The sequence below is a fragment of the Camellia sinensis genome, chromosome 1, assembly GCF_055761805.1.
Source record: "Camellia sinensis isolate YWXY chromosome 1, ASM5576180v1, whole genome shotgun sequence".
Classification (NCBI taxonomy): Eukaryota; Viridiplantae; Streptophyta; class Magnoliopsida; order Ericales; family Theaceae; genus Camellia; species Camellia sinensis.
Window position 1 is genome coordinate 236,403,114 of NC_138961.1, and position 72,089 is coordinate 236,475,202.

General features: G+C 38.4%; 4 protein-coding genes and 1 long non-coding RNA gene across 5 annotated transcripts; all 5 read left to right on the forward strand.

Annotated features, from left to right (window-relative positions):
* Positions 1 to 36,071: 36,071 nt before the first annotated feature.
* LOC114275237 (putative galacturonosyltransferase 14) lies at positions 36,072 to 43,313 on the forward strand. The gene is made up of 6 exons (XM_028217246.2): positions 36,072 to 37,028; positions 38,758 to 38,813; positions 38,967 to 39,122; positions 40,778 to 41,368; positions 41,455 to 41,757; positions 42,354 to 43,313. The coding sequence occupies exons 1-6, from the start codon at positions 36,818 to 36,820 to the stop codon at positions 42,633 to 42,635; spliced, it is 1,599 nt and encodes a 532-aa protein (XP_028073047.2). The 5' UTR covers positions 36,072 to 36,817; the 3' UTR covers positions 42,636 to 43,313.
* A 1,015-nt stretch (positions 43,314 to 44,328) lies between these two features.
* On the forward strand, positions 44,329 to 48,225 carry LOC114275238 (membrane-anchored ubiquitin-fold protein 2). The gene is made up of 5 exons (XM_028217249.2): positions 44,329 to 44,952; positions 45,405 to 45,709; positions 47,089 to 47,253; positions 47,696 to 47,784; positions 47,868 to 48,225. Exons 2-4 carry the CDS (start codon positions 45,577 to 45,579, stop codon positions 47,749 to 47,751), a joined length of 354 nt encoding a protein of 117 aa, XP_028073050.1. The 5' UTR covers positions 44,329 to 44,952; positions 45,405 to 45,576; the 3' UTR covers positions 47,752 to 47,784; positions 47,868 to 48,225.
* Positions 48,226 to 48,623: 398 nt separating this feature from the next.
* LOC114275239 (chaperone protein ClpB3, chloroplastic) lies at positions 48,624 to 59,718 on the forward strand. Its single transcript, XM_082898821.1, has 10 exons — positions 48,624 to 50,315; positions 51,063 to 51,281; positions 51,848 to 52,085; positions 55,488 to 55,683; positions 56,084 to 56,138; positions 56,333 to 56,483; positions 56,755 to 57,063; positions 57,266 to 57,531; positions 57,744 to 58,670; positions 59,224 to 59,718. Exons 1-10 carry the CDS (start codon positions 50,067 to 50,069, stop codon positions 59,548 to 59,550), a joined length of 2,937 nt encoding a protein of 978 aa, XP_082754947.1. The 5' UTR covers positions 48,624 to 50,066; the 3' UTR covers positions 59,551 to 59,718.
* On the forward strand, positions 52,299 to 55,388 carry LOC145804539 (uncharacterized). Its single transcript, XR_014346508.1, has 2 exons — positions 52,299 to 52,403; positions 55,222 to 55,388. It is a non-coding gene; the product is annotated as an uncharacterized LOC145804539 (long non-coding RNA).
* Positions 59,719 to 69,361: 9,643 nt separating the features above from the next.
* Positions 69,362 to 70,946, forward strand: LOC145790704 (uncharacterized). The gene is made up of 2 exons (XM_082869159.1): positions 69,362 to 70,042; positions 70,131 to 70,946. Exons 1-2 carry the CDS (start codon positions 69,599 to 69,601, stop codon positions 70,809 to 70,811), a joined length of 1,125 nt encoding a protein of 374 aa, XP_082725285.1. The 5' UTR covers positions 69,362 to 69,598; the 3' UTR covers positions 70,812 to 70,946.
* Positions 70,947 to 72,089: the final 1,143 nt, after the last annotated feature.

Below are 72,089 nucleotides of genomic sequence, written 5' to 3' on the forward strand. Positions count from 1 at the left end.
CTGTACATACGTCGGTCTAGAAGACCCTAAATCCTCTGAAGGTGCAAGTCCTTCGGTGTTTGTCGTGCCTGAATGACTTTTGATAAGTTGCATTATACATGTATTTCAAGCGACTCGCGTCGTCGCATATTCAAGTTCACGTGCATCTTAAAAGCCGCGCGTTATCGCGCACTTCGAAATAATGCATCATCATGCATTTGCATTTCAAAAAACAAAAACAAAACAAAAAATATAATTGCATTGTCATGCATCATCGTAAATAGTTGCATTGTCATGCACCATCGTAAATAGTTGCATTGTCATGTATCATTGTAATATAGTGTATATTGCATTGTAGCTTGCATGCATTCACTGCATCACTTCCATCTATGGCTCGCGTCTTTCCATGATTGAGCTTGGTTCGGTATGCGCCCATACTTCTCGTGTCGAAGCATAGTTCAGTGGACCGTTCTATGTTAGACGTGGCTTGTATGCGTACATGCTTTGCCTAGGCAAGATTTGGTTTGGCCCGCGTGCTATATCCATTGCCATTTTCCCAGCATTTTCATTAAATATTACATTGTAGTGTAATTGTTGCATCTAGCATTAGGATCGTAGTCCTTTCCCCAGCGGGTCGTTTTCCCACCTTTGTCATTCCCTCCAATACTTGTTCTTGTGTCCGTCTACATTACTCATAGTTCTGTTGACCATTCTATGGTAGACAGACTTGTTACCTCCATCAATCTATTTGACATAGGTGTGGTTTCGAACCGCTCATGATTGGATCATGATTCAATTGCATTGCATTTTCGTTTGCATTGTTCATACATAGTTTTGTATATATTGCATATCATTTTGCATTCATTTTTGCATTGTCATGCATGTTGCTAATAATATTGTACCTGTTAAGTTTGCTCTCTTTGCAGGTACGATATTGTATGTACGGTTCGTTTGAAGCTGGTGCAACCAGACGAGTCGCACAGGTATTGTATCCTCCGAGTGAGACGTATCGAGAATTGCATAATTCTCTTACATCCTTTCTGCATTTGTAATGTAGTTGCATTGGTGTATGCTAGCTTAAAACTGTCGCAAGTGTGTTTCATTACAGCTTTCTTTGCATGATCATAAATTATGTCCGGCTCTGTGCATTGTCTTGCATTTTGCCCCCGCCTTCGGGCGCATATCTTGTTTGTCTTGCATGTTTGTTTGAGTCTTCGGCCTTGTCAAAAATGGGTCGTCTCTGGATTTTGACATTCACTCCTGTCATTGTTATGACTTTCGAGTTCTGTCAAAGAGGGGCAACTATAGACACCCCATTTTTGACCGTCCTCAAGACCTGGACGTCACCGTTGGAACACTCGGTGATCATCCGTGCTTGTGTTCGTCTCGAGTTCTCGGAGGTCTCGGCTGCTCGCCTCGCCTCAGGATCTCTCGACTCGACTTTTCGGTGTCTGGTTTGCACCAAACACATGTGTTTTTGCCTTGAAAGGCAGGGAATGGCTTGTTGGCCTTTCCCACACCCCACCGGCTGTCCCCTCGCATCACCGGCCGTTTATTGGCGCCACCGGCAGTGGTTTCTTAAAACCAATGGCCGGTCGGCACTATATTTTGCCGACCGGCACTTTTTTTTGGCCGGTGACCTTTTCTTGCTGGCCGGTGTGACCCTTTTGCACCCTTCAGACTTGGTGCATGCCAGTTGTGCCAGCTGGAATGCACCAATACTCCTCCTCATGCATGAAGTGGCTGTTTTGCCCCTTTTGGTCAAAGCTTCTTGAGGAAGCTTGACCCTTTGTCAAAGCTTCCTCAAGAAGCTTGGCCAGCTGTCTTAGCTTCCTCAAGAAGCTTTGCCCCTTTTTCCCCTTTCATTTAGTTTCTTTGAGAAGCTTAAACCATTTCCGTTTGTCTATATAAGCACCTCTCTTCTTCCATTGTAGAAGGTTGGAGTTTTGAACATAAAAACCAGAGCTTATATACATATACATCTGATATACACTCTCTCTCTATATATTTCCCTCTCTCTCATCCCTTGTGTGTGTTTTCTTGGCCTAAAAGTGCATTTTGACCTTACTTTTGCACTAATACACACACCATTACACCTTGCTCCGAGATTGAGAGGCATTGAGGGTTGTTTTTTGAGATTTTGAACTGATTTTGCTTAGTAGAGTGTGGCTGGATCAACTGTTCTTGAAGTGTTCTTCAAGGGTGAGTTTCTTGCTTTATTTTCCCCAATCTTGCATTGGCTTTTGACCTATCTTGCATATTGATTTGAGCTTTGTGTATAACTAAAAAAATTCTTATATTTTCCTGCTTAAGAACTTTCATTAAGGGTGTTTTGGCATTGGGGGTCGAAATCCCCCTCTTAGGTCTCTTTTGGCCCCTTTTGGTGCCTTTTTCTTTAAGCCTTATTTGCTTTGTTGTATTAGCCTCCTCACCACTGAAATCCAGTGGATTTTCAGTGGTGAAGAAGATGGTTTGAAGTCTTGTATAGGAGAGGGACACCCCTATTCCTTTGTGTCTCATTTGTGCATGTATTGGGCTCATAAGGGTAGCATATATGCTTGGTTGTTTTTGGCTCCATATCAGATGTTTTTGGTGCTATTTAGGTCACATGTTATCTCTTTTTTTGGTCAGATTGGTGGCCCTTTGCATGCTTAACATACTTGCTTTGTATTCCCTTGTTTGTGCCTAGAAATGCATCATGACTTTTGACTACCATGCTCTCATACTTTGGCTTCACTTTGTGAAGTCCTTGACCATATTTTGTCATGCATGAGGTCTGTTGGCCACTGATTTGGTCTTGTTTAGCATGCTTAATATAATTGCTTTGCATTTTGGATCATGAGCCTTGAGGGTATGGGTCATGAACATGCATTGGTTAGGCTATTTCGGTGATTTAGAATCACTTAGCACATCATTTTAGTCCCTAAATCATGCTTGTATACTTGCATTCATCGCTCCTCTCATGCTTTGAAGTTGTACCCTCTTATGCCTTGAAACATGCATTGTGTATGCCTAGGTGTTTGTTTTATTTAGGATGCCATATGTGTGGGTTTTTGAGCTCTTTTTGCATGCTAAAATTCTGTTTTTGGTTGTATAGTTCATGCCATGTTTGTTTGGGTTAGTGGTGGTAGAATGCCCTTTGTTATGCCTTAGCTTTGGCCCCTCTTTTGGCTTGCATGTATGTAGTGCATTTTGTCCATCACTTGAGGCACTTTTAGCCACTGTTTTTGGGGGTGTTTGAGGCCTCCCATTTCAGTCTAAGTCCCTTCTTGGACATGGTTGTATGTTTGACTTGTTGCCTTTAATTGCATGCATGCATTGTACCATATTAGCATTACGTGATGAGTTGCATTGTAGCATTGCATATTAGGAACATTGTATGCTTGCCATGATATGTTGCATTACATTTGGCATGCCTTGCTTTTTGTGATATGTTGCATTTTCGAGCCATGTTTGCATAGCATGCATTGCATTGCTTGGTTTGGGGTGTCAAACCAAGTGTGAGGGTTAAGAAGTGTTCCTACTATGAGTGATGTAACACGCCTTAACTCTTAGTCACCGAGTGTCACGACCCAAACCCGGCCCTATGGGTTTAGCACCGTAACCGGCCAGTAATCCGAGATTACCGAAGGCCTGCTGAACAGTAATACAGTGAAACAGAGTACAGGGCCTGGCGGAAGCCAATACAGTAAATAAATAGTGTCCAATGAGCTGTGGCAGTCTGTATGCAAAAGGACTTTTCACACATTTATACATAAACAGTGCAGAACAGTATACACAATATTCACATCCATTTAACTAGGGACTCAATCCCACATAATAGTACAGAAAACATTCCGTCTGTACAACACAGTATACAAAATTAACAGTCACACAGTACAGGGACCTAATCCCTGTATAACAGTACAGTAAACAGTCAGTCTATACAAAACAGTTAGACAGTACAGAAGACAGGCGGGGGAAAACCAACAAAACACCCCCAAGCCATAGCATGGCAACTCGGAACCTCGCAGTGAGGCACAAAGGCTGGCTTGACAAAACTGGAGTAACCCTGACGCCTCTAGCTGCGGTCTGGTGCCTGTACACCTACATATATATATGAGCAGTGAGCTAAAGCCCAGTGAATAACATAAAGCGTAAAGGGTTTAGAATGAATGTCCTTACAGTAATGAAAACAGTTCATTTCAATCAGTAATTCAGTTGCTCAGTACAGTAAACAGTCATATGTGGTACATCCATTAGCATAACAGTAACAGTAGGTCTTAAAAGACCGAACAGTAATGATGGCCACCAGTCAGTAAACAGTAGTGGTTCCACAAGGAAACCGACAGAGATCTCTGTGACAGTAACAGTAACAGTAAACCGTAGATACTAAGGATGCCACAGTACAGTTCAGAAATAAAGGACATACATTCATTCAGTAATTAATACCAGTTCAGTAAACAGTTCAGTTCAGTATTCAAAAGATAATCAGTTGAACATATCTTTACACAATTGTTACTCACAGAGTTCTGGGCTACAGTATGCTAGAGCGTGTCTCCCCAGTTGCCAACCCTACACAGTTCACAGGTTGAACACACACTAAGCTATACAGTTGGGAAATATTATAACTTAATCCCTAATTCCTCGGTGTGTTCTACATCTATATCCTCAACAAGATGCCTTAAACTAGGCCTAAGAATGCCTAGAATGGGATGAGGATGCACAGATGTACATTTAAAAGCATGTTCAGGATTTTCAGAAAAACAGAGTCCCGCTCGAGCTCAGGTTTCCCCGCTCGAGCGTACAGGCAAACAAAGGTACACGCTCGAGCGCAAACTTTCCCGCTCGAGCGTACTGTAAAAGTACTGGATGGGTGAAATCTCCGCTCGACGCCCGCTCGAGCTTGAGACATGACTCCGCTCGAGCGCCCAATACTCCGCTCGAGCGGACTGCAAAACAGTGCAGAGAGATGCTGGTTGCTCGGATTCCACGCTCGAGCGTAAATTTCCCCGCTCGAGCGGAAGTGCGAAATCTGGAAAACCCAGATTGCACCTCCAAGCTCAAACTCAAGTTCAAAAGCATCAAAACTCGACCTCTTGGGCTAAATTTCCAGAAAACATCTATAAACGTATAGAATAACATGTTTTAAAGCCCAATTTGAGAAATCAAAGCCCAAGGGTGTTTAATTCAAACCCAATTTCAAACCAATTTCAAATCATTTTCCAAGAACAATCTTCAAACATGACATGCATGATCTTAAATCATTTTCAAAGCTTTAATGCTGTTTCAAGAGAGCTCAAGCCTTCAAAAACAAGATGAACTCAAGGAGTATGACCAAAAGATGGGCATGCATGTGAGGTATGATGAACCACAACCTCAAAACTTCAATATATGTACATGCATGCAACAATTAAGCTACAATTCGCCATCTAAACCATGTTTGGCTCTACACTCCTTCAATATGACATAAATCATGCAAGATTCAACTTAAAACATGAATAAGAAGACAATGGAGCTACCTTAAGTCTTGTATTTCAAGAAGGGAGCTCAAATATGCAATCACTTCAACAATTTCTCAAGCAATTCCAAGCAATTCAAGATGAAAACCAACTCCTCAAGCCTCTCTCTCTCTAGGGTCGGTTGAGGCTCAAAATGTGAGAAGAAGTGTGGGTTTAATCAATACGTGGAGTGTTTACAAGGCTCATGTGTGTGTGTGTGTGTGAGTGGCCCACTTAGTGGCAAGGTTGTAATTAAATCCAACTCCTTAATTAGCTTATTTAATCATACCTAATCAATTTTCAGATAATTGTACAATAAAATCACGTAAATTACGAGGGTCACAGAACACTAATCGGTTTCAGATTCGGCCGCCGATAAGGCCTTCAATTAGCAGTTTAAACATATAAGCATGAACAGATAATCAGACAATCAAACAGATAGAATGCAATTACTAACATATACTCAGTCAATTCAGTTTCAATTTCAGTCAGTCGGTTCAGTATTTCATTCAGTTCGATTATCAGTTAGTTATCAGTCATTATCAGTTTCGTTTAACAGTAATCGGTGATTAACGGTAATCAATCGGTCATAAATCAGTAAACAGTACGAGGGTTGTTACAGTCTCCCCTCCTTATAAAGAGTTTAGTCCTCTAAACTCGAGTTACCTTCATTCTGGAAGAAAACAGGATTCAGTGGAAACAGTTCAGGATATCGTTTGGCCATGTCATCTTCCCTTTCCCAAGTGGCATACACGCCACCATGGTTCTGCCAGTCAACTTTCACTAACGGGATCTCTTTGTTCCTCAGTTTCTTGATCCGTCGGTTTACAATCTGTATAGGCCGTTCCTCGTAAGTGTAGTCATCACTCAACACTACGTGGGTAGGCTCTATTACATGGAAGGGATCCCGGAGATAATCTCTTAACATGGAAATGTGGAAGACGTTATGCATATGCTCCATTTCAGGAGGAAGCGCAACTTGATACGCCACCGGATTGATTTTCTCAATAATCTCATATGGTCCGACGTATCTTGGCGCTAACTTGCCTTTGACTCCAAAACGAGTCTGGCCTTTCATTGGTGTCACTTTCACAAAAACGTGATCACCCACTTCATACTCTCTGTCCCGTCTTCTGACATCTGCATAACTTTTCTGTCTGCTCTGTGCAGTTTTCAGTCTTTGCTGTATCAGTTTCACTTTCTCAGTTGTTTCATACACAATCTCGGGCCCAAGCAACGGCCCATCTCCAACTTCTGCCCAGCAAATCGGAGATCTACATTTTCTGCCATACAATGCCTCGAAAGGCGCTATGCCAATACTCGAATGGTAGCTGTTGTTATACGCAAATTCAGCTAAGGGCAGATGGCTTTCCCAGTTTCCTTGAAAATCAAGGACGCACATTCTCAGTAGATCCTCCAGAGTTTGGATGGTCCTTTCTGTTTGGCCATCTGTCTGAGGATGATAGGCACTACTCAGTCTCAGTTCAGTACCCAGTGCAGTTTGTAGGCTTTGCCAAAACCTCGATGTAAACTTCGAATCCCTGTCAGAAACAATAGACACAGGCACTCCATGCAGTCTCACAATCTCATCAATATAAATCACGGCCAATTTGTCCGTATTATAAATTGTCTTGACAGGTAAGAAGTGAGCAGACTTGGTTAATCTATCAACAATAACCCAAATTGAATCCATACCTTTTCTGGAGCGAGGTAACCCAACGATGAAATCCATCGTGATATGCTCCCATTTCCACTCTGGTATGGGTAGGGGTTGTAACAATCCGGCAGGTCGCTGATGTTCAGCTTCGACCTGTTGGCAATGAAGACATTTGGATACAAAATCAGCAATTTCTTTCTTCATTCCCGGCCACCAGAAATTCTGTTTCAGATCTTGGTACATTTTCGTATTCCCCGGATGGATAGACAATTTCGAATTGTGGCCTTCTTGCAGAACTCTTCTTTTCAGTTCAGTATCATTCGGTACACACAGTCTTTCTTGAAATTTCAGTACGTTATTCTCAAATTTGAATCCCGGTCTTGGTCTAGATTCTCTTTCTTCGATGATCTTCTTCAAGAAATCATCCAGTTGCTGTTTCTCTTTAATTTCCTCAATCAGTGCCGGTTGAGCAGAAATAGCAGCTAAGGTTCCACCTTGTTCCCATAAAACAATTTCAATTTCAGATTTTTCAAGGTCACAAAGCAACTCTTTCTGTCCTGTAAGCAAACATGCTAAGTTTCCAATCGATTTCCGGCTCAATGCATCGGCAACGGTATTGGCTTTTCCTGGGTGGTACAAGATCTGTAGGTCATAATCCTTTATCAGTTCTAGCCATCTCCGCTGTCTCATATTCAGTTCCTTCTGTGTGAAGAAATACTTCAAGCTCTTATGGTCGGTATATACTTCACATGTTACCCCGTACAGGTAGTGACGCCAAATTTTCAGTGCAAATACTACTGCAGCCAGTTCCAGATCATGGGTCGGGTAATTCTTTTCATGTGGTCTCAGTTGTCGGGAAGCATAAGCTATAACCTTCCCATTCTGCATTAAAACACATCCCAAACCCTTATGAGAAGCATCACTAAATACAGTATAACCATCCGTACCTGAGGGTAAAGTCAAAACTGGTGCAGTCACAAGTCGAGTTTTCAACTCCTGGAAAGCAGATTCTCTTTGGTCGGTCCAGTCAAATGATGTCCCCTTTTGAGTTAACTGAGTCAATGGTAGAGCAATTTTGGAGAAATCTTTGACAAATCTTCTGTAATATCCAGCCAATCCCAAAAAGCTTCGGACTTCAGTCACATTTGTTGGTCTAGGCCAGTTCACTACAGCTTCAATTTTCTGCGGATCAACAGAAATTCCATTTTTGCTAACAACATGCCCCAAAAACATAACATGGTCAAGCCAAAATTCACATTTAGACAGTTTAGCATACAGTTTCTGTTCTCTTAAGGTTTGTAGGGCAAGTCTCAGATGATGTTCATGCTGTTCTATACTTTTGGAGTAAATCAATATGTCATCGATAAATACAACAATAAAGTAATCGAGGTATGGTTTGAAAATTCTGTTCATGAGGTCCATAAAAGCAGCTGGTGCATTCGTGACTCCAAAAGGCATAACTAAAAATTCATAATGGCCATACCTCGTTCTAAAAGCAGTTTTATCAATGTCTTCCGGTTTAACCTTCAGTTGATGATACCCCGATCTGAGATCAATCTTAGAAAACACTTGTGCACCCTGTAACTGATCAAATAAATCATCAATGCGTGGCAATGGGTATTTGTTCTTTACAGTTACCTTATTCAGTTCACGGTAGTCGATGCACAGTCTCAGTGAGCCATCTTTCTTCTTGACAAACAAAACAGGAGCACCCCATGGCGAAGTGCTAGGTCTGATAAACTTTTTGTCTAACAGTTCTTGCAGTTGCACTTTCAGTTCTTTCAGTTCAGTTGGAGCCATTCGGTAGGGAGCTTTAGAAACTGGTTGTGTTCCGGGAATCACATCAACGGTAAATTCAATCTCCCTGTCAGTCAAATCTCCTGGAAGATTATCTGGAAATACATCTGGGAATTCTCTGACTATGGGAATGCAATTCACATCATTTTTAACGCTATCATCAGTAGACACAGTCAGTACAGAACACAGATATCCTTTACACCCCTTTCTAATTAATTTAACAGCTTTCACTGACGAAATCAAATACGGAGGAGGTACTACTCCACTCCCATTAAACACAAATGCAGGCAGACCAGGTGGACGGAAAACAACTTGCTTGGTCACACAGTCAATAGTGGCATGATATTTTTGTAACCAATCCATCCCCAATATTACGTCAAAATGATCAATGTTCAATGGCAGTAAATCAATAAACAGATGCATATCCCCAACAATAATTTCACATGCGGGGTACATATAAGCACATGTCATGGATCCCCCTATGGGTGATGATACGGCTAGCAGATAGTTCATAGGTTCTAAGGGTCTATTCAATTTCCGTGAAAAGGCATGCGACACATATGAATGCGTAGACCCCGAATCAATCAGTACATATGCATTTTGAGTACAGATAGAGAGAATACCTGACACAACGGTCTCGGTATTCTGCACATCTCCCGGTACTAGTGCGAACACTCGGCCTTGCCTCACAGGCTCTTTCCCGGTAGCTTTAGGGTTAGGCTTTGGTGGAGCATTTGATGCTGCGCCGCTGGCTGCAGCTTTGCTATTGCCTTGAGGAGCAGAAGGGCAATCTTTAACCATGTGGCCCACCTTGCCACACCTGTAACAGGCTCCAGATATTCTGTAGCAAACCCCTTTGTGCTTCTTGCCACATTCAGAACAGGGTGGTATGAAACCACTCCCTTGGCTGGGGCTAGTTGTCAACCCCGTATTCTGTTTCTTGTTGGCTGGGTTGTGCTTGCCTTTCTTAAATTTGAAACTCTGCCTTTTTCCATGCCATTCAGTTGTTGGTGTTTCAGATTGTTTTACTGCTGCAATGTTCGACTCGGCCATCAATGCCCGGTCGAGAACACCCACAAAAGTCGGTAATTTCAAAACATTTATCCGGTCAAGTATTGCCACATTAAGGCCGCCTTCAAATTTTCTGGCCTTCTTATATTCGGTATCCACCATGTGCGGTGCATAACGGGCAAGTTCAGTAAATTTTGTTTCATATTCGGCAACCGACGTGGTGCCCTGTTTCAGTTGTTCAAACTCAGTTACTTTCCTATCCCTGACACACTGAGGGAAGTACTTTTCAAAGAATGACTCCTTGAACTGAGCCCATGTCATAACAGTATTTGAGTCACGGATCAACATCCACCACCTTCTAGCCTCTTCTTGTAGGGTGAAGGTAGCTAACAATACTTTATTTGCTTCTGAGCACGGAAACACTTCAAATAGTTTTTCTGTTTCAAGCACCCAAGCTTCAGCCTTTAACGGTTCGAGGCCTCCCTGAAAGGATGGCGGTTTCATCTTGCTGAATTTATGGGTGAGAGCAATAATATCCCCATCATCCACATTCGCATTAGGTTCCGGCCGAACCGGAGGAGGAGGAGGGGGCGGTTGGTTCTGTTGTTGTTCAAGTCTAGCAGTTATCAGTTCGATCATTCTTTCCATTCTTTCCATTCTTGCCTCAGTAGATGAGGACTCAGGTTCATTTGCATTTTCCATTTCACTATAAGCAGTTATAACAGTTTTAAACATAAGCAGTCATTTGTTTACCAGTTTAACACATTAGCAGATCTTCAGTCATAACATAACCACACACTTTTCAAGTTCATGAGATGCCCTATTAACTTTTCTAGGACACCCTATAGCTCATTTGGACACGTGTGTGCGGTATAACTCGTGATAAGTATCGCTCTGATACCACTCTGTCACGACCCAAACCCGGCCCTATGGGTTTAGCACCGTAACCGGCCAGTAATCCGAGATTACCGAAGGCCTGCTGAACAGTAATACAGTGAAACAGAGTACAGGGCCTGGCGGAAGCCAATACAGTAAATAAATAGTGTCCAATGAGCTGTGGCAGTCTGTATGCAAAAGGACTTTTCACACATTTATACATAAACAGTGCAGAACAGTATACACAATATTCACATCCATTTAACTAGGGACTCAATCCCACATAATAGTACAGAAAACATTCCGTCTGTACAACACAGTATACAAAATTAACAGTCACACAGTACAGGGACCTAATCCCTGTATAACAGTACAGTAAACAGTCAGTCTATACAAAACAGTTAGACAGTACAGAAGACAGGCGGGGGAAAACCAACAAAACACCCCCAAGCCATAGCATGGCAACTCGGAACCTCGCAGTGAGGCACAAAGGCTGGCTTGACAAAACTGGAGTAACCCTGACGCCTCTAGCTGCGGTCTGGTGCCTGTACACCTACATATATATATGAGCAGTGAGCTAAAGCCCAGTGAATAACATAAAGCGTAAAGGGTTTAGAATGAATGTCCTTACAGTAATGAAAACAGTTCATTTCAATCAGTAATTCAGTTGCTCAGTACAGTAAACAGTCATATGTGGTACATCCATTAGCATAACAGTAACAGTAGGTCTTAAAAGACCGAACAGTAATGATGGCCATCAGTCAGTAAACAGTAGTGGTTCCACAAGGAAACCGACAGAGATCTCTGTGACAGTAACAGTAACAGTAAACCGTAGATACTAAGGATGCCACAGTACAGTTCAGAAATAAAGGACATACATTCATTCAGTAATTAATACCAGTTCAGTAAACAGTTCAGTTCAGTATTCAAAAGATAATCAGTTGAACATATCTTTACACAATTGTTACTCACAGAGTTCTGGGCTACAGTATGCTAGAGCGTGTCTCCCCAGTTGCCAACCCTACACAGTTCACAGGTTGAACACACACTAAGCTATACAGTTGGGAAATATTATAACTTAATCCCTAATTCCTCGGTGTGTTCTACATCTATATCCTCAACAAGATGCCTTAAACTAGGCCTAAGAATGCCTAGAATGGGATGAGGATGCACAGATGTACATTTAAAAGCATGTTCAGGATTTTCAGAAAAACAGAGTCCCGCTCGAGCTCAGGTTTCCCCGCTCGAGCGTACAGGCAAACAAAGGTACACGCTCGAGCGCAAACTTTCCCGCTCGAGCGTACTGTAAAAGTACTGGATGGGTGAAATCTCCGCTCGACGCCCGCTCGAGCTTGAGACATGACTCCGCTCGAGCGCCCAATACTCCGCTCGAGCGGACTGCAAAACAGTGCAGAGAGATGCTGGTTGCTCGGATTCCACGCTCGAGCGTAAATTTCCCCGCTCGAGCGGAAGTGCGAAATCTGGAAAACCCAGATTGCACCTCCAAGCTCAAACTCAAGTTCAAAAGCATCAAAACTCGACCTCTTGGGCTAAATTTCCAGAAAACATCTATAAACGTATAGAATAACATGTTTTAAAGCCCAATTTGAGAAATCAAAGCCCAAGGGTGTTTAATTCAAACCCAATTTCAAACCAATTTCAAATCATTTTCCAAGAACAATCTTCAAACATGACATGCATGATCTTAAATCATTTTCAAAGCTTTAATGCTGTTTCAAGAGAGCTCAAGCCTTCAAAAACAAGATGAACTCAAGGAGTATGACCAAAAGATGGGCATGCATGTGAGGTATGATGAACCACAACCTCAAAACTTCAATATATGTACATGCATGCAACAATTAAGCTACAATTCGCCATCTAAACCATGTTTGGCTCTACACTCCTTCAATATGACATAAATCATGCAAGATTCAACTTAAAACATGAATAAGAAGACAATGGAGCTACCTTAAGTCTTGTATTTCAAGAAGGGAGCTCAAATATGCAATCACTTCAACAATTTCTCAAGCAATTCCAAGCAATTCAAGATGAAAACCAACTCCTCAAGCCTCTCTCTCTCTAGGGTCGGTTGAGGCTCAAAATGTGAGAAGAAGTGTGGGTTTAATCAATACGTGGAGTGTTTACAAGGCTCATGTGTGTGTGTGTGTGTGAGTGGCCCACTTAGTGGCAAGGTTGTAATTAAATCCAACTCCTTAATTAGCTTATTTAATCATACCTAATCAATTTTCAGATAATTGTACAATAAAATCACGTAAATTACGAGGGTCACAGAACACTAATCGGTTTCAGATTCGGCCGCCGATAAGGCCTTCAATTAGCAGTTTAAACATATAAGCATGAACAGATAATCAGACAATCAAACAGATAGAATGCAATTACTAACATATACTCAGTCAATTCAGTTTCAATTTCAGTCAGTCGGTTCAGTATTTCATTCAGTTCGATTATCAGTTAGTTATCAGTCATTATCAGTTTCGTTTAACAGTAATCGGTGATTAACGGTAATCAATCGGTCATAAATCAGTAAACAGTACGAGGGTTGTTACACCGAGACTCTTGACCTTGACATGATAGGGTCTTGGTCTTCATTCATGTGTCGCATGCATTTTCATTGAATCGCAACCTTGGCTCCTTAGGCCATCACGCATCAAAATGCATGATTGATGGCCCAAGGGTCGAGGGTCATGCTCCCTTGAGTCCCTTGCATGATAGGGAGTGTGCCCGCGCATACATTTGCGTGAAATTCCATGCCATACACTGTCTGTCCTTGTTGCTGTCAAAAAACCAGTTTTTGCAGGGAGTTTTTGCTGACCGACACTGTAGAGTGCCGACCAGCCATGGATTGGTGGCCGATAATATGAAAACCCAGCCGATGGATAAGTTCCATGGCCGGTGTGTATTCCCTTCAGCCGATGGTGTCCTACAGGGTTCAAGGAACCTGTCCCAGGATTTTGGCAGTTTTCAGAGAAGTAGGGCAGTGTAAACAGAGGCAGCAGTGGTATGGTACGGGCTTTCGGGCAAGATAAATCTGAGCATGCATCATTTACGCATCCCGAGACGGGGGGCTGCGGCCATCTTCTCTTTGCATTTAATTTGTTAATTAATTAGAAATTCTGTTATAATTAATTTAGTATTCGAACTGTAATATTTATTCGGACCCTCCGAGTGAGGGCAATTGTGTAATAAGTGTGAGTGAGTGTGTGTATGTCTTCCAACCCCACGTCTTTCTTCCCTTTTATTTACCCGCTTATGATGGTAGACTAGGGCATATTTAAATTAGCATACCTTATGCTATGCATGCGTGCATTCATACATTTGTCTTGCATACACCAGGCTCGGCACATCATGCTAACTGCATTGTGTTTCAATTCCAAATTGAATACGTGTTAGTTGCAACATTTCACATGCCATGTTTAGAATAGCCGAGCCCATTTCTAGTTGCACTTTGCATGTGTTGCATTAGCCATCTTAACATGGACTTGGATCATGCATGGATTGCTAACGAGTTCTTTGTTTTGGCACGGAGTACGATGTAAGTATTTATGCTTTAGCATCCTTGCATACGCGTGAGTGTTGCCATGATAGCATGATTACCATGAGGCTAGCTGCTTATGTGATATAACTGCTTGAATGCCTGTAGGTGAAGGTTGGATTGTCTGAGTTGGAATAGCTCATTGAAATCCGTGTTTTAGCCTACTTGCGAGTAGCAAATTCCAAAATATTTTTCCAAAACAAACGGATATGCAATGCTTATTCCCAAATTAGGCAATTTAGTCTATACTTTTGTGCTGTGCGCATAATATAGTAATTTTAGGCTAATAATCGGGATAAGAACACATAACGTTTTCAAAAACGGATATCACAGTTAGTAGAGGCCGATCTTCGGATCGGGCGAGAGGGGGTGCTCATAGCTGACCTTCCCCAATCGTACCCTAGCTCCCGAGCCGAGGCAACTTTGGTGATGACGGACACGTGGCCTTTGGCACCGAGTCAGGGTTTCCTAAATTCCCCCTTAAAAAATATTTAGGTGGCGACTCTATATCTGGCAAATCAGTCCATGTTTGGCACTTCTTTTCAAAAATCTGTTTCTCAAAACGATTTGCCGGATTTGGACTCTTTGGTTCAGATTAAGAACCGTGACAATTTGAGAGTCCTGAACTGTAGTGAACCCAAAACGAACGGAACGGGACCCGTCCTCCCGGGGCGTTCGGGGACGTCTACACGACCGAACTCTCTCGGATACAGAGAAGACGAAGATGGTCAAAACCAATATATGGACACAGTCACTTTGAAAGTGCGTAGGACTGGACTTCAGGGCGAAGCTGCCTAGATATTCCAAACATGGGAGTCAAGGATGATTAAAAACCATTGCATGGACTTTGTCGCTATGAAAGCGTTGGGGGCTGGACTTCAGGACGAAGTTGCCTACGTATCCCAAACATGGGAATCAAGCTTTACGTAGTTCCAGTTAAGGTACACTCGGGTATTTTAACCTTCACTTTTTATGCTCTAACTTTTGCCAAGGCGCCCGATGCGGGTTTTCAACCTTGCGAGCTTTTCTTTCCTTTTTTTTTTTCTTCCCTTTCTTTTTTTCTTTTTTTGTATATTATTATTTTTTTCTTTTTTTGTATTTTTTTCTTTTTTTTTGTATATATTTTCTTCTCTTTTTTTTTCTTTTTTTTTTGTATATATATTTTTTTGCTCTAACTTTTGCCTGGGACGCCTTTCCGGGTTTTCGGCCCAGCGAGCCGCTCAAAGGGTAAAAGTGTAACAAGTCCATGCCAAATGGTTTTAGGGTTTTGAAGCCATCCGTATCCAGGAGAGTGGCTGTTGCATTGACTTACTGAAGGACCCATCTTCGGCTCTTTGAGCAAATCGGACATTTTTGCCCCTAGTTTGGAGGGGTGCCTCTGTTCTAGCTTTACAAGCTTCTTCTGATGAGATCTGATCTTCTCGATCTGACTTTGGTGTCTCTTGTTCGAGGGCTGCTTCCAATCTGGCCACACAGGCCTCTCTTGATGGTCGATCGTTGAACACTCCGAATTATGGTTCAAGGCTTTAAAACAAGGGCTCGAGTCTTGAGGCTGAGAGCGATCCTAAGCTGCACAATTCACAAGAGTGATCCCACACAGGTCTTCGCAGGACCGCGCAAAACATTTTGTTTTTGAAAGTTTTTAAAGAAGCGACAAATCGCTCGCGCTGAAGATAGTGTAAAACCAGTCTGGATCAAGCCAGGGTCCTTCTCAGTACTCACGCTGACAAGCATGATTTCAATCATTAAGGGCTTAGCATGCCTCTCTTTCTCTCAATTTGATCAAAGTTTGCAAAATCCGAGGAATTCCTTCCTCTTTGTTTTCACCGCAGTGTTCAAAAAGTTTTGAAAAACTTAGGTCAATGCAATGAATTTCAGGGCACAAGAGAACAGGTGGAATGTACTGCTGTTCCATTCAAGTCCCCTGGCAAAACTAATTCAGAATAGTAGTAAGCATGGAAACATGATAGCCGCAGCTATTTCATTCAGATTCCCTGGTTGTAACTGGCTCCACGACAGACACAGACTTAAAAGAAAGCAAAAGGGTAATTACAAAACAAGACGGTGTTCGAGGCAATAACTCCGGAATCACCCGACATTCTATACAAAGGGGACTGACTCGCTACAACAAGACAGACCCATAAGCAAAAGGATTGACTCAAGACAATGAGACAGACTCAAAACCAAACAAAAGACTGACTCGACACCCAAGCCAGAATTTACAAAACTAGCATTCGTAGATGCTCCAAAAATGCGTGCCAGACGCCACATCCAAAATACGCCGTGCGCCTCATGACGGAGGCGAAAACAATTGTCGGTAGCATGACCGGTTTGCTGGTGGTACGCACAGTATAAGGCAGCATCATGTGTAGTAGGGAGATTCTTTGGGAGAGGCCGAGGCTCCAAGGGTTTAAGATGCCCCATTTCGGCAAGGATCTGAAGTGCCTTTGACAATGGCATATAGAGAGCGTGAAAGACCCTGCGCCCTAGGGGCAGGTACTTTGAAGGTTGAGTATTCTTGCTAGACGCATTAGCGAAAGAGTCGGCAGGCGCCGCCTTGGCTTTCTGATCTTTCCCAGGTGCAGGGTTGGGAGTGGAAGGAACTGTTCTGGCATGACGGGGCCTATCCCGATTTTCTAACTGGCTTGTACTGCCTTCGGTTGGAGTGGGGAAAACATCATCTACAGCCTTAGTTATGATTGCGAATACCTGTTGTTTACTCATCCCCTCGGCTTTCAAAGCATCGACTGCCCATAGCAGTTGTTCAATGGGATCGGCATCTGCCTTCATTTTGTTCTTGCCTCTGGCCTCATCCTGATCGAGGGTTTGGGTTGATGTTGATACGTCATTGTTATAGTTGGAGGCCACCTCGGGTTGGCTAAGTTCGATCACAATTCATCCCAACAGTGGGGGCTCCTGTGGTACAAAATTCCCGGCATACGGTGCGGCTGGTGGCGAAGCTGACATTCTGTAAGCGAGATCCGCCACGAACCCCCGGAGGTCACCTATCATTCCCATCAATTCGAATGTGGTGGGCTCACGAGCCTGATACAACTGGGGGGTCCAGATCGGGTGCGCGACAGGCGACCTGAGTGGATGCGGTACATCGACATTGGTCTCACTTTGCAGAGTGATTCCTTGATCTAATGCGGCCGTCATAACCACAATCTCCTCTGAATTCTGCGTGATGATAAGTCCGCTATATTGAACGGTGATTGACGGATCAGATATCTGTCTTACCTCGGCAAAGGGGGAACACTAGCTATTCTGTATCAACTCTCTGAACTGAAAGGAAAAACAAGCAGCGTTTCAGCCCAAATGGATCAATCACAGATGTAGCTGAACAACTGTACTCTACTGCTTCCATTGTTGCCCGAAATCATTGCCCCCAAAATACTGAATCGGATACCCACAGATATAACTGATTCTCATAAACTGATACTGGTGCCCTTAGGCCTAATACTCAAACTTGCAAACTGATATGTGTGCTCCCTGCATAGATACACTCTAAAAACACATAGCAAGTAAAGAGAGCCAAAACACCCCTATGGAGGGGTAGGGTTTCCCTGTAATATTTTGTCAGGAGCTAGGGTTTCACTATGCACGCAGCAGTTTTCAAACAACCTAACATCGGGTAAGCAACCTGTCCTACTTTGGAATAGTCACTATGGATTTCGATATGCACTAGGTCGAATGGTCGAAAAGGGTGCCTCGGTAAAATCGGGGTTTGTGTTCCCATATTGTCAGAGCCCACAACCGGTCAGCCTTATGGCATGCTTTGACAAAGTCAAGCCTCCGGTAAACCGTTCAGGAATGGCAGATAGCAAACACACGGTGTCCTAGGCGCACCAATGTACGTGCAATGCAAAGAGACACATAAATGAAATCAAAACAGGATATCATGAGTTTGAGTCAAGCTCTCTAAAATCCCCAGCAGAGTCGCCAGAGACTATAGACGTCCCCGAATGCCCCGGGAGGACGAGTCCCCCCGTTCTGTTCGTTTTGGGTTCACTACAGTTTGGACTCTCCAATTGTCACGGTTCTTAATTTGAACCAAAGAGTCCAAATCCGGCAAATCATTTTGAGAAACAGATTTTTGAAAAGAAGTGCCAAACATGGACTACTTTGCCAGATACAGAGTCGCCACCTAAATATTTTATTTTGAGAAATTTAGGAAGCCCTGACTCGGTGCCAAAAGGCCACGTGTCCGTCATCACCAAAGTTGCCTCGGCTCGGGAGCTTGGGTACGATTGGGAAAGGTCAGCTATGAGCACCCCCTTTCGCCCGATCCGAAGATCGGCCTCTACTAACCATGATATTCGTTTTTGAAAACGTTATGTGTTCTTATTCCGGTTATTAGCCCAGAATTACTACGTTATGCGCACAGCAAACAAGTATAGACCAAATCGCCTGAATTAGAACGAAGCATTGCATATCCGTTTGTTTGAAAAACAGTTTGAAATTTACTACTCGCAAGTAGGCTAAAGCACGGATTTCAACGAGTTGTTCCAACTCAAACAATCCAACCTTCACCTACAGGCATTCAAGCAGTTTATATCACATAAGCATCTAGCCTCATGGTAATCATGCTATTATGGCAACACTCACACGCATGCGGTATGCTAAAGCATAAATGCTTACCTAGTACTCCGAGTCAAAACAAAAGCTAGTTAGCAACCAATGTATGATCCAAGTCCATGTTAAGTGGCTAATGCAACACATACAGAATGTCACTAGAGTAGGCTCGGCTAGTCTATAAATGACATGTGAAAATGCACAAGTAGCATGTATTCAAGTTAGATTTGAAATACTTATGCAGTTAGTATGATGTACTGAGCCTGGTGCATGCAAGACTAATGAATGATGCACGCATGCATAGCATAAGGTATGCTAAAGTAAACATGTCCTAATACTAACCATCAAAAGCAGGTAAGTAAAAGGGAGAAAGAAGTGGGGGTTGGAAGACATGCACACACGCACCCACACTTATTACAGATTTGCCCTCGCTCGGAGAGACCGAAAGAATAATACAAGTTAATTAACCTATAAGCTAATTAAATATTACAGACTAATTAATTAATTAACAAATTAACTAATCTAATGAAAGCAGTAAACAGCCTCGGGAAGAGGGCCCAATGCAATGCGCGCTCGGCTCCGCTCGGAAAGTCACTACCATGCACAAGTTGCCTCTGCTTTGACTGTTCTGCTTCTCTGAAAATTGCACAAGTCCCAGGGTTGCTTCTTTGAGTGCTGTGGAGCACCACCGGCTGAAAGAATATACTACCGGCCATGGAGAATGGTCACCGGCTAAATATTGTGCTCTCGGCCAAACATTCTTTGCCGGTCGGCACTAAACACTGCCGGCCGGCCAAATATTGCTGCTGAAACGTACAGTTGACAGCAGCAGAGGGCAGAACTTGGCATGGCAATGCATTTCAAGCAATGTATGCACCAACCACACTCCTTATCATATTTATGACTCAAAGGAGGATGGGCCTCGATTCTCGGGCCACCAATCACGCATTTCCATGCATGATGGCCCAAGAGGCCAAGTATGCATTTTGATTTCAAATGCAATGCACACACACAAACAAAGGCCCAATCCCTATCACTAGATCAAGGGACAAGGCATGCATGCTAGATGGAATGCAACCTAGGCATGCAAACTAGTATGCTATATGGTATGGAGGGGAGCATGCAAACATGCAATGTACACTAGGTACACAACCTAAGCAAACAAGGCAAACAAGCATGTCACAACTATGCAAGCTAATGAAGCATGCGAGATGTGATCTAATCATGCAAGTGTGCAAGACATGCAAACATGCTAGCAACTTGACCAAGGCAATGTATGTCAAATGCAAGTGATTTCAAGCATGCAACACATGCAACCAAAACACGCAAACGTGGATTAATGCAACAACATTTGAATAGCATGAAAAAAGTGGATTTAAACTGAATTAGGCAGCTCTCAACTAGGCCCAAAACAATGGCTAACATGCTCAAGAATGGAAGCCAAAACACATACAAATAGGCATGCATGTAAGGTCCAACACTTAGGCACATAGAGACAAATTTTAAGCACACTTAAAAGAGGAACAACATGGGCATATGGCATGCAATGTAAGCTCTGGAAATCATGTTAATGATGGCGCCAAAACAAGCAAACAAGGTAAGCATGGCATGTAACAATGGTCCAACATTCAAGGCAAGCCCAAGGGAGATTGAACTACACTTAATGCAACCACACATGGCATGAATTAAGTGACCAAAACCAGAGTTTTAGCATGCTAAAACAAAGCCAAAAGACCACTTAGATGGCATCTAAATGACTTACACATGGAAGCATACATAATGACCAAACATGGAGCATAGGACACAACCTCTTGAAGCATCAAAGGGGCCATGAAATGAAAGCATACGAACATGCTAAGAGGACTGAAATGATGCTATAAGTGGTGCCAAACCACTGAAATAAATCAAACAATGCATGCTCAACACTTCACATACTTAAAGCCTACAAGCTAACAATGCAAAGGAGCTATGCAATACATGTTATGGTCGACCAAAACAACCAAAAATAGACCTTACACATGGCAAAACAAGCACGAAAGCTTCACAAAGCTAGGCCAAAAGCATGCTTGAACAAGGGTTAAAACCTAGATGCATGTTAAGGCTACAATATGGCATTACAAGGTATGTATGCTAAGCAAGCATGGTGTACCAAAACCAACTAAAAACAGAGACATATTATGACATAATAAGCATGAAAATCAGCTAAGGCATAGCCAACACACTTAGACTAGATGCTCACTAAAGAGGCAAAAATGGCTCTTTTCAAGGACAACAAGGAGAGGAGGTGGCCCTCTCCTTCCTAGGACCTCAAGGCACCATCCTCACCTCTGAAATCCCTCAAGATTTCAGTGGTGAGGAGGCCCAAACACAATGGTCCCGGAGCTCAACCGAAATGGCACAAAATAAGGGCCAAATAAGCCTTAAGAGGGGTCAAACAACCCCAAAGCTTAAAACACCCTTAACAAATTATTTAGAGCACTAAAAATTAGAAATTTTATATGTTATACACAAAGCTCAAAAACAGATGTAAGGTAGGTAAAACTACAATGCAAAAATGGGAAATAAAGGGACAAGTTTCTTACCCTTGTAGACCCTCTTCACCAATGGTGAACCAGCTGGTTATTCAAGCTTAAACCAGCTCCACAACTCCAAAAACAACCCTCAAGGGCCTCAACTCCAAGAAAAGGTGTGATGGTGGGTGTTTGTGTGCAAAACTAAGACAAAACACACACAAAACACAAGAGAGAGAGAGAGAGAGATATAGAGATGGAGGATATATGAACCCTAACCCTAAAACTCAAAACCCTCTGAAAATGTTGTCTAAATTGTCTAACCCTTGAACAAGAGAGAGGAGGCTCTCTTTTAAAGACAAATGGCCTTGTAAAGCTTCCAAAGGAAGCTAACAAGAGGGCAATCCCTTCATACATATGTATGGAGGGGGTGAAAGTGTATGCCAGCTGCACAAAAATATCTGCAAAAGCAGATGAACAGTAGTCGACCGGTCAAAAATGCAATTGACCAAAAAAAGATAGCCGGCCGGCCAAACATTTGGCCGGTGGCAACAAAACACAGTCGGTGGCCTTAAGCCATGGCCGGTGGAGTGTGGGGATGGCCCACAAGCCATTCCCTGCCCCTCCAAGGAAAAACACAAGTGTTTGGTGCAAAACCAAACACAAAATAGTCGAGTCAAGAGATCCTGAGGCAAGGCGCGTAGCCGAGACCTCCGGGAACTCAAGACGAACACAAACATGGATGATCACCGAGTGTTCAAGCGGTGACGTCCAAGTCTTGAGGACGGTCAAAAATGGGGTGTCTACACCCGGTGTCGCACCTCCCAAGAGAATAAATACGAGCACAACCAATTCAACCGGTCCAAGCAATCATAGCCTTGCAAACCCTAAAGGAGGCACCACTCCAACTTGCTCTACCTGTGGACGGATTCATTGGGGACCATGCCGTCAAAATACGAGAACATGCTTTAGATGTGGCCAAGCTGGCCATTGGCTGAGGAATTGTCCAACGCTCGTCCGCCCCTTTGAACCAGTCCAAAAACCCGCAGTACTTGAAGGAGCGAGAAAGGACCAAAAAGGCCAAGGAAGAGCTTTTGCCCTAGTGCCTGGAAACCCAGAAGTTACTAAAAATGTTGTGTCTGGTACACTCTCTGTTTGTGGTCACTTAGCTGTCACGACCCAAACCCGGCCCTATGGGTTTAGCACCGTAACCGGCCAGTAATCCGAGATTACCACAGGCCTACAGAACAGTAGTACAGTAACACAGAGTACAGGGCCTGGCGGAAGCCAATACAGTAAATGAATAATGTCCATTGAGCTGTGTCAGTCTGTATGCCAAAAAGATTTTTCATGCATTCACAAATACAAACAGTACAGTCTATACAAAATTTACAGTCACACAGTACAGGGACCTAATCCCTTGATAACAGTACAGTAAACATTCAGTCTATACAGAACAGTAGACGGTACAGAAGGGGGAATTGTAAAACACCCCTAAGCCTTAACACGATAGGCTCGGAACCTCGCAGTGAGGCACATAGGCTGGCTTGACAAAACTGGAGTCTAACTCACGCTCCTAGCTCCGGTCTGGTGGCTGAGCACCTACATATATATATAAACAGTGAGCTAAAGCCCAGTGAATAACATAATGCGTAAAGAGGTTATGAATGAAATGTCCTTACAGTAATGAAATAAGTTCATTAAACAATACTTCAGTCTTTCAGTCAGAACAGTTATTCAGTCATATGTGGTACATCCATTAGCATAGCAGTAAACAGTAGGTCTTAAAGACCGAACAGTAATGATGGCCATCAGTCAGTAAACAGTAGTGGTTCCACGAGGGAACCGACAAAGATCTCTGTAACAGTAACAGTAACAGTAGATGCCAAGGATGCCACAGTACAGTTTAGAATATAGGACATACATTCATTCAGTAAACAATAGCAGTTCAGTAAACAGTTTAGTTCAGTATTCAGAAGATAATCATTTGAACATATCTTTACACAATTGTTACTCACAGAGTTCGGGCTACAGTAAGCTAGAGCGTGTCTCCCCAGTCGCCAACCCTACACAGTTCACAGGTTGAACACACACTAAGCTACACAGTTGGGAAAGATAACAACTTAAACCCTAATTTGCCTCGGTGTGTTCTACATCTATATCCTCAATAAGATGCTTTAAACTAGGTCTAAGAATGTCTAGAATGGGGCGAGGATGCAAAGATGCATATTTAAAAGCATTTTCAGAAAAACAGAGTCCCGCTCGAGCGCAAGTTTCCCCGCTCGAGCGATCATGCAACAAAGGTACACACTCGAGCGTAAACTTTCCCGCTCGAGCGTACTGTAAAAGTACTGGATGGGTGAGATCTCCGCTCGACGCCCGCTCAAGCTTGAGACATGACTCCGCTCGAGCGCCCGATCCTCCGCTCGAGCGGACTGTAAAACAGTGCAGAGAGATGCTGGATGCTCGGATTCCATGCTCGAGCGGAACTTCCCCGCTCGAGCGGAAGTGCGAAATCTGGAAAACCCAGATTGCACCTCCAAGCTCAAACTCAAGTTTAAATGCATCAAAACCGATCCTCTTGGGCTAAATTTCCAGAAAACATTTATAAACACATAGAATAACATGGTTCAAAGCTCAATTTGAGAAATCAAAGCCCAAGGGTGTTTAATTCAAATCCAATTTCAAACCATTTTTCAAGAACATGGAGAACATGCAAACATGCATGATCTTAAATCATTTTCAAAGCTTTAATGTTGTTTCAAAAGAGCTCAAACCTTCAAAAACAAGATGAACTCATGGAGTATGACCAAAAGATGGACATGCATGTGAGGAAACATGGACTACAACCTCAAAACTTCAATATATGTACATGCATGCAACAATTAAGCCACAATTCAACATCTAAACCATGTTTTGGCTCTACACTCCATCAATATGACATGAACCATGCAAGAATCAACTTAAAACATGAACAAGAAGATAATGGAGCTACCTTTAGTCTTGTAGTTCAAGAAGGGAGCTCAAATATGCAATCTACCCTTCAACAATTCTTCAATTTCCAAGCAATTCACAAGGTAGAACTCAATTTCTCTCCCTCTCCCTCTCTTGGTCGGTTAAGCACAAGAAATGAGCTGAAGCAATGTTTTGATTGAAGTGTATACAAGGCTCAACATGTGTGAAGTAGTGGCCACTAAGTGGTCTAATGGTAATTAAGTCCAACTCTTTAATTAGCTTAATTTAATCTAATTTAATCATACCTAATCAGTTTTCAGGTAAATACACCATAAAATCACATTAATCATGAGGATCATAAAACACTAATCGGTTTCTAATTCGGCCGCCGATAAGGCCTTCAATTAGCAGTTTAAACATATAAACATGAACAGATAATCATACAGTCAACAGATAAAATGCAATTCAAACAGAAGTATTTATTCCATTCAGTTTCAATTTCGGTCAGTCAGTTCAGTACTTTTAATCAGTTCAATTATCAGTCATGATCAATTCAGTTTCACGGTAATCAGCGTTTATCGGTAACTAATCAGTCATTAATCGGTAAACAGTATGAGGGTTGTTACATTAGCCCATGTTCTCTTTGACTCTGGTTCAACTCATTCTTTTGTTACACCACACTTTGCTACCAAGTTGGCGCCAACACCTGAGCCCTTAGGATACATACTATCTGTGTTTTTTTCTTCTGGAAATTTCGCCCTTAGTACTGATGTATACAAATCTTGTACTGTATCCTTAAAAGGTGAAACCTTACACGTAGACTTGACACCCCTTGGCATTAGTACCTTTGATGTAATCTTAGGAATAGATTGGTTAGCTGCTAATCGTGCCTCTATCGATTGTAAAGCCAAAAAGGTATTCCTCAGGTCACCAAACCAACTCGAGCTTGTCTTCGAAGGAACTGGAGCCTCTCCCCCTCCCTGTATTATATCTTTCATAACAGCCCAACGACTGCTAAGAAAGGGTTGTTGTGGTTGTATCTGTTATGTGATTAATACTCAACAAGAGACCCCCACACTTGATGCGATCCCCGTAGTTCGTGAATTTCTGGATGTGTTTCCTAAAGACCTGCCTGGCACCCTAATTGATCGGGAAATCGAGTTCACCATTGAAACCCAACCTGGTACACAACCAATCTCAAAGACCCCTTACTGCATGTCTATGGCAGAATTGAAAGAACTAAAAACTCAACTCCAAGAATTACTAAATAAAGGCTTCATCCGACCAAATACCTCACCATGGGGAGCTCTGATACTGTTCGTAAAGAAAAAGGATGGTACAATGAGGTTATGTATCGACTATCAAAAGCTAAATAAAGTCACCATAAAAAATCAGTACCCCCTGCCACGAATTGATGACTTGTTTGATCAACTGCAAGGCGCCCAAGTGTTCTAAAAAATTGACTTGCATTCTGGTTACCATAAACTAAAAGTCAAAACGGAAAGCATCGAAAAGACTGCCTTCAGAACCCGTTATGGGCACTACGAGTTCCTCGTCATGCCATTTGGCGTCACCAATGCTCCAGCGGCTTTTATGGACCTCGAGTGTTTAAACCCTATCTTGACGAGTTCGTCATTGTCTTCATTGACGACATCCTCATATACTCCAAATCTCCAGAAGATCATGAACACCACTTGCGAAAAGTTCTACAGACATTACCTGATCACAAACTTTATGCCAAGTTGAAGAAATGCGAATTCTGGATCACTAGTGTACACTTTCTCGGTCACGTCATTAACAAAGATGGTATTTCAGTTGATCCCCAAAAGGTTGCAGCAATCGTGGATTGGCCACAACCTACTAACGTATCAGAAATTCGAAGCTTCTTGGGCCTAGCTGGCTACTACCGGCGCTTTGTGCAAAACTTCTCGAAGATAGCTTCACCATTGACTCAGCTAACTCAAAAGAACACACTCTTTGAATGGACGGACAAGTAGGAACATTGTTTCCAAGAATTGAAGGACAGACTCGTGACGGCACCAATACTAACGCTCCCCGCGGAAGCAGAAGGGTTTATAATTTACAGCGATGCCTCATACAATGGTTTGGGTTGCGTTTTTATGCAAAACGGGAAGGTCATTGCTTATGCCTCTTGCCAACTAAAGACTCACGAAAAGAACTATCCAACTCATGATCTAGAATTGGCTGCGGTGATCTTCGCCCTCAAAATCTTGCGTCATTATCTCTACGGAGTAGCCTGCGAAATCTACACTGATCACAAAAGTCCCAAATATCTGTTTACACAGAAGGAATTGAATATGAGGCAACGACGATGGCTAGAATTTATGAAGGACTACGATAGAGAGATCCATCATTATCCCGGCGAAGCTAATGTAGTAGCAGACGCACTAAGTTGAAAAACGACCAAAAGTTTGGCATGTACCCTCGTTTCCCGCAAGATCCATGGATTGCTCGCCAACATAATCGTGGAACCCGAGTTGATTGAAGAAATTAGAGCCCGCCAATGTGAAGATAAACTTTTGAAGAAAAAGTACGAGGAGCAAGGAAAAACGGCTGATTCTGACTTTACAATAAACAATGGGATGCTAAAATTTTGAAATCGAATTTGCATACCCGACCTTCCAGAACTCAAGAAGAAGATATTAGTAGAAGCTCATAGCTTGAGGGTTGCGATCCATCCTGGCAATGCGAAGATGTATCACGATCTGCGGGAACACTTTTGGTGGACAAGGATGAAGAAAGACATAGCAAACTATGTCTCCAAATGCCTGCGTTGTCAACAAGTTAAAGCAGAGCATCAGAGACCTGCCGGTATGTTGCAGCCACTCCCTATTCCCGAATGGAAATGAGAGCATATTACTATGGATTTTGTGGTCGGGCTACCGCACTCAGTCTCAAAGAATGATGCAATATGGGTTATCGTAGATCGATTGACAAAGTCGGCGCATTTTCTACCAATCAGAATCATGTACTCCCTCTCTAAGTTTGCTACTCTCTACATTAAGGAAATCGTTCGCTTGCACGGCACCCCAGTTTCAATCGTATCCGATAGAGACCCCCGTTTCGTGTCTCACTTCTGGACCAAATTCCAAGAAGCTTTGGGAACCACTCTAAGGTTTAGCACGGTTTACCACCCGCAAACTGATGGGCAATCTGAAAGGACGATCCAGACTTTGGAAGATATGTTACGTTTGTGCATACTAGACCTCAAAGGCAACTGGGATGATCACATACCCTTAGTGGAGTTCGCATATAATAATAGCTACCATGCAAGTATTGGAATGGCACCGTACGAGGCACTGTATGGAAGAAGATGTTGATCACTTCTGTGTTGGACGGAAGTCAGAGACAGAAAATTATTAGGCCCCGAGATCGTGCAAGTAACGAGTGATAAAATTCAACACATCCAACAATGAATTCGCACTGTCCAGAGCCGCCAGAAAAGCTATGCAGATACATGAAAACGAAACTTAGAATTTCAAATAGGAGATCATGTGTTCCTTAAAATCTCACTGACAAGAGGAGTAATCCGATTTGGGAAAAGAGGAAAGTTAAGACCATGTTACATCGGCCCATTCCAGATACTCGAAAGGATTGGTCCTGTAGCATATCGTCTTGCGCTTCCACCCGAACTACCCAATGTCCATAATGTGTTTCACGTTTCGATGCTTCGTCGATATCTTCGAGATCCAGAGCATGTTGTCGATCATGAGAACCTAGAAGTTCAAGAAGATCTCTCCTACGAAGAGCAACCTGTACAGATTCTTGATCGTCGTGAACAGATCCTTCGAAATAAAACTATATCCCTCGTAAAGGTCTTATGGAGAAATTATCGTGTCGAAGAAGCAACGTGGGAAACTGAAAGCCAAATACGAGCCAAATACCCACACCTCTTCGAAAACCAAGGTACGTCAAGTTTGGGGACAAACTTCTTTTAAGGAGAGGAGAAATGTGACACCCGAATATTTTAAATTTAACATTACGATAATAAATAATAATAATAAAAAAAAAAATAAGTGTATATATATACATGTAGTGACAATAATAATAATAAATAAATAATAATAAATAAATGCATAATTTAGGAGATTGGGAATTTTATGGTTAAAGAAATACGTTGTGAAATATTACACATTAAATATTTTAGTAAGTGATAAGTAGTGATTTGTAGTTGGGTAGTGAGGTTTTAGACATGAACCTAACTTATCATTATACGTAAGTTTTAGGAGTCATCTTGAATTACCAAAGAAAGTAATAACTTTTAAATAAAAAAAATGATCAAATGATCAAAATAAGTCAATGGTCAAAGAAAAAAAGATAAAATCAAACAAGATTATAAATAAAGAGATAAGGGTGGACAGAGACTTACACACGTCAATTTACGGAACTCTCCGTAGCTTGTTACCCAAGAATTTTTGTCCTATAAATAGAGAAGATTGGTATGTTAAGACAACGGAAAAACAAATAAATAGAGAGTAGAAAGAGGACGGCATGGGTGAGAATCTTGAGTGGTGGAAAGGAAGAATATATAAATTAATTTAAGGTGAGTTATATTATACCATGAGTTACCAAAAAATATTTTACTTATGTTTTGACTTACCAAAATCTATTTTATATAATTTGTGTTTTATTAATTTATTAACAAAAGTTATGTTTTATAAAAGTTTCAGCTACGTGGTTTTATTTTTGAACCCTATTTGCATAAAAGTGAAACCCATGGATATGTTTGTTTTACTTTGAAAGAATATTTGGCTATGACCTTATATGAAAATATGTTTTGTAAGTACCACCACGGGAGTCTCATGCCGTGGGGACTTAAAATTACCATTGGCTAGTGTTTGACCACTTTGTGGTCCAGTGTTGTCATGGATCCATTGACTAGTGTAGTGATTGTCACTTACTGATGTACCGTGGTTACAGTGATTATTTCAGTTTCTGGCACTTAATTAATTTGTGTATTCAACTCAACTCAATTTATGTTAATGTTTTAGCTTAAATAAATATCCATGGTCATTTTGTGCCCCTACACTCATAATATGATATTTCTCACTCTGCTATGTGTTTATAGCTGTTACCCCTTTCAGGTGACGAGGTTTAGCGGGATCAAGATGGAAAATGAATCGCTATGTTATCTTATTTTCTATCTTTTATTATTAGACTCTTATAGTACAATGAAGTTCAAGTAACTATGTTTTAGTTCCTTTTAAATAAACCGTTGGTATCCAGTTATTTATTTTAATTTATTTAATTTATCCGCTTGCGATGTGACTACAAAATTATTCGAATTACATTATTTTTATCTTGTTACGACGCCGAGCCTTTGGGTACAGGGTTTGGGTCGTGACACAATTAATTCGGAATTTAATTTATATAATTATTTTTTGAATTGTTTTATTTTGTTGTTTATTTTAATTATACATTTAATTTACACACACCACTGGGAATAACATAATAAATCAAGAGTTGACACATATGGTATCACATCATTGTGAATACAATTGTGGGGTTTTTTTGTGGATCTCAAACTCTTTTTTTATTGTTCATCTAGACTTTTTTGACACTTGCGAAACATGGTGGATTCTGTTTTTTTTTTTTTTTTTAATATCAAATGTCAATTAAACAAACTAAAATAAAAATTGAAAAAAATTTGGCTCAAATTGCTAAATAGTGACTTTTGCTAAAACAAATTAAAAATAAATGTTATTTTTCTAATAAGAGTGATGGTTTGTGAAATATTTTTATTGGTTATCTAAAATTATTTTCAGATCAAATGAGAATATCACTCTAAATTTTCTTTTTACCTTTTTATTTTATTTTAATCCTAATATTTGTATTTTGTAAAAAATTCAATTTTATTATACTTAAATATTTTATTGTAATTTTTAAATTAAAAATAATTTTTGAAAAGCCATATTTAAATTATTTTATGCCATTATAAAATGTTATTTTTTTTTTAATATGAACTTATTTGTTGACCCCTTTCTAAAAGTGTATTTGCTTTTGTTCGTTAATATTGATTTTTTAATTAATCTTATTTATTATTTAAAAAAAATTAGCAATTAATTTTATATATTTATATATACAATTTTGTTCTATTACTCAAGCTATTTGGTGTCTCTACCTATGCCCATTTACATTCAGTCGAATTTTTGAATTTTATATAAATTCTCACCGAATTAAAAATTATGTTGCCTAATCTTTAATAATTTACAGGCTTGATTCCAATTGCTTGGATTCAACTCGTCTAAATTTACAATTTTAATAGGAGGGCTAAAAGGTTACATGATTGAAGCTGTGACAAATTAAAAATTAATACATAAATTGTGATAAAATTATAAAACTTAAATGGTAGATTTCAATATTTTTTTTATTTTCATAATTTATATATTAAAATCTAACTATTTATATTATTTTATATAAATATATTTCATTAACTTTTTTACATCTCATACATAACACGGATTTTCACTACTACAATTAAATGAGAAAATTTTGCCAATCTTATTGGCATTGGAATCACTCGTCATAGTGATTATGTGCTGAAAGGAACACAGTAGCTGAATTTCAGGCTCATATTCAATGGTTCCTAGAAAATTCAAATGAACCGTCTCTTTCATTCTTAACAAACACACCCCCCTCTCTCTCTCTCTCTCTCTCTCTCTCTCTCTCTCTCTCTCTCTCTCTCTCTCTCTCTCAATGAGGGATTGTTTAGAGTCTAGGGTCAAGTTTGGGAAAACTAAATAAGTGTATTTTTTGACTTTTTATGAAATATGGGTTGGATTTGGGTTGGGTTTGAAGTGATGTGTTAGAGAGATGATGTGACTTAAATAAGATGATATGACTTAAATAGGATAGTGACTTTTTGACTTTTTGGATTTTTTGAAGGATGCCAGACTTAAATGTACTTTTTGTCTTTTTAGACTAAAAAATTGAGAAAAAAATATGGATGTTTGGGTTAACTTTTTATGAAAAAAATGTGTATTAAAAAATTGTATAAATTAGTGTGTAGGAAAAAATTAGGATCGAGAGTTGTGCAGTCGTAATTTTTGACTTTTAGTAAATAGTGATAACTTTTTAACTTTTTGAGTAATTTTTTAACTTTTTAATTTTTTTTCAACTTTCCTAGCTTGGCCTAATTTTCTTTTATTTGTTTGGTAAAAAATAAATGAATAGATATTGACAAAAAGTGACACATTTTTCTTAAAACTCCCCCGGTTGCCTTAACCTCACCTAGCACACATTAGAGGTAGTGGTCTAGTGAAGAAGACATTCTTCTTTACAAATGTGACTCGGGTTTGAATATTAGGATGGGGTGAATTTGTTATTTTGTTGCTGGCTCTCTACGGAGAATTCACTCTATACTCCAATCGAAACTTAAGCTCGTTTGTGACATATGGTTGATCTCCATTAATGTTTTGACAGTGGATCTTTTCCAATAGATTGAGTCAAATCAGGCTGACAATCGAATATTAGGCCTTGTTTGATAATATTATTTTTAGTCAAAAAGTCAAAAAATCACTAAAAAAATCAAAAAGCCAACAACTTATACAAAAAAAATCAAAGATTTCTCTTTTTTTTTTCTATTTTTTTCATATCTTTTCGTAAAAAATCATCTCAAACTTACTAATTTTTTTTTACATCATATTTTAATTAAAAAATTACTAAAATAACTTATTCCCAAACGAGATCTTAAAACCAGGGCCACAGATACAATAATAACACATTAAAATATCATTTTTTTTTATTCTTAAAAAATAAAAACCTTGCCTAGCTAGGGGTGAGCAGCGGATATACCGATCCGCCAAAACCGACCGAACCGAACCGATCCGCCGCATTTTGGACGGATGCGTGATGACGAGCGGACGGTTGCGGATTGATTTTCTTCAATCCGCCAATTTGGCGGACGGATGGCGGATTTGAGATTTCTTTGGCCGCAACCGAACCGCCAAACCGCCAAATCGTGAGCACCCCTAATAATTTATAGGACTTTGTATTTTCAATTTATATAAATATTATGTTTGTGTTTTCAATTGAAAAAGAGTTTAAATATTCTGTTGAAAAAAAGTTTTCAACTTGAATATATTTTTTGAATTGAAAAAAATAAATGTATTATTTATCTATATTTTTTTGTTTTTAATCTAGATCTAAAAATAATAAATAAAAAATATGATATATACTGGTTGGTTTTTTGTTTTCAAAAACATATATATAGATATAACAATACAGAGACATACAATCTTTACTACTGCTCTATTCATGGTTTTGGTGATATAAATTGTTATTATATTTTAAGAATCACAAATTGTAATACTTTATGTGGATGAATCATGCTGTGATTGTAACATGTGGATAAGGCATGCACTGATAGTGATATTCTAAAGTTTTAAACTTGCTTTCTTTGGATAAGGTATACAGTGATTGTAATACTTTTTTAAGTCATTGATTGTAATACTTTCTTTTTTTTTTTTTGAGGAAGTGCACAAGTTGAATTATGTTGAAAATTTATAAAATTTTAAACCGCCAAACCGATTCGCATCCATCCGCCAAACCGCCAATCCGCTCAATCCACATCCGCCGGATTAGCGGACGGATGCGGATTGATTTTCTTCAATCCGCCAATCTAGCGGACGGATGGCGGATTGGAGGTTCCGTGGCCGCAACCGACCCGCGCCCACCCCTTAGCACGGAACCGTGCCACGGAACATCATATTTAATTCAATTAAACCCAGTCTTTTTTTTGGTGCAGTTTCGTTTGGCAAATACTGAGATTGTCAATTTATTTTTTATTTTTAAGTTATTCTTTTAATTTGTATCAAATCCTTTTATTTATTTATTTATTTTTTTTCATCTAGTCTGGAAAATTTTTACAGTAATTAAAATAAAAATCTAAAAAATTCATTAAAAAAAAATCAACCTTAAGTCTTTTTTTTTTTGAATTTTTATTGATAAATCCCATTTAGAAGTGTTCTAATCCAATAAGTCATGAAATTTTTTTTTAACCCATTTAGTCCCATGTGTTTATACTTTTATTCTATAAAGTCTTTTTTTTTATTTACACTATTTTCTTAGACCAGAACCGCTACAGACCCCCAGTGAGGTGGCGTGCCCCCACTGGTCGAAACTCAAAAAAAAAAAATAAATAAAACAGTTTTTTTTTTTACTCAATCACCCACCTGCCACCTCACTGGGGGTTGACCCTCAGTGGGGGTCCGAAGCATTAATCTTTCTTAGACTCTTATGCCCTTAGATTTAGGCCAAGTTTGGCAACCCAAAAATAATTTATTTTTTTATTTTTTTATCTTTTTTTCATCACATCACCTCTCTACTGCACATCTTTTCGTAAAAAGACAAAAAGTGCATTTATTTAGGTCATTCCAAATAACCCCTTAATATTGACATTTAATGTTGGGGGATGAGAGAGAAGGGAAATGACTAAGGCATAGGAAATTTCATACACAAATTAAATAAGATTGATGTTATTATTTTATATTAGAATAATGTTTGAGAGCCACAATTTGTGTGGCTCAAATGGCTCAAAACTGCCAAAACGACGTCGTTTTGGCATGTTTTGTGCTCAAAACGACGTCGTTTTAGCAGTTTTGAGCCATTTGAGCCACAAAAATTGTGGCCCTCTACCATTGCCCTTTATATTATTAGATAATGTGAATATATTTTTAATTGACAACAAATTAAAAATAATTTGAACATTCTCTCTCATCTGATGTGAATATATTTTTAATTGACAATACATTAAAAATAACGTGAACATTCTCTCTCATCTGATATAAACGTTCACAACACCTTTCCAAAAAATTCTCTCCCATCTAATGTAGTGATATGAAGGTTTACAGCATGTGAACCTTCTTATTTTTAATTGACAACACATTAAAAATAATATTCATTATATTTTTAATTGACAACACATTATTATTCACAACATGTAGTGATCTGAATGTTTATAACATTTGAACATTTATAACATGTGAACATTCTCTCTCATCTAATGTAGTAATGTGAACGTTTATATTCGTATGTTTTAGTATGAATATTCATATCATGTAATTGACAACACAATGACAAAAATTCATTTCAAATTAATGTAAATATAATGATGTGAATATTCTTTTCATTTACATGATGTGAATATTCACATCATGTAATTGATAACACAATGACAAAAATTAATTTCAAATTAATATGAATTTAATGACAACATCTTAATGTATGGAAACTACCAAAATATAATGACAATCAATATTAAATATCAATATTATATAATGACAATCAATATTAAATATCAACATTAATAGGGGTATGAGAGATTAAGAGCGTTTTAGCCTCCGTTTGGGAAGTGGGTTGACTTTTTGACTTTTTTGACTATATGAGCCTGAACTCAAAAGCTTAGTTTGGGAAGGGCTTTTGGCTTTTTTGATTTTTTTGTGAGAGAAGAGTGTAATGATTATGGGATTGGATGAGATGTTTTGTCTGTTGTGGCTCATGAGCCTATTCTGTCTTTTATGGCTCATTAAGCCAAAAAAGCCTAATGAGCCCTTGCCAAACCAACCCTTAGTCTTCTTCCCTTAAATAGAACCTAACAGAATAATAAAAAAAAATATGAGTTGGATGGAATAAAACTTTTAGAACGAGAATTTATCAAAAAAAAAGCTTCCTTTTTTTCTTCTTCTTATTCCGAGTGTGTGTTGTCTAATAGGATTTGAATTTTAAATAAAAAAATTAACTAATGACAAAAAATATTAAAAAATAATTGCCAAACCCACTCTCAAACCGTTCATATATATATAATTTTAGAAATATATGTTGAAATATTTATTGCAGTTTCTACAAGTTATTATAAAAATAAATTTTTTATTTACATTTTTTAATTATTAACAATCAATTTGTATGAAATACTAGTAAATATACTAACATTAATATTGAGATTGTTTGTGCAACTTATTGACGTTATTATGCTGTAAATATATATCGTGCATTTTTTGTTATAATTTATGATACATGTTTAAAAAAGGAATTTTTTTTATTAAGCTCCTCAGAAAATATTTTATATTAGTTATTAAGAACGTTGATTTTTTTTTGGAGACAATATTATGCTAAATCAAGTTTTATTATTTCACTATCTTCAACTAACACCATCACTTTTGACCGCCGCTCTAGTTGTTGGCGGCCACTTTTAATTGTCGACAATAACTTGTATTGATGACCGCTAGAGAAATTTATTTATTGTATAGAATCACTTCCGATCTAAATAATTTCTTTTTTATTATGATTTATTTTCGGCTATGAGGCTCATTTTTTCTTTCCTATTATGATTTATTTTCAATTATGAAGCTCATTTTCCCCCATACTATGAGGATTTGGTGTGTAATTTATTTATTTCTTGCTATAGAGCTCTTTTTTAAAAGAATTATTACATTATAGGAGTTAGTTATTGAACTATTAATTGACAAGTTAGCACGATAGTAATTTATAATTATTGAATTTATATATACATTATACGATGATTGTTCAATTATAATTTTTTATACTGTAAATAATGCCATTGAATAAAAAAAAAATTCCAAATTCAAGTCGAAAAGATTAATTAGATTTTAATTTTCACAACCTAAAAATATAAGTAAACCTAATCTCATCTCACTCATAAGCCAAATACTCTCCTCCATAAAGTTAGGACAGAGATCTAAAATTAGCTCCAAATTAAAGGTCAAACCTCCCCCCACGTTTCTCTCCATCTCTCTACACTCCAAATCCATTTTCTCTCTCTCTAAACTGAACTTTCTCTCGTTTTCTCTCTCGATGCCATTTTGCCTTTTTCTTTCTCTCTCTACTGCAACACGGTTTTGACTCAGAAATTTCAATTTCATTTTCCTTTAATTTTTTAAAATTTTAAAATTAATTTTTTTTTTAATTCGTAAAGTAAAAGAACAAAAAATAATTGATCGGACTGATCGACCAATCAAAAAGCAATTCACAGGGAGAGAAAACTATACTCTCTCTCTCTCTCTCTCTCTCTCTCTCTAAGTTCGCTATTCCGATCCATCAAGAGAGAAGCAATCATCAGAGAACATTATATTCTGAGATTCATTTTATTTCGTCATCCCCAATTTTGAAATCTGATATATATATATATATATATATATATATATTTATATATATGTGTGTGTATGTGTGTATATAAAGAACCCTAATTCGTTGAATCTTCAACCCAATGCATTGGTCTTGGAGAAAGACCCAAAAGACCAATTCAATAGAATCATCATCATCATCGGAGTTGTTGATTTGGAGAGAGTATTGCGGTGGTGGATCTGATGGTGAAAGTTTTGGGGGCGGTTTCGGAAGAGAATTGCGGTGATTCTAGGGTTTTTGAGGAGGGGCTGCAGAGGCGACGATGCAGCTTCACTTCTCACCTAGTATGAAAAGCATAACGATATCGAGCAGCAATGGGTTTATTGACTTGATGAAGATCAAGGTCGCAGCTCGCCATATCTCTTACCGTACACTCTTCCACACCATCCTCATCCTTGCTTTTCTATTGCCCTTTGTCTTCATTCTCACCGCTCTCGTTACCCTTGAAGGTGTCAACAAGTGCTCCTCATTCGGTACACAAATCTCTTCTTTCATTCATATTCATATTCATTGATTGCTTCTAGTATGTGATTGCATATAAATTGATTTGCTTTTGACTGCATCGCATAGATCTCGATTTGCGTTGAAATGTTAATTACACTACGAATATATGATTGGTTTATCTTAAGACATGGATGTCGGTCTTCTTGCTATTTGTAGGTTTGATTTGATTGAAATTGAATTGGGTTTTTTTTTTTGCTTTCAAATTAGATTGGCTCTTCCTGTCAATTTTATTATTTCGCTCTCTGGGTGTTTAAATTTTGATGTTCGTCAGTTTATCTAATAGTTTAGAGTGCAGGAGATTCGAATTTGGTTATTTGGACTGCACATAAATCCAAATCTGTATTTAAAAAAAAAAAAAATGCTTTGGCATTGGCAATGGTAAATTGTACCGCTGAATTTTTCAAATCTAATTTATACATGAATCTTGTGTTTTTGATGTTGGGTAAATTAGTGCGAATCATCTGTCCCAATTTGTGTTATATATATTTTTTCTCCTTTGTCAGAAGTTGGTTCATTAATCAGGTTATTTTAGTTTTAGTTGTTTACATTGTGAAGACCTGAATTTGGTTAATTCAAACATAATTCTATCGCTCTAAGTTATTTATTCATTTGATATGGTCAATAGCATATTAAAACTTAAGTTATGAAACATATTTTAATTTTTTAAGGTATTTTGTAATTGTAATGTAAGAATTTTATGATAATTTTCACATTGAATTTCTGGGTAGTTGGTTTTTAATTTTTGTATAAAATTAGCTTATTGTTAAAATTAATTTGCTTGAACCATTTACGAATTGGGTTTGTATTATGGGGGGAGAAATGAGTTACTGGGTAATGCAGTTTGACAGAAAAAGAAAAAAAAACTTATTGTTGGAAAAGTGGGTAGACCTATTTAAATATTTTACGTTATACTTAGGTTAAAATCTGATTGGCCGAACTCATGCAGCTTTTGCACACATAAAACTTCAGTCATAGATTTTGTAATTAGAATATTTTATTTTATTTTTGGTATGTCAAGAATCTGATTTTGATTCAATCCCATATTTATTTGGTGGTTACTGTAATTTGGGGTTGCCTTGGCATTTTTTTGTAGATCTCTCAAAACTGAAATGTCTTTTGGCCCTTTTTTTATATCTTGGCTCAATATTGTGTATTAACTTCTCCATTTTGGCTTGATGGATCTATGTTCATTTTGGCTTTGTTGGGTCTGTTTTATGGCTATTCTATCCCTTCCAAACCCCTTTCCATTTTACTTTATTTTCACTGGTGATTGGCCAATTTTATCTTAATGAATTAGTATCCAGTGGCAACTACTTTTCTTTTGATGTACAGTATTTTGAACGTTCAGCTTCTGAATTCTTGTATGAAAACCTTGTAGTTGCTTTTTGTGGCTTGCTTTTAGTCTCTGTATTTGTTTGGATGGGAGCATGTTATTTTTAAAGTGTGTTGGGTATCAGTGGATTTGGTAAGTTTTATTTTTATTATGCTTTCATTGCATAGTTGCTTTCTTCTGGGTCTCTTGTTGCATATATGTTTCAGCGCTGCTAGAGACACTAACAAACTTACTTTGGCCCACTGGGGCGCAAGTTTGTTAGTGTCCATAACCTTTTCCTATAGCCATATATGTTTTCTTTACAAAATCAAATCATTGAAAAGCAAATCATTGGTTCTTTTCTTTTTTTTTCTTTTGTGCTCCAGATTGTTTAGGTAGGCGGTTGGGACCGAGGCTTCTTGGTAGGGTTGATGATTCAGGGGTAAATAACATTTTTATTCTTTTCTTCATGCTTTTTTCTAAAAGATCAGATAATACCCACTTGATGCAGTTTTTTTATTTGCAACCAATGTTTTCTCTTAAGGTATTTTTGGTTTTTTAAACTGAATCTTTTGTCTCGATGGCGTTGCAACAGAGGCTGGTTAATGACTTTTACAAAGTTCTCAATCAAGTGGGCACTGACGAAATTCCAGATGGCCTAAAGCTACCAGAGTCATTTAGTCAACTTGTTTCTGAAATGAAAAACAACAAGTACAATGCGAAGGACTTTGCTTTGATCTTAAAGGGAATGGTATGTGGTGTGGCCTAGAAATATGTTTCTTTCTTTCCTTCTCATATCCTTTTTCTCCCCACAGCGTATCTATGAGCTGGTGGTGCTGTTGTTGTTTACATAGACTAATGCCATTTTATAGTGATGTTTCTTTTTGCAATGCCCTATGATAGAACCTTCCAAAACCCGCCAGATTTAGCTATCATGATCAGATGAGGTCCTAAAAGAATTTATTGCATGGTTAGATATAAAGAGGGTATAACTTGGCAGTTAAAATTTTGCAGCACCGCAATGAATTCTCCTTAACAATTAAGCATCCTAGTGGAGTTTGGAAGATATTTGGGTGGCAGACTGTCAACTCCTTAAAAGACTAATTAAATAATAATAATAAAGAGATAAAAGGACAAAGTAAAGAAGACTAATAATGTTATGAATCCCGTTTCCCTATGTTTAAGGATTCATTCAGAACCAGGTTTTTGAGCTTTTTCGTCGCCTTCTTTTTTCTTCTTTTTTTTTCCTTATGGGTTTCAATTTTAGATTTTGGTAAAAAATTCCAAAGCCCAACCTAAAAGCAGCTATAAAGTAAAATAGAAAGAGAATGCTTATTGAAAAAAACGATAATAACACCAAAAATACCCTTTAAAAAGCTGGCTTTTAAGCTGAACTGAACCAAATGAGTAACCTCTAGTTATCTCAGCATAAAGTTCCTCCCCCCTCTCTTTTGTTTCTCATTTGTGTTTTATTTTATTTTCTAGTTTTTTGCTTTTTGCCACTGGGACACAAGGGCTTATTTTTTCATGGTTATAGTTTTGGTGTATGTGTATAGATAGATTTTCACAGCCAGTTTCTTTTTATCAAAGCTTATTTGGTTTCAGTTCGGGATTGGAGGGTGACGTGTTTACCCTTAGATATTTATCAAGCTTATTTGGTTTCTAGTGTATTTAAATATGAAAACTTTTATCTACTATTGTATGTACTATAATAAAGAAATATTTGGTTTGTGCAAACATGGGAGTCTAAGTGTGCTTCACAACTAAAAAAAACCTTAGTTTTGATTAAGAACTAGGTCTACGATAGGGCTTTTAATTATTTACAAGGTACACTTATTCCAACTCAAATATGAGAAAAGACAATTCTACGCTTCATGAGATACAAATACATATCATTTCATAGTCATGCCAAATGAACTTTTAATGTTTGTACTGCCTTTATTTTTTAACGAAAGTAAGTGCTGAGCTTAATATTTAGCAAAGAAGATTGAAGATGCCCCAAATGTTAGATGAGATGGCCAGGAAAACATCTCAAGAAGCTTAGGTCCTGTATTCCTGTTGTATCTCTTGATATGACTGCATGTGCCTGGACAACTTGGTAGTGGAGGGTGGAGATAGAGAGAGATTGGTTTGTTCCCAGCTTGTAACATTATTAATACATGCGCATGGAAAAGGGCTTTTCAAATATAAAAAATAAAAGTTATTGTTGATTTTAAAAAAATTTATATTCAAGTTTTATGCATATGTCCTTGCAACTTTGATTCTTGCATGCTTAAGGCACATCCTCCACGTGTTTGCATACAAAGGAGAGAAAAATGTTATTTCAATGCATCTTTTGTTAATCTCTTCTGGCCTGACTGTGTTTTGCACTCAATGGTTCAGCTAAAAAGTTTTTGTTTTGCACAGATGGAGAGATCTGAGAGGGAGATCCGGGAATCAAAATTCTCTGAACTAATGAACAAACACTTCGCCGCAAGTTCCATTCCTAAAGGCATCCACTGTCTCTCTCTGCGTTTGACGGATGAGTATTCTTCTAATGCTCATGCACGCAGACAGTTGCCCTCACCAGAATTACTCCCTTCGCTTTCAAACAACTCATATTACCACTTTATCTTGTCAACTGATAACATACTAGCTGCTGCAGTTGTGGTCACATCTACTGTCCAGTCATTTCTAAAGCCAGAAAAGGTAGTTTTCCATGTCATCACTGACAAGAAAACATATGCTGGCATGCACTCATGGTTTGCCCTAAATCCCATCTCACCAGCTATTGTTGAAGTAAAAGGTGTTCATCAGTTTGACTGGTTAACAAGAGAGAATGTACCAGTTCTTGAAGCTGTAGAAAACCATAATGGGATTAGAAATTACTACCATGGGAATCATATTGCTGGGGCCAACCTCAGTGAGACTACTCCGCGAACATTTGCTTCAAAATTGCAGGCTAGAAGCCCAAAGTACATTTCATTACTCAACCATCTTCGCATATATTTACCAGAGGTAACCAATTGTTTCAAAGAAATGAAAACACTATTATTTGACCTTGGTTGAAAGAATTGACTATGCTGTCTACTTGTGTTGCACAGCTATTTCCACACCTTGACAAGGTGGTATTCTTAGATGATGATGTTGTAGTTCAGCGTGATCTTTCTCCACTCTGGGAAATTGACCTTGGTGGAAAGGTTAATGGAGCTGTAGAAACCTGCAACGGTGAAGATGAGTGGGTAATGTCTAAGCATTTCAGGAACTACTTCAATTTTTCACACCCCCTCATAGCAAAGCATTTGAACCCTGATGAATGTGCATGGGCTTATGGGATGAACATTTTTGACTTATATGCATGGAGAAATACGAATATAAGAGACACTTATCATGCCTGGCTGAAGGAGGTAAATTTCAAGTACTTTGTTTATTATATGTCAATCTTTTGTGAATATGTTTTTCTTCTATTACCCTTTTGTGGGTTCGAGTTGTATAGCAGAGAAGTTTCCCTTGGGGAGTAGAATGACTTCTTTTTTATCTGCCGCGCTGTTTGTCAAAATCTAAATCTCATTATTGTCATTCCTTTATTCAGTGGCTCGGTCTTGTTTTGTGTTCTATGTTGGGGCATGGAGGGTAGTGAAAAGAGGGAGTTTTATTACAAAATCATCTCTTACAGTGTTAAGGCTTCGCCATCAACTTATGGACACTATGTAATGTATTATGTATCCTGCAATTCATTTCATTTGACAAAATAAGCACGTCATCCAAAATTTTGGTGAAATCACATTGCAGTCTGTTTTAAAGCCATGTTAAAATTGTTCCACTTCGAAGTTTCATCATATTGTGTGCTTCCCTTCTATGCAATCAATGACATTACATTAATTCTATAAGTATCTAGTTTGTAGTCAATACTGATTTTCTAGTGGTCTCGTGTTTAGCTTTTAAAAAACATTAACTTGGAATGCTTGGCAAGTAACACATGCATAATGTCCATTTCTTGCAGAATCTGAAATCAAACTTGGCAATGTGGAAGCTGGGAACTCTACCACCAGCGTTGATTGCATTTAAAGGCCATGTTAAGGCTATCGACCCATCTTGGCACATGCTTGGATTGGGCTATCAGAACCAAACAAACATCGAGAGTGTGAGAAACGCTGCTGTTATTCACTACAACGGCCAGTCAAAACCGTGGCTGCAGATAGGCTTTGAGCATCTGCGGCCATTTTGGACCAAGTATGTTAATTACTCCAACGATTTTATTAGGAATTGCCACATCTTGGAGTAGTAGTTGTTCAACTAAACGAGATTAAACAAGAAAGTTGGGAAAGAATATGAAAGCAATATGGGGCTTGCACAAGCTTCATTCACACATTGAGAGTTTTGTTGATATTCATTTGACAAGAGAAACAGAAAATTGGCCCATATGGTTCAGGGTCCAAATTCTCTTCTGTCCACTCGTGTAGCTGCATTGCTAGCATGGGCATGCAAGTCATTCTTTCAGTCTGTAACATAGCAATCAATCCATGGTATATTTTTTTTTTTTTGGTCGGAAAAAAGGACATTTTTTTGATCTTCTTGAGGGGGGGTCTAGCCGATTCTTAGTGCTTAGCAACTAGAATATGAAATAATGGGGAATACACATGAGGAAACATACCCTATGCAGATATGCCTTCATCGATACACAGGAGAAGGAAGTTAGGACCCAACTCTTTCGAGGATCCCACATTAGCCCCAGTAGCCTCGGAAATGTATTTGTTTTTTGTTTTTCATATTTTGTTTCAGTTTTTTTTTTTTTTTCTTCTTTTTTGGGGATTTTCATATGTTGATCATCGATTTTAGGTGGTAGATCTATCTCTGTTACAGGTCCCATTGAGTTGGGGAACTGTTCTTAGGTTATATATTGTTATTTGTTATGTACGATTCATGAGAAACATTTTAAATGTGCAGAAAATTCTTTTGACCATTTTTTTGATTTGCCGTTCATCCAATTCTTACTCTTGTGCTCTGTTTATTTTGTCAAAAAATATTTGTGTCTGATTTTGAGCAATCACAGTTTAGATTCCACAAATTTAGTGGTTAAATTTCCTGTGAAGAAAACTCTTCTGTGGGTTTATTTGTAGGGATACATACAGACATCAGCAGCTTCCATCCAAACTTTACTAATCTGTGAAACACTTTGTTAACACATCATTATTATTTTATTAACATTGGACAGTCAGATATGTCCTTGTAGGAATAAAATAATCTCCTCAATAAGTTGTCCTTTTTTTTTTTTTCAAAGGAGTTGTTTGATTAAACAATGCATGGTTACTTTTTTAAAATTACGAAAAATAACATTGTTTGTGGAATTTGCGAAGTTGGCAGATGGCAAAGAAATTCATTTTAATACAATACATAATTACGAGTTGTAATATTTTAGCATATGAAAGAAAGGGATTTGGTGGTTCTGATATTTCAAGGTTTTTGTGTGGTTGCAAATTGCGATGTGCTTAAGACTTACAGAAAATGCCTAGTTAGCCCTCCACTTGATTGAACCCTTTTGGCATTTTGCTTTCCTAACAAAGATTATCTGTACTCGCTTAATTGAATGAGGTAAGGATTGGATTAGTCTCACTTACAAGGCTAATTTTATTGGTTGATACTCTCAGGGTATGTTTCGCTTTAGCTTTTTGACTAAAAAAGTACAAAAGACAAAATAAGTCAATAAGATAAAATGTTATATTCAAATCATAATCATTTTACTTTTTCTTTTATAAAAGTTAAAAATGTCAAATCAAACAAACTTTTAATCCTAAATTAAAATAATTAAAAATTTAAAAAGTCAATTGAAAAAATTAATTGCCAAACGGCAACTTAATTTAAACTTACAGAAACCTCCTCAATATCAATATCATATCACTATATTCTCCATAATTTCAGAACTGTACATTGAAGACTCTTTCAATTATAAAATTGCATTATTTTCAACCTTTTAAAAGGGAGTGCTTGTATTTTTTTTTTTTTTTGAGTTACAAATTTAAATGTATGATTTTAAAGTTTGAAGAAATTTATTTCACATATAATTAAGTTGAATAAACAACACTTAAGGTGTTTTAAATGTGTTAAAATTTAATTTATTTATATAACAAATCAATTTCAAACAAATAATTTTTGCAGTTATATTAAAAATCTAAAATTATTATTACATATATATATTTTTTTATCAATTTCCCAAAATCTTAAAATCAAAATTTAACCGTCAGATTGTGTGAGTCAATCTGATTGGCGGGTCCACATTATGAAATTACGGTTTAGATGATGCATAAAAACAGCGAGCGAGACTCTTCAATGAAATAAATTTGTCGAATTTTCCATAGAGGTAGGAGGATGAATTCATTGACCTCAGATTTAAAAGACTTTGAAAACTCCGCAACTGCCTCGTTTCTGCTGATTTCTTTGATCTTTTCCTCTTTCACTTCTGACTTTTTTTTTTCTTTTTATTATTTTTTATTATTCATTATACCTTTTTAAATTTTTTTTTTTTAACTAGTACACTTGTTGTCTTCTTCTTCTTCTTTGGAGTTTTTGAACGAAAAAGAAAGGACCCAGATCAGTTACTGAAGGTTTGTGAATGAACTATTGATTTTTTTGATTGATTTGGTGAATACCCACTTAAAGATCTGTGTATATGATTCTATGGTTTGAGTCTTGTTTGACATTTTGTTTGATTTGGAGTTGACCCAGTTAAAGTTTTGAGTGGGTTTTTTTTTGAATTTGACAATACCCATTTCAAGATTTGGTGGTGTCATGTTTAAATTTTTTACTTTGTCTCTCTCTGTGTGTTTATGCTCTTGTTCCAGCTTTCATTTTTAATTTTTTTAATCAAAATATGGAGTTTAGTTCATTTTGTTTTTGATAGACACATATTTTTTGGGGTTAGAGCTCAGAATTCACATATTTTTTTGTTATTGACAGTGTTTCCATTTTTTTCTCTAAATTTAGATTGATGTTCATTCATTTTTTAATTTCAAATTTAACTTAGAGATTGTTTTTCATTTCTAAATTCAATTTCCAGAGTACACAGGGAGGGATTTGGATTATAATGAATAAACACTTGGTTTTAGTCAGTGTATGATTGATTTCTCAAAAGTAACTCAAATTGAGGTGTTGGAGATTGATTGTTTTCAAGAAATCCCAAGTGAAATTCCTGGTGTTTGGAAACTGAGAATCTGTGAGGAAATTGGAGGATGTCTGCAGTGCAAGATCAGCTAGAGATCAAGTTCCGGTTGAATGACGGGTCGGACATTGGCCCGAAAAGCTTTCCTGCTGCCACAAGTGTTACAACCTTGAAGGAAAGCATCCTTGCTCAATGGCCTAAAGGTAGGTTCTTTTGATTACATATCATTTTGTTCTAAATTGTATTACTGTCTTTTGAAATCTAGGACATGCGTGTTTCTATAATTTAATTGAGTCCTAGGTATGAAAATTATGCAAGAATTCAAATTCAAATGGTGTGGCATGAATTCTATTAGTACTTGTGCTCTTTGAAGTGAAGTGTCATTTGAATTGAATATCTTGATGGTTCTAGGAATTGACACACCTAACCAGGTTGGCGAGACACCAAACACAAATAGGAATCGAACAAGAATCCAAATCAAGCACACAAAAACACAAAGATTTTCGTGTTTCACCCCAAAATAAGGCTACACATCCACTGTCATTGTTCCACTATGATCTGAAAAAAATTACAGTACAATACACAGAGATGCAACATACAAAGCATAAATGTGAAATACCAGAAGTACCCTTACTCAAAATTTTGTAACTTGGATCCGCAGTCGAGTGGTTAGTATTTAGTATTTATCAGGATTCACACTACCCCCAATAGATGGATGCATTGCTCAAAATCTTTATGTCCCAAGGAATAGAATCTTTTCATTGTGGTCACCTAACCTAGCAGTGAAGGCACAGGACCATCTTTGACGTGTGGCCACTTGAGAAAAGGCATATGTCAATGTCTTTTGATTTTAATATAATGATTAGAGACATTGGCATAGTGATGCCATGAAGAACAAACTGGAATCATTTGTAAGACATGACCGAGTAGTTTCAATTTCATGAGATGCACGCACACCTTAACAAGTTAACAATGACTGATATATCATTGTTGAGCATGTTTTAGGTTTTAGAGACGGGGATACTTGACAGGATCAATGAGAATCTTTGGGAACAAATGATAGGCTAGGACAGGCATTGTAAGATTCTCACTTATAGAACAAGAAAGAAAGGGAAAAATGTTTGTGTTAAAAGATGATAAAATTTAGCAAGTTATAATCATGAAATTATGATGAGTTTTAGAAGAATTGAAAAACACCTAAAATGTTTGAAGAAGAAAAGAAGCAAACAAGACTTAAAAATTGAGAACTAGTACAAAAAGAAACTCTACAAATAAATAACCGACATTAATGCTCAAGAAGCCATTTGAAACATTGAATGCATGTTACAAGGAATGAAGCATTGCAGGATTCTACAATTAGGATTGGCCCATTTGGGGGTTTACCAGCAAGAAGCATGTTTAAGGATCTACCTTTCACATGTTTTTTGCAATGAATATGGCTTTTAAGTTGAAATATAGTTGAATCGCTGTTAATTTCACTTCTGATAATTGGTATATCTTAATGGAATTCTGGTGAAGATTGTTGATAAGTTTTTCTAAGGATGTTGATGTCTTTCCTCTAACCAGTGTTATTTTTTATCAGACAAGGAGAATGGTCCAAGGACAGTGAAAGATGTCAAGTTGATTAGTGCAGGAAAAATTCTGGAGAACAACAGAACAGTGGGAGATTGCAGAAGCCCATTATGTGATGTTCCTGGGGGAGTTACAACCATGCACGTCGTAGTTCAACCTCCACCATTGGATAATGGTATGCTTTTCTCTGAGAGAAATTATTATGCAATTTTAACAAATGAATTAGTTTGTTAGATATCTTGATATACATTTTCTGGCACATTTCCTATTAGTTTAAGCTTTTGAGTTAATCGATGATCTAACATGGTATCAGGAGGTCATTGGTTCGAGTCTCACAATCTGTCTATTTCCTCGTTATGTTTGTTATTGTGCAATTTGTTCCATGTGTGTTGGTGCACCTTGTTTGTTTGTTTGCCTCTCTATGTGTGAGACTAGATTCACACATGAAGGTGAGTGTTGGATAGTTTTATATACATTGATGAGCTCATTTCTTGACGGTTTATAGTTTTTGGGATAACTGGTGGTCTAACATAATTTTCATTACGTAAATTTTCAAATTTGTTGCCTCAATTTGTATGTTTCTGGTAATTTCACTTTTCAAATCTCTCATGGAGCAGGAAAGAAAGTGTCAAATGAACAAATGCAGAACAAGTGTGCATGTGTTATTTTATAAATTGCTGTTTGGAGGGCCGGAAAAGCTTCATTGGTAGGTTCTTGACTATTCTTTCCACTCATTGCTACTCTCATTATTTGAAAAAAATTGACAATTCTGTTCTTCCTACTCTGCAGATAAAGAATTCCAGAGTTGGCATAGATATTCAAATCATTGAATTGCTAACCAACGAGGGCTAGTTGGTCGTCAATTTTGGAGCAGGTTCATGTGTCTATAGGAAATTTCTTGTGCAACAGATACACTAGTGTGTCCAATCCCTCTGAGCGAGCTGGGTATACCACGCTGGTGTACCTATTACAGAAAAGAATACCACTGTGTGTGATGCTGATTTCACTTCCATTTTGCAAATGTTATGTTTATTTGTTTAGTTTCACCACACTTCTCTACATCTTCTTTTAAGAGGATTCTTCAGTTCAATTTTTTAAATGGGAAAACTTGTGACATGTTCTGATAATATGGTTTATAGTTGCACAATCTGACCTGCCAGTGCAATTTAATTTTTCCAAGCACCCTCATTTAAGAAGTAGAATATGATGATTGATATATTCAATTAATGCAGTGATGACTTTGTACTATTTGATTGAGCAATATAATGGACATCAAAATTAACTTCTCTAGCTTTGTAATGATGCTATGTATGGATCTTGGATTTATTGAGGAAAATGAAAAGAAATGAAAAAAAAAGATAGGTAAAGAAAATAGAGTGAGATAAGGGTTTTTATTTTATGAAAAATGCGGCAGACCCCCACCAAAACCGACCCCCAGTGACCCCCAGTGCCACGTGGCACTGGGTGATTGGAAGGAAAGAAAAAAAAAAAAAAAAAAGGAAACTGGCCAATGGGGTTGAGCTGGGGGTGCTGGGGGTGCCCCAGCTGGGGGTCCCTAGCACTTCTGCCCAACAGAACAAGGTTTGTGCAGGCCAAAAAAACAAGGAAAAAAAACCCTCATGCAATGATGTCAGCCAATTCCAGGACAACTTGCTAGACTTTGGGAATTTTTCTTAGCTAATATGAACCAACTAAATATGTTTATTTTTTATTTTTTATGAATCATTGAATTAAACAATGTTTACACCCTCTTGTTAATAAAATATGAATACATAGCATCAAAATTAACAGATTAATAAAGCAATCTAATGCAGTTATTAAGAAAACAAATTACTGAAAAATATAAGTAAATTATGAAGGACAAGAAAAAAAAGTGTGAAATATTAAAAAAAGAGAGATGTATTCTATTCTTGTTGTGAGAGTCAAGATGACAAAAAATAAAGTGCAGAAGGTTAAAAGGAAAATGTGAGTTTGAAGCTTTGCTAATTCAATTATCAAATTCTCGTATACTAAATAATAAAAATGTCATTTGTTCCGTGGTCGTGGTTGTGTCCTTTGAATACCAAACTTCATAGCAACTCATTCGGAATGGCCAAGTTCAAGAGAGGCTTTTAGTTTTAAATTAGACATGAAATCGAATAAGAGTTAGACAAGTATAGACAAAAATTAATTTCCTATTTTAATAGAGTAGTAACATCAAACTATTATAACTCACATTTAAATTTAAACTCATTTACATAGACACAAAGTTCCATTAGTCACTCAAATAGCTATCATGTAAATAGGTGGTAGTAGGATTAGGAATAATTTATTATGTTTCTGTTTTTACTTTTTAAATTTTATAACAAGACTCATTCAATACACACAAAAAAATAAAAATAAAAATACAAGTGACAAAAGCAATGGGAGGATTGATATTCTCGTACAAAAATTAATTGGGAATGAAATCCAAGCTCATATATTTCGCCCAATCACGGGCCTCCACCTCACTAGGAGTCAACCCTCAGTGGGGGTATAAAGCATTTTTGTTCATATATATGTGCCCATTAATGGGATTCAATTATGGAATATATATATTTTAAATCTAAATGTAAAAATAAAAATATATATTAATAAAATTTATATTTTTAATATATTTTTTAAAAATAAATCTGAAAATCATATTTGGGTCCCACAGTGGGGGTAAATTTAAAATTAGCCAATCCTCATATGCAAACTAACCACGTGTATGAACAGAATGCACGATGCACACAATAATCTGGCGCCATCCAAAATATCATTTTCGTTCTGGAACACTCCTTTTTCTCTCCCCAAACACTCCTCGAACCTACGAGAGACTCACAGAACACTCCATCTCAAAACTCTAAACATTCCCACTTTTTTAAATTCCCACGCAAAGCCCTCGCTTTTCCCCATATTTCCCTTTAAACCCCCATACTCGCGGGGACGACCTCCGGCCTCACCGTTCATCTTCGCCGGAATTCCACAATGGCCGCTGCGACGTTGTCCTCCGGCGTCCGACTTCGCGTTCCACCACCGTCCAACGGCGGTGACAGAGCCGTTTTGTTTTCTCAGCCACCTCTATCTGTGAGCTTCTCTTCCAATCCTATGGCTCTCAAAACCCTAAATTCGTTGAGATTGAATAAGAAGAGCCATGTGTTTGTCACGAGGAGAGTCGAGCGGTTTAGAAGGAATTCGAAGTCGTTTGTTGTTCGATGCGATGGTTCAACTGGAAGGGTAAGTCATAAACTATATGTAATTCTTTGAATGCATATTATAGTTAATTTTCTGTTTCAGTTGATTTTGTTACTATGATCAATTCACATGATATTTTATTTTCCCCAACTTATATTACATGGATTTGTTACTCTGATGAATGAGAGGATATGGTTGTGAATGCATGAACATCTCCAACAAATAAATAATGTTTTTATTTTATTTTTTATTCCTCTCCATGATATCAACTGTAATTTGAAATTGTCTTCAATTTAGCTAGACAATAACCCAGTTCATTTGGGAGATAAACAATCAGCAAGTTTAGAGCATCTCTAATCTTTCATCAAATTCAAGTTTGCTGAAAAAATTGGATAAAAGTGTGCTCCAATCATTTCATCAAATCTGTCTGTATCCAATCAAGGATGAACCAAATCCCTCACCAAATTTCTGACAGTCATATTTTTACTCAAATTTTGTGAAATTTTAAAAATAGTAAGGATTGGATATAGTTTTCTTTCATAAAAAAAGGTTTTCAAAAAGATTTGATGGAAAAAAGTGATTAAGGATTGGAGTGTTCCGTATCAGATCAAGCTATTAACCAAATTTTATTCAAATTTGATGAAAAAGGAGAGTATGGATTTGAGATGATCTTAGCTTGGTTCTTTCATTGATGTATATGTAATAGTAATAATAGTGAAATTGTGCTTAATGTGGAACTTTTGAGTGCAATTTTGGGCGTATTGATTGACGGGGTTGATATGATGATAGATTACACAACAAGAATTCACAGAAATGGCTTGGCAAGCTATTGTTTCCTCGCCAGAGGTGGCAAAAGAGAACAAGCATCAGATAGTGGAGACAGAGCATTTAATGAAGGCCTTACTGGAGCAGAAGAATGGCCTTGCTCGCCGTATCTTCTCCAAGGCCGGGGTTGACAATACCCGTCTTCTGGAAGCTACCGACAAGTTCATCCAACGCCAACCAAAGGTAATATCTTAGATTCTAAATTCTATCTTATTTCACCCCAGAGATATATTTCTGCTTGTGGGAAACTTTGTGATCTGTTTCTTGCTTGTAAAATATTCATCTACCTAGAAATTAGAAACCTATATTTGGCTGAAGTATACAATAATTGGTTAAATGTAAATGCTGAATTTGCTTAAATATCATGAAAAATAGTTCTAGATACAAACTCATATTATTTTAACTAGCCATTCAGTCTAAATCCAAATTATTTATTATGACCTCCACTCAGAAGAGTATGCAGGACATAAACACCTTATTGATACTCCAAGTGGGCTGAATTGTCTGTATTATAGGATTACTGTTTGCTCTTACAATCATATGGGATAAATTGCACCTTCTATTAGGTTAATTAATTTTCTCAGTTAATACAATTAAAATAATCTTGGATATATTGCACCTTGCATTAGATCAATTACTTAGACTCAAAAAGGTTTATTTATCAGATAACACAATAGTTTTTGAAATCCATCCATGCTAATCTTTTATCCTTTTTTTGTAATATGTCTACCAATGTCCTATCAATTTAGGTTCTTGGTGAGTCAGCTGGTTCAATTTTAGGACGTGATTTAGAAGGCCTGCTACAGCGAGCCAGGGACTACAAAAAAGAGTATGGTGATTCATTTGTGTCAGTTGAGCATTTGGTGCTTGGTTTTACACAAGACAATCGATTTGGGAAGCAATTATTTAAGGATTTCCAAATTTCCCTGAACACCTTGAAAAATGCCATACAGGCCATAAGGGGAAACCAGACAGTCATTGACCAAGGTAAGAACAATTTCCTTTCTTATCTGTCATTGGTAATCTAGTTTTGTGTAGTATGTTGAAGCCCTTTTTCAACATTCAGTTTGTATGCAACCCTTGACATCACAATTGTGATTTGACTACGCAAAATTGGCCCTGGAACCAACCCTCTAGTTCGTGTGCTTCTATGTTTCAATGATGCCAACCTATTTAATTTAAACTTGGCTTTGGTGCAACTTTCCCTCTTTAAGTGTTTCTTCTATGTAGTAGAGAAGGATTTTTCTATGTTCAATTCTGTCATGTTGGTGAGGGGCTCCTTATATAGGAGATGTAGTGGAGTATGTGGTAGTAGGTGGTAGTGGTAGGTGTGTAGTAGGTGTAGTAGGTGGAGTAGGTGATGGTAGGTTTTAACAGCCCCCGCAAACTCAAGGGGGATAGGAACTAACCAACTTGAGTTTGGAGAGAGTAACAAAACAAGAAAATAATCTGAAAAATAAAAAATGGATAGGAGACACTGTATGGTCGTGTCAGACCGTTGTAGAAGACTGTATGGTTATGGCAGACCGATGTAGAAGACACTGGCTCGTGTCGGACCGATGTAGAAGACAGTTTATGGGGTCATGTCGGATCGTTGTAGCAGACAATGTTGTGACAGTTGTTATGACAGTTTACGGAGTCTTGCTGGACCCTTGTAGAAACTAACCGGAATCAATGTCGGGACAGTTTACAGAGTCTTGTCGGACCCATGAAGGAGCTAACCGGAATCAATGTCGGGACAGTTTACAGAGTCTTGTCGGACCCATGAAGGAGCTAACCGGAATCAATGTCGGGACAGTTTACAGAGTCTTGTCGGACCCTTAAAAAGTCGCACCCTCAAAAGGTGTGCCCAATCTATCAAAAGGCGTGCCCAATCCATAAAAAGGCGTGCCATCAAAAAGCGCGCCCATGTTGACGTCTAGCGCCGAGCGGCGCATGATGCGCGTGTCTGCCTCTTCATCATGGTCTTTATAAACCGAAGCGGAGGCTGAGGCTTGGAAACATAACAAACCAGTTGAAACCTCTTCGTTCTCTGAGAGCTTGTCGCTAAGAGCTGCAAATCTTGAAACACTCTGTAAACACTCTGTAACCAACCCTTCTCTGAAACACTCAGCAACCCATAACATGGTCTCGTCTTCTCGTTCAGTTACCCAGAATATGGCCTCTTCGTCCCGTGGTCTGCTCACTCTCTTTCCCGACCTCAACGAGTCAACAAGAGAGATAACTGGTGCGGTGGCCAGTGAACCTCAACCAAGCGCCTCTGGTTTTGCTCCGTTGAACTTTCCGATGCGGTCGGTGGAGCAAAAAATGGCGGTGCAAACTGATATTGAGGCCAATCAGTATACTTTGAAGTCATGTGTGGAGACCATGACGGCGGTCACAAACCTGTCGCATCGGCTGCAGAGTAGGACAAATGAGGTGCAGCAGTTAAACGCCCAGCTGGCTCTGCTCCAACGCATGTATAAGGATGCGCGAGCAGAGATAAGTGTGCTAAAGGCGGAAAATAAAGAGCTGAAGCGGAAGGCCACCGTTATGTTCCGATTTGGAGGTCCACCATATGCTGCAGTGGAGGAGTATGGGGGAGTGAACGTGCTCGGCGGCGTGGAAAACACGGAGGCAGCACCGTCAAGGGCCGCCCAGGACGGAGGCAAAAAGAAAAGACCGGCGGCAGAGTAGAGAAGAAGTGAGGTCGATGTGTGGCCGTTGCAGAAAAGAAAACAAATCTTTTGTTGTTGTTGTTGTTTTTTTTTTTTTTTTTTTTTTTTTTTTTGTTTTTTTGTTTTTTTGTTTTTTTTTTGTTTTTTTTTTTTTTTTGTTGTTGTTGTTGTAGAAATGTGATTGGGGTTAATTCCCTGTCATGAATAAAACGATGTGTGGTTTGTTTTTGTTTATGAGTTTTTTTTTTTTTTTAATAGAGCAGAAATAAGAATAAAAATTAAAAATTAAAAAAATAAAGTGAAAGAAAAATAAAAAAAAAAACAAAAGAAAGAAATAATAATAATATGTTTGACACCATAATAATAATAATAATAATAATAATAATAATAATAATAATAATAATAATATGTTTAAAAAGTGGGGCGGTGGAAAGAAAAATATATATATAAGATAAAGAGGGTTTGGGCGGTGGAGAAAAGTTTAGAATAAAAAAGTTTATATAAAATTGGGGGTAGTGCTTTATAATAATGAAAATAAAGGTGAGGTAGTGGATGTGTTTGGAAACCGTGTGAAAGATATATTGAATATGTTAAAGAGAGTGCAGGTTGGGGCTTGTGTAATCCAGATTCCTTCTATTTAATATCATCCACTGAATGTACCTCAAGGTCCATATTCCCACAATCATGATATGACAGTGCTTCACCACATCATCAAGACCTAGCTCGTAGATGGGGAGCTGGTCACTGTTCCAGGCTGTAATACGAGGAATAGAAATATCAAAAACGGCCACTTCAACGGAAGGGCACTTGAGGGCTATCACGGCCATGGTAGGGCCACCAACATACCCAGCTCCAATGCAGCAAATCTTCACCATTTTTCTTCTCTATCTAGAACCTCCTCATGCGGAAGATCAATAGAGAGAAAGTAGAACGAGAATCTAGGGAGAGGAAGTGTGCTAAAGAGGTTGAAGTTGGAGCCGTCACGGGAGCCGCCGGAGTTTTGGTCAGAGAAGAAGCCGAAGACTGAGCCAGCATCTTGTAGAGAGAGAAAGGCCGTGGAGAGGAGAGAGAAAGAGCCAGCATCTTGTTTCTCTTGTTTGTCTTTCGGTTTTCGCCGAGAGAGAGAGAGAGAGAGAGTTTGCATGATCTCCAACTCCACAAGTGTTGCTGAGGTGTTCTCGAGGAGTGATCATAAGTTTGATCTGATGTATGCGAAGAGGGCTTTTGTGCACTGGTATGTGGGTGAAAAGTATGGAGGAAGGAGAGAGAGAATTATAAAATTTGGGTTTGTTCGGCGGACGGCCAAGGCGAGGCTGCCGCCCGCCGGTGAAGCGGAATCACTAAGTTCTTAACCTTGCTCACCTTGCTCTGATACCATGTAAGAAAAACTGATGTATTATTGATTGTTGTATGTTATTTATTACAAATGGTGAGGGGCTCCTTATATAGGAGATGTAGTGGAGTAGGTGGTAGTAGGTGGTAGTGGTAGGTGTGTAGTAGGTGGTGGTAGGTGTAGTAGGTGGAGTAGGTGACGGTAGGTTTTAACACCTTTTCTTGTTTAAGATTTGATGCCCTGGTTCATTGATGTTGTACTATTTTATGTTTCTTTCCCTATAGTTATACATTGGTTTATTAATTCGTATGATGTTCTTTATAGAACTAAAGGTTCTTGTGGTGACTTTGTGTATTATATTGTGTATTAAGGAGGCCTCACTTTATAAGTTTGGTACAGATCCTGAGGGAAAGTATGAAGCATTAGAGAAATATGGCAAAGATTTGACTGCCATGGCAAGATCTGGAAAGCTTGATCCTGTTATTGGAAGGGATGATGAAATACGCAGATGCATCCAGATTCTGTCCCGGAGAACAAAGAACAATCCTGTGCTAATTGGTGAGCCAGGTGTTGGGAAAACTGCAATTTCAGAAGGGTAAGCTCTGTTCTAGTGAGGCACAAAAATATTGGTGTGTATGAAGTAAGGTTTCAGATATTCTTCTATACCTAGGACTTCATTTCCAGTTCTAGGATTAGCTTGACGCAGTTTTTGTTTGTCTATGCTCATTCTGCTTGGTGCACATATCATTTACCATTTCTTAAGACCAGAAACAGTGAGGAGAATAACTCAAATATAAGCCATGTCTCAGCAGTGGTATTTTCACCTAGGCTGGACTGTGTTATCCTATTTAGAAGTCCTCCATCAACAGTTTTTTTTGTTCTTTAAAAAGGATTTCTCAATTTAGAAGTCCAGCACTATTGTAGGCTGATTTCTGTTTAATTTGATGATATCTTTCTCCGATGTGTATATTTACATTGCTATACCTCTTTGACAGGCTTGCCCAGAGAATAGTGCAAGGGGATGTGCCTCAAGCTTTAATGAACCGAAGGGTGAGTAGCAAATCTAGAAGTCTACCACCAAGTTCTCCACAGAAATAAGTGGTTTTATTTCTTCCTTTTAGTCCTCTCATTTTGGGGTTTTCGGGGTGGAGACTGGGGAGGATTAAGGAGTGTTATGATGATATATGACTGTCATTATCTGTGCGATGTTCTAAATCTTGAAATAATACAATTTTTGTTTCCAGTTGATATCCCTTGACATGGGTGCACTCATTGCTGGGGCAAAATATCGTGGAGAATTTGAAGATCGGCTGAAGGCTGTGCTCAAGGAAGTAACTGAATCTGACGGGCAAACTATTCTTTTCATTGACGAGATCCACACAGTTGTTGGGGCAGGTACTTGACTGGGTAGCTTGTTTTTTTTCAGAAAGTTGAGATGGCATCGATGGTTAATTGTTCTTTTTATTTGGGTAAATCTGTGTGTGGGGTTGAGTTCCTACAATTTCTTTAAATCACTCCCATATATAAATAAAATGAAAAGTTGATGCTTTTCTATTTTCTTTATCATATTACATATAAAATTGATACCTAGAATTTTTTTTGATTTCCAATATTTTGGGATGAGATTTATACATGAAAGCAAATGTTCTCTTGACTTCTGTTTCAGGTGCCACTAGTGGTGCAATGGATGCTGGCAATCTCTTGAAGCCTATGCTTGGTCGTGGAGAGTTGAGATGCATTGGTGCAACAACATTGGATGAATATCGTAAATATATTGAAAAGGATCCAGCTTTGGAGCGCCGTTTCCAGCAAGTTTATGTTGATCAACCTACAGTAGAAGATACAATCTCTATACTTCGTGGACTACGTGAAAGATATGAGCTGCATCATGGAGTCCGCATATCTGACAGTGCACTTGTTGAAGCAGCAATTCTCTCAGATCGTTATATCAGTGGGCGTTTTTTACCTGACAAAGGTGATGCAGATAACATTCATAGGGATCTTGTTTTACTGAAAATTGCTCAACCCCGATTATGATTTGCCTCCATGCATGGTAATCCAGTATCGAGACATAATACTAATGCTATTATATCTGTTCTTTTTAGTGAAAAGGTTAGGTTAATCTGTGTTTTTAACTGCATATTAAGCTTTAACACCCATGCTTATTGCAACTGCAGCTATTGACCTAGTTGATGAAGCAGCTGCTAAACTGAAAATGGAAATCACTTCGAAGCCTACTGCCCTTGATGAGATAAACCGTTCGGTGTTGAAGCTGGAGATGGAGAGGCTTTCTCTTATGAATGATACTGACAAAGCTTCAAAAGACAGGTTGAATCGCCTTGAGGCAGAGCTCTCTCTCTTGAAAGAGAGGCAAGCTCAGCTGAACGAGCAATGGGAACATGAAAAAACTGTCATGACACGCTTACAGTCGATTAAAGAAGAGGTATGTCATTCCTTTTCTGCTCTCTCTTTTTCTACTTCAGTATTGTGTTCAGAGAGGACATTGCCATGTGTCCTCTTATTTTGGAAAATGCAATTTTCTGAATTCTGGATTAAATTGAAATTGGTAAAAATCTTTAGAAATTCAAAACTAAAGGAATAAAACTTAGGGAAGCTCCGTCTGCAAATTATCTAATGATATGCTTATTTTTACAGATTGACAGGGTAAATCTTGAGATCCAACAGGCTGAGCGGGAATATGATCTTAATCGTGCTGCTGAACTCAAGTATGGGAGTTTGAACTCTCTGCAGCGCCAACTTGAAGTTGCGGAAAAAGAATTGGATGAGTATATGAAGTCTGGGAAGTCCATGCTCAGGGAAGAAGTTACTGGGAATGACATTGCTGAGATTGTCAGTAAATGGACTGGCATTCCTGTTTCCAAGCTACAACAATCAGAGAGGGATAAGCTGCTACATTTGGAGGAAGAGTTGCATAAACGTGTTGTGGGTCAAGATCCTGCAGTGCGGTCAGTTGCCGAGGCTATCCAGAGATCACGAGCAGGCCTCTCAGATCCTCACCGTCCAATTGCTAGTTTTATGTTCATGGGTCCTACAGGTGTTGGAAAGACAGAGCTAGCGAAGGCATTGGCTTCCTACATGTTCAACACTGAAGAAGCTCTTGTACGAATTGATATGAGCGAGTACATGGAAAAACATGCGGTTTCAAGATTGATAGGTGCCCCACCTGGTTACGTAGGGTACGAGGAAGGTGGGCAGTTGACAGAGACAGTTCGCCGGAGGCCATATGCAGTTATCTTGTTTGATGAGATAGAAAAGGCCCACTCTGATGTGTTTAATGTGTTCCTTCAAATTCTGGATGATGGAAGAGTAACTGACTCGCAGGGTCGCACTGTTAGTTTCACCAACACTGTCATCATTATGACTTCAAACGTGGGGTCGCAATACATTCTAAGCGCAGATGATGACACGATGCCAAAGGAGATGGCCTATGAGACTATCAAGCAAAGGGTAATGGATGCGGCAAGATCGATTTTCCGCCCTGAGTTCATGAACCGTGTCGATGAGTACATAGTGTTCCAGCCTCTGGACCGTCAACAGATAAACAGTATTGTCAGGTTACAGGTAGGCTTGTCCAACCTGCTAATTTTGAAAGCTTCTCTTGCTTGTTGAGGGGAAATGTCCAATGCTTGAATTATTTCAGTTATACTTAGAGCTTACACTCCGTTTGTTTGGATGAAAAATATTTTTTGGCATTTGGTACGGCGGAAAACGAAAATCAATGGAAAATAAGTCTATTTGAGCTGAAAAAGTTTCACTTTTAGAAGGTGGAAAATGTTTTCCGGACCAAAACGTACTAATACCACCACACTACCACCACTACCATCACCTCCACCACGCCACCGCCACCGCCACCATCTCCATCTCCATCTCCATCTCCAACAACCCTGCTAATACCACTATTAATACCTTAGTTTTAAGGATGCAATTATTAGTACATTAATTTTAAGGATTCAATCAAACATAAGAAAACATTTTCGGAAAAAATTTTCCACAGAAAAAAATTTCACCAAAATAAATGGAGCGTTACAGTCAAATTCAAAGTTTTCAATCGCATTGTTTGTTCTGCGGCAATGTTGTCTTTTTGTCTTACCTTGTATTTGCTTGTGTATTATAGTTGGAACGAGTGCAGAAGAGGATAGCAGATCGGAAGATGAAAATCCATGTAACTGATGCTGCTATTGAACTCCTTGGAAGTCTTGGGTATGACCCCAACTATGGCGCTAGGCCAGTCAAACGGGTGATCCAGCAGAATGTCGAAAATGAACTTGCAAAGGGCATCTTGAGAGGAGAATTTAAGGATGAGGACAACGTGCTAATAGACACAGAAGTTACAGCGTTTGCAAATGGGCAGCTTCCCCAGCAAAAGCTGGTCTTCAAGAGGTTGGAACCTGGTTCAGATACTCCTGCAGAAACCCAAGAAGCGTTTTCACAGACTCTCTGAGTCACTCTTTGTAGTGAGGATACCTTTATTTATTTACCTCACGACAGAGTTTACAAAGCCATGAGATATAAGGCACCTATTTTTAGTATTGAATTTTGTTTAGTCTTTGTATAAAACACCTCTCTTATAGCAGGCTGATGCTTTGAATGGAAGGATATTCTTACAGAATTTCTTTTTGGCAGATAATTTCTTCTTACAATTTTTGCTCTTCCTAGGCCTTCTGAAAACACTGCCTACTACTGGAACATGATTTCATTTTGCCCAAACGGAGGGAGTTAAACGATAACAAATTTTATGTTTTGTAAAATTTTTATACACCCTACTTGGCACCATAATTAACCTTCATCCTATCAAAACCACACCCCTTACCCACCATCAGCCCCTACTAGTTGCCCCACCCTAGCCCCTACCCGCCTTGCCACAGCCACTCTCTCTCTCTCTCTCATGTTACAGAGGTGAGGGTAGGGAGGGCTGGGGTGGCACCGAAGGTTGAGGGGGTTGCAAGAGTGGGGGTCATGGGGTGAGGTGGCTATAGTAACGGTGGGAAGAGGGATGGTCATGGGTTAAGTTTGTTGCAATATTAAAAATTAAAATTAAGTATAATATTTTAGTGTTTTAATTTTATTATAATGAAAAAAAATTATATATATTTTTTTAGATTGAGAAGAAAATTTTCATTGTAAAACTAATAAAAAATCGGATCAATCTCGTACAGCGGTAGCAACAGATCTCATAAAGAGATGATAAGCTTTCGTAGAAGGAAGAATTTAGCCTCCATAGAGGAGGAGAAAAAACTCTCATAGAGGAGGGACATAACCTCCACACAAAGAGGTTTATTACAACAAATAGTAAAAAGATAAAATAAAAAACTGAAAACAACCAAATCCAAGTCGCCAAACGCATCCAAATCTCCATTACATTGCAACTTTCAACTTCAAATTTGAAGACCCCACCTCCGTTGGTCAAAATGGAATATTGAGATTGAGATAGTTGGTTAGCGTGAAACGAATGCGTTAAACAACGTCAGTCTTCGGATTGTGAGTAGATCTGAAATCATATTTTAAAGTTTTGGATGCAAGAGTGAAAGTTTGGGTAAAAGCCAAAGATTAGATCTGGAAGATTGAAAAGAGGAAAAAGGCAATATCAACACTAGTGGCTAGAGGCAGATCTGAAGGAGATGAAGTAGATCTGGTGAGGGTGGATCCACGAAAGCGGGAAGCTGGTAGATCTGATGGTAGTGTGTGGTGATGGCGGTGTTGAAAATAGTTCGAAGGACAAGCTTCCATTATTATTAAGCAAAAAAAATAAAGAAAAGGAAAAGTGGGGTAGAAGGAGGAGGAGGTCGGTGGCCAGAACTCCTCCCTACCCCTGGCAGCACACCTAGCAAAAGGCTTAGACAGGGAAGCCTGGAGAGAGATGCTCTGAGTTTAGAGAGAGAGAGAGAGAGAAAATAAATTACATATATAAATATAATCGGGACGGGAGTTGGGTAAAATAGGGCGAGAAAGCAAAACTCATCCCCGCATCACTTCCTCAATTGGGGAAAACCCGTGCGAGGCGGGTTGGGGGATATGGGTGCGGGGCGGGGAAAATGCCCATCCCTAAGAGAGGATGGGGGTGGCAGCTGGAGTTGGAGAGGGATTGGAGGGCGACAGTTGAAGTTGGGAATGGCAGGGGGAAGCTGGCGGGAGCTAGTGGTAGTGACTGGATGGTGGTAGGGTTAGGGGTGGGGTAAAATTTGAAATTTTATGATAGGTTAAAATTGTATTATTGTTATTATTATTATTATTATTATTATTATTATTATTATTATTATTATTATTATTATTATTATTATTATCGAGTAGATGGGAGTCTAAAGAACAAATTGAGATGCTGTTAGCAACAATTTTTTTTTTTTGGTGGCAAATTATGCCGACAATTTATGAAATAACATGACTTGATAATCTGAAAAGGCTGATATTGGAAAGTGAATGAAGGGATATTTTTAATTTCTCTATTTAAATAATCAGCATTTATATTTCTGGAACAATATGTTACATTCCATTTGTCGGGCAAGTAGTGTTTTCATTCTGCTAATGCACAAGAAAACGTTTGTATTTTCATATCATATGTTTGTTAACTTCCCAACAATTGAGAGGCCACGCGAGATTGACAAGGTCCCAAAACAAAAATAATTCACAAATTGTGGGGATATATTTTCTGAATACCAACACGTGGCATGGTGACGCCGACGTGTCAGCCGAGGTGCCATGTGTCCTGGTAGTTACGCCGAGGTGATCTCGGAGTTGCCGAGGTTATCTCCAAAGATAACGGAATCCGAGATAAGCAGATAGGGGACAAGAGTCCTAAGACGAAGAGGGGACTTAACCTAGATAAGGATAAAGCTCTTAGGGAGTTTATCTTTATCTCTTAAAGAGTCCAAAGTAAACATTGATATGAAGTTCATAGAAGTCATACTTCTAATGGGACTTGGATTGAGTATATTATAAAAGAGAGGCACCCCCGTGGGTCTAAGGTATGCAATTTATATTTTGAGTATTCAGTTTAGCACTTGATTATCTTTGAGAGATATACTGACTTGATCGTCGGAGTGCCCCCGGGTGGAAGAACCACCGCCGGAGCTTTTTCTTTCTGTTGCAGGTTGCTAAAGCCATCTATTCTGCCTGTGCTCTCCAGCTGATCACTAAACGGGCAGTGTGGTCAGATTTTCACCCACACACAAATGATAATTGACAGATATCTTATTGGGTCAATGGTAACAAAACCACAAGCCTCTTGTATTATCTAGAGAATCCAACATAACAGCATTTTTGGAAAAATTTTGTACAAGACATGCTATCTACAGAGATGAGTCCAAACCTGCGTTAACTACTGATTAATTTACGGCACTGCAATACAACATTCACATAGAAACCTGTTTGCCATTGAAGCCTTCTGTAACCTCGGTACATATGTAATCCCTTCTTCCCTTGGTGTTGCTTCTTTACTCTGTGATGTTACTCATGGAACTGAGGAGGTCCTTTTCGACCGTCGACCACCCATTAGTATTTCTACTTGAATTTCTCCTTATGAATAAGATGATATCCCATTATTTTAATACCACCCATCTTATGCTAATCTTTCCTCTCCAACTCCTCCTATAACAAGAACAATGTTAAGAGATACATCTAGGCAACCTTGCTGCAAACAAACAAGAATTATGAGGTTAGCCACCAATTCTGGGTTCAGTATATCAAAACAAGGATGAAGCTCGATCACCTCCAATCATATGATCCCAAGTAATTTTCTCACACACACACACACACACACAATGAAAACTTGAGAATATTTTGAACGGATAGGGGACCTAAGAGTGTGTTTGTTTTAAGGGATTATTGCATGGGATTGGGCTATCCATTGTTTGGTTCAATTTTTTTGTTCCAGATTAATAGTTTCTCTGGACTGTTATATGAGGAATTATTGTATCTTAGGGGGAGGGGTGTGATTATTTTCATGGGATTGATATCTTATGGGACTAATGTGTGAAATGTCCATTTTACCCTCATGCTATTACTTAATAAACAATTAGAAAAGGGTAAAACAGTCTTTTGAACATTTATAAATTATTTTTTTAGTGTTGTTAATTTAAAATTATATATTAAATAAAAAATAAAAAATATAAATTTAATTTAATTAAAAATTATGGCCTTATAATTTTTTTAGTGCTGTTAAAAAATTAAATTTATATATTAAATAAAATTATTTTTTTTGTGTTGTTAATTTAAAATTATATATTAAATAAAAAATACAAATTATAAATTTAATTTAATTAAAAATTATGGCATTATAAATATGGGAAAAACTCAACTGATTAAACTAATTTTTTGTACATCTCATTTACCATGGAGGACCCTTGAGATAGCATAGCCTCTTCCAATGCTATTGATCACATAGGTCCAAACCACACACAACACACCAGAAAGGCCTAAATTCTGGAGAAGAGATAAATGCTCCGTTTGGAAAGCCTCTCAAAATATGATTTTACCTATTGATTTGAGTGTGTCATTTGTTTGGAGTTTTCAAATCATAATTCTACACATATTTCTCAAAACTCAATTTAAAACATAATTATTACTTTTCAAAACTCATAACCAAGCACATAATTCAAAACTCTTTTCAAAACTCAGTTCAAATCAATATTTTAATTTTTTAAATATTTAAATATTTTAATATTTAAATATGTTATGCTTTTTTTTAATTTTTTTTGAATATTTTTAAATATTTTAATTTCAAAATATTACGATTCTAATTTTTTAAATTTTAAAATATTTTATAAAAATAAATTCAAACTCTATTTTATAAAAATATTTTTAAATATTTTAATTTTCTTTGTTATGTATTTGATTACGATTTGCGTGTAGAGTTGTGAAAATAGTATGGAGTTTCGAGTTATGCGTTTGGTTATGAGTTTTAAAAATAATTTCTTAACTGACTTTTGTTTTATGTGTTTGGTTACGATTTGAGTGTAGAGTTGTTTTTAAATTTAAAATATTAACATTTTAAATTATTTAAATTTTTTGAATATTTAAATTATTTAAATTTTTACGATTTAAAATTTTTGAATATTTATTTTAATTTTTTACTTATTAAATTTATTAGATTATTTAAATTATTTAAATATTTATGATTTAAAATTTTTGAATATTTATTTTGAAATTTTTTTTATTTCCTTAGTAGTATTTTCAATTAAAAAATTGATTAATGTTATTTTCTGTTAATAATAAATTTTTTTAATTGAATTTTAAAAAGAGTTTGGTTATTAGTGTTGATCAGAATTTTCAATAGTGTGAAAGTAGTATGTTTTGTTATGAGTTATAATAATTTGAATTAAGTTTTGAAAACTTTTTCCAAAACTCATAACCAAACAAATTTTCTTACTTTAAATGTCAAATCAAACTTTCAAAACTCAATTCCACAATCAATTCAACACTCTATTCAAAAACCATAACCAAACAAATTTTCTACACTCAAATCATAATTTCATAACTCACAAACTCAAAATACAACTCATACTTTCATATCATATTTACAAAACTCTACCAAACGCAACCTAAATTTATATATCATTCATTACTCAAGATCCAAGAATAATTAAAACAAAAAATTAAAAATTTTGCCAAACGGGCCTTACGAAGTTGAAATCGAGACGTAATATAATTTGTTTTTATCAATTTAAATAGAATGGTTCACGATACCACAACTATAATAAAACTACACAATTCAAAGGATTTGTAAATTCATACCAACTCAACTTGAGTCAATGCCCGAACCCACAAACAAATTAAGAATATTATTTAACAGATACCCAAAAAAATAATAAATAAATAAATTTAATTTGATTCAACTCGTTACAAATATATTATTAACATCACAGTTATAAGAAGTATGCTATACAATGGTATTATTAAATTTTCAAAAATATTCCATGACTTTTACTCAACCACCTTACTATAGAGGCTAATAAATTGTGCGCATGACATTAGTAAGGCCAATCATCAAGCCACACAAGATCTTATGTCCCTATTTTTCCCTCCACATATTTCAAATTATTTATTTGTCATACGATAAGTTTGACTGTATAAAAAGAAATGATTTGAGACAATGGGTCAAGCCCGTGTGGTGATTTTTGGATCCAATGGGCCAAGCCCATTTTGCCCTTAACCTCCCTCTCTCTACAAAACTTGGGCACCACTTGGGGCACACTCCAAGGTCCAATTCCATGCCTTGTAAACCCACTCAAAACTTCCCATCAAATCAATGTGGGACAAGCCATTTTCCGACCTTAAGGAATTTCCACCAAAACTCCATTTCCATGGAGCTCACTTTGGCTTCAATTTCCCATTCACTCGATAATGGTTTTGAGCAACCAAATATACCACGTGAATCACAACGCGGCATAGAATGCATTACCACTTAGACCTGCCAAAATAGACGCACGGGTCCCACCTAAATAATAGACTAAAGTTAGGAAAAAATTCTGTTTTTACTCAGAATTTTTCAACAATTTCCAACAAATTGTTATACAGTAGGGATTAGTTTTAGGTGTGAAAGTATTTTATGGAAAAACTTGAATGTTTGATTATGATGCTTGCATTTAGACACGACCTTGTGCATTGAGGTACATGAAATATTATTGGCCATTTAGATTTGCCAGCTCTAAGGTTGTGTTTTCCTATCCCGATCTAATCATGGCCAATTCTCATTATTGAATCTATTGATAACCTGACTAGTAAATCTATTTGTCCAAAAAAAAAAAAAAAAAGGGTCAAAAAATTTATTGAGAATTTGATTATGTGGGCTGTCTTTTTTAATAAAAAGGCGCTTCTATAATGAAGGAGGCATTGTGGACTATCTTGTACATTATTTGTAGCCGTCCGTTCATGTCGAACACATAGCCCAACTACCACCTTGAGGCATGGACAACACATTGCCCAGCCAACACCTAGAAGTATTGTCCGCTTTGGCCTAAGCATGATAGTTGGCAAGCCGTACGGATTTATTCCTTTGATTTTCTAAGGACGCCTCCACAATGGAAGTGTCCAATGCTATCTTATAAGTCTATTCTAAATATTATCTACAATTGATGTGGGTTGGTAACACATATTTCAAACAAGATAATTGAGAATATTATCCACAATCGATGTAGGATGGCAACCCATATATTTGAAACAAATGATATAATAACAAATATATAGCTTGGACATGAACTTTGAATACATCATATTAATATTTTTTCAAACTGGTGCCGTTCAATGGTCAATTTTATTGAATTATTTTAGAAAATTTGAAGTTATTTTCAAATTTTCAAAACTTTAATTTATATTTCTTTATTTATCTTGATGAAACTTTGTCCCACGTAAAAAAGAAAGGATAAAAATAATGTATTAATAAATGAAGTTTTCAAAGTAATTTTTAAATCAAAGAGGCTTGATGATTTAAACCAAAAAAACATTTCGACAGTGGAGGTATTGCTAATCAAGAGTGATAAAAAAATTTTATTAAAAAATCTACATCAATAAATTTTTATTTTAACTTCACAAATGGTTGATATATATATATATATATATATTTTTAATAAACTTAAATAATTTGATAGGTATAGACTGTTAGTTTTTAAAATTTTAATCATATAATATAATCTTATGAAATCAAATAAAAATCTCGACATGATCGATCAAAATTCTAATATTTAGAGCTTGTTTGGCATGAGGGCTTTTGATGAAAATAGTCAAAATGTCAAAACATCCAATCACATCACTTTCTTTACTTTTTACACATCTTTTCTTAAAACATAAAGAAATCAATTAAAATAATCAATTCCCAAATAACCAATAATGTCTTTATTCACCTCTCCATTTGTTTATATTAATCGTAACTAATAGATTAAAATTTTACAATACATATTGTACGGGCACGAAATATTCTTTTCGTGTAATCCTGTTGATCAAGTCTGCGCTCGTCCGTACGTCGTCGCTTTACTCCCTGAAAACACAAACGTGAGCTAGCCGGCGGGTGTGTGCCGGATACCTCTCCGATGCCTAAGTCAACAAAATAGACAAATAGACAAAAAGCTCTGTGTGTTTGGGAATCAAAGTTGTGTTACCTCTCCATAGGTGATGTTGTGAGCTTTTATAGGTTCCGCGTGACACAATCCTTGTAGGACTTTTACTCCTCCATGTAGAGTCCTTCTAGGAGTCATATTCCTGAAAGATAATGCTTATCCTTCAACACCCTCCTCACTGTTTGAACCAAGTGAGATGGTTTTACCATGGTCGGATTCCAATATGACCGAGATAAGCATGGCTATGCTGAGCCGCAGAATAGACCAAACTATAGCTAGTCTGGTTCTTCCTTTTACTGCTCTTACCTCGGTTCCTCCTATACAGACCACAGCGCGATTAGACCAGGTTGACAATTAGCATGGTTCTGACCGAGCTAGCTGCGATATTCTATGACCGGGCTAACTCTGAATGTGGCAACCTTCCGACCGAGTTATCCGCAGTGCTCTCTTGGATCGAGATAACAATATGCTCTCTAGGACCGGACTAATTAAGGCCTTCTAGGACCATACTAATTTTAAGGCCTTTTTACTCAGCCCTTCGTACTGTGGCCCATAACGGCCCATTACCCAGCTCGGCCCAATTTACATATAAATTACCCTTCAATCAGCTGAGCTAAATTTACACCGGGCTGTACCCGTCTGGTAAAAACGTCTTTTCAATCACAGAGACTGAATCGCTTCTCATTCCAAGGACACGCGGCATGCTCTTATTGGCTAAAGGCAGCTGTCACGCCGTCTTCGTACCTCGTGTTTTTTGAACAGTTTCCGCCTTTTTCCCTTCTCTTTTCACAAAACAAGCCCTAATGCTTTGAATCATTCACTTTACTATTCAACTTCTCTCTCTGGCGAGTCTCTGACATTCCTCGACCCTGAGCTTGTTGAGTTCGTGTTCTTCACTGTCTTTGCTTTCATCTTCAGTTTCCTCCTCTTGACCTGGTAAGCTACTCAAATCTGTTTTGTTTTTGTTTTTTACAATCCATGGCATATTGTTTTGTGTTTTTGCAAAACACATTTTCTGCTTGGTCATGTGTTTTTCTGGAAAAAACTTAGCAATAGAACAACTTGAACTCACGAAACAATCTGTAGAAACACTGGGTTTGATACCAAATAATTATGCAACCGAACTAGGAAGTTGTTTGCCTTGGTCGTAAGCCTAGCCATACCTGACAACCAAACTGAAACTTGCGCCATACTTGTAGTCTCCTTAAGTCAAACCACCATTTGTTTCAACTAGCCGAACTACTGAACCGTGCTAGATCTGCGCAATGCCACACTAGAGAGCCTCAACGGTGACCGAGCTAAAAGTTGGGGCTGGACCAACTTCCTTAGCTAAAACCGGACTAAGAAAGCTATCCCAAAGGCTCGACCGAGCTAAATCCCTTTGCTTAAACGCAGCTAAAACTGCGTAGCCGAACTAGAGCTTTATTTATCTTGCCTTTGTTTCTTGTAGCACGGTCCAATGATCAGTGCTTAACACTTCTTTTTTTACTTTGCAGACTTAGGTTGCCCAGGCATTCCCTTGAGCGCTCAACCGAGCTACTCAGAATCATTTTTTCATCGAGCTAACACCCACATATAATTTATTCATAACTTAAACCACAAATTTGAAAGTATAGGTTTTTAGTTGACTCTCTTGGCGCAATGGCTGAATTTCGCAAGGACTACCAAATCCCAGATGATGTCCACCTTTCACTGGCCGAGCTAGACACCATCCCTTGGGGAAAGCAAGGCTTTGTCCCTTTTAATGTTATTTCAATCGTAGAGTGCGGTCTACGTTTCCCCGTACAGCCCCTCCTTTGTGAATTCCTTAGGCAAACCAAACTCTGCCCTACCCAACTTTCCACCAATTCCTACTGTATAATAAACGGCATTGCCGCGTTAAACGACCGGGCTGGCCTTAACCTCGGGCTAGCAGAACTCTTCCACCAATATTCTATAGGATCCACCGAAGATGGATGGGTCTATTATTTAAGAATAAGACGCCGGCGTGAAAAGATAATAAAAGATACTCCGGACAAAGATGTGAACGACGACGATTTCTTTTGGGTATCTGGGAATTTTGAGGACCAACAAGACCAGATCCCTAGTGACAGAATAAATTGGAACAAGGGGGTAGTCGGTAGGTTTATCTCGGCTCCATTGTACGTATTTCTTTACTTCAGTTTTCAATATTTGAACCGGACTAACAGTTGTCTTCTTTTTATGTAGACTTGAACTTCCTCAAATCACAGTACAGCTACCCTAACCTAACTACACTTTGTGCCGCGCTGCGATATCCAAACCGAAGTTGGGCCGAGCTACTGAATTTCTAGCCGACCTATCGATACAGTGGTAAGCGAAAGACCAAGGTAACTGATTTCTTGTTGGAGGCTTCGCCTGAACCGAACCGAACTGAACCGAACCGAACCCCAAATCAGATTAATCCCTTTAACTGCTGAGCAAGAGATGGCCAAGAAGAGAGCCGTGCGAGCCCTTCTGACTGAAACAAATCCGACTGAGGTACCGCCAGCTGGTCAAACTCAAGAAACCGTAGTTGCTCTGCCTTCTCAACAACCTTCATTATCACGCCCAAAGAAGCGTGCCCGGACTACCCAAACCGAGCAACGTCTTGTTGATGAAGATGAAACCGTGGTTCCTCAAACCACTCTGCCAAGCCCTCTACCGAGCCCACAACCGGAGCGCTCTGACCGAGCTACCTCCTCCAAGTGGGCTCCAAAAATCACCTTTCAGAACTGTGCTATCACGGATTCGGACTCTGTGGTCGCAGAAAAAGACCACCTGATGGCCTTCAACTTGGCTAAAGGTGTTTGTCTTCCAGCCAACATGAGGCACCACAACCACCTGACCGAGCTGAAGGCCCTTCGCTCGTCCACAAAATCCATGGTGCTGGTGAGTTGCCCCTTTATTTTTTCTAAAGAAATTTGTCCAATCTATCAGCTCGGTTATACTGAAAAAGTGTCTTACCATCTTTTTGTAGGCCATACAGAAAAACCATATCGCTCATAAGCGAGTGTTAGAACTTAGGAAAACAACAAGGCAAGCCATGGTAGAAGCTGAAGCCAAAACGGCCGAGCTAGAAGCATCTCAACAGAAGACCGCCGAGCTGGAGGCCGAGGTCACCCGTCTGACCGGACTAGTTACCTCGGCTAATGCTGATAAACAAAGGTCCCTGACACTAATGAAAGACAAATACCTTCGTGAGCTGGCCAAGCTCGAAGGAAAAAAGAAAGCCGAAATAACGGAGCTTGAGAAGAAGTTGGAGGCTGCAGAGGACCGGGGCTTTAAAGAGGGTGAAGCCCTATACATTAAGCAGTGTGAAGCTGCAAAGGATCTCTTCTTTAAATGCGGGTGGAGGGGTGCTGTGGTGCAGCTCGGTCATGGGCTTGAGACCGAGGTCTTCAATCCTCCTCAATACTTTATACCAAGCTCACTGGCGGAGTATGCTGCTACCACTCAGCAACAGTTTCTTGAAGATTCAGGTGAAGAAGAAACCGTGCCCAACGATTCCCCGATTGTCAATGATCCCGCCTGTCAGTCGGCTCGGTCGGAGCCAACGGTAGAAGATCTGACTGTCGAACTACCAACTGAAACCGTGCTTCCAACTGAAACCGGGCTGCGAGTTGAACTTGATGCGGATCTTGATGATCTGTTTGCCTGACTTTGCCTTCTTCTACTTCTTGCTTGATTTCTGTATTTTCTTTTCTTTGCTTTTGGACACAGATTGTTGCCGGGCTGAGGCCCCACCCTTTGTACTTGCTTTAAATTTTCAATGAAGTCTGCTTTTTTGTTCCAACTCTTATTTCGGTTGATCTCTATGCTTGTACTTTACTTTCTAACTGAAGCCTTGCATGAGGTTCAGCATTCTCTTGCCGAGATACTTTATCCCGGTCTTAACATTGCAACTATAAGTATACCTGCCAATCACTCTTTAGCCGAGATACCTACCTCGGCTGAAGAATACTAAAAGTTGGTTTAATCCTGCCAGCCACTCTTTAGCCGATGTCATTACTTCGGCTGAAGAGTACCAAGAGTTGGTTTAGTCCAGCCAACCACTCTTTAGCCGATGTCATTACTTCGGCTGAAGAGTGCCAAGAGTTGGTTTAGTCCAGCCAACCACTCTTTATCTGATGTCATTACTTCGGCTGAAGAGTACCAAGAGTTGGTTCAATCCAGCCAACCACTCTTTAGTCGATGTCCTTACTTCGGCTGAAGAGTACCAAGAGTTGGTTTAATCCCGCCAACCACTCTTTAGCCGATGTCATTACTTCGGCTGAAGAGTACCAAGAGTTGGTTTAATCCAGCCAACCACTCTTTAGCCGATGTCCTCACTTCGCCTGAAGAGTACCAAGAGTTGGTGTAATCCAGCCAACCACTCTTTAGCCGATGTCCTTACTTCGCCTGAAGAGTACCAAGAGTTGGTTTAGTCCAACCAACTACTCTTTAGCCGAGATCCTTACCTCGGCTGAAGAGTACTAAGAGTTGGTTTAATCCAACCAACCACTCTTTAGCCGATATCCTTACCTTGGTTGAAGAATATTAAGAGTTGGTTTAATCCAGCCAACCACTCTTTAGCCGATATCCTTAATTCGGCTGAAGAGTACTAAGAGTTGGTTTAATCCAGCTAACCTCTAGATTGGTTTTTTCCAGCCAACCCAGAGTAAAGTGTTTGGTTATTCCGACCAAACGTCCTGCAGCTTGGATCCTTATCCTGGGCTTAGGAGGGTGTTGGTTTTTCCAGCCAACCTTTAGATTGGTTTTTCCGGCCAACCTAAAGTAAAGTGTTTGGTTATTCCGACCAAACGTCCTGCAGCCTAGATCCTTATCCTGGGCTTAGGAGGGTGTTGGTTTTTCCAGCCAACCTTTAGATTGGTTTTTCCGGCCAACCTAAAGTAAAGTGTTTGGTTATTTCGACCAAACGTCCTGCAGCCTAGATCCT

Excerpts from the sequence above, each read along its gene's own strand:
- LOC114275237 (XM_028217246.2), top strand. The coding sequence starts at position 36,818 with ATGCAGCTTCACTTCTCACCTAGTATGAAAAGCATAACGATATCGAGC. Across the intron at positions 39,123-40,777 it reads CTTTGATCTTAAAGGGAATG|ATGGAGAGATCTGAGAGGGA; the intron begins GTATGTGGTGTG and ends TGTTTTGCACAG. Across the intron at positions 41,758-42,353 it reads ATCATGCCTGGCTGAAGGAG|AATCTGAAATCAAACTTGGC; the intron begins GTAAATTTCAAG and ends CATTTCTTGCAG.
- LOC114275238 (XM_028217249.2), top strand. The coding sequence starts at position 45,577 with ATGTCTGCAGTGCAAGATCAGCTAGAGATCAAGTTCCGGTTGAATGAC. Across the intron at positions 45,710-47,088 it reads CCTTGCTCAATGGCCTAAAG|ACAAGGAGAATGGTCCAAGG; the intron begins GTAGGTTCTTTT and ends ATTTTTTATCAG. Across the intron at positions 47,254-47,695 it reads ACCTCCACCATTGGATAATG|GAAAGAAAGTGTCAAATGAA; the intron begins GTATGCTTTTCT and ends CTCATGGAGCAG.
- LOC114275239 (XM_082898821.1), top strand. The coding sequence starts at position 50,067 with ATGGCCGCTGCGACGTTGTCCTCCGGCGTCCGACTTCGCGTTCCACCA. Across the intron at positions 51,282-51,847 it reads TCATCCAACGCCAACCAAAG|GTTCTTGGTGAGTCAGCTGG; the intron begins GTAATATCTTAG and ends CTATCAATTTAG. Across the intron at positions 56,484-56,754 it reads CCACACAGTTGTTGGGGCAG|GTGCCACTAGTGGTGCAATG; the intron begins GTACTTGACTGG and ends CTTCTGTTTCAG.
- LOC145790704 (XM_082869159.1), top strand. The coding sequence starts at position 69,599 with ATGGCCAAGAAGAGAGCCGTGCGAGCCCTTCTGACTGAAACAAATCCG. Across the intron at positions 70,043-70,130 it reads CCACAAAATCCATGGTGCTG|GCCATACAGAAAAACCATAT; the intron begins GTGAGTTGCCCC and ends ATCTTTTTGTAG.